Source organism: Triplophysa rosa, linkage group LG9 (genome assembly GCF_024868665.1).
Source record: "Triplophysa rosa linkage group LG9, Trosa_1v2, whole genome shotgun sequence".
NCBI classification, from domain to species: Eukaryota; Metazoa; Chordata; class Actinopteri; order Cypriniformes; family Nemacheilidae; genus Triplophysa; species Triplophysa rosa.
In genome coordinates, this window is record NC_079898.1 from 24,698,487 (window position 1) to 24,769,278 (window position 70,792).

The 70,792-nt window shown below is 37.2% G+C and overlaps 6 protein-coding genes and 1 long non-coding RNA gene across 19 annotated transcripts; 2 read left to right on the forward strand and 5 right to left on the reverse strand.

The window, feature by feature from the left end:
- Window positions 1-2,845: 2,845 nt before the first annotated feature.
- syf2 (SYF2 pre-mRNA-splicing factor) lies at window positions 2,846-7,779 on the forward strand. Its single transcript, XM_057342072.1, has 7 exons — window positions 2,846-2,896; window positions 3,259-3,357; window positions 4,218-4,343; window positions 4,526-4,643; window positions 5,272-5,362; window positions 5,822-5,920; window positions 7,040-7,779. Exons 1-7 carry the CDS (start codon window positions 2,879-2,881, stop codon window positions 7,203-7,205), a joined length of 717 nt encoding a protein of 238 aa, XP_057198055.1. The 5' UTR covers window positions 2,846-2,878; the 3' UTR covers window positions 7,206-7,779.
- A 4,249-nt stretch (window positions 7,780-12,028) lies between these two features.
- On the reverse strand, window positions 12,029-15,372 carry rsrp1 (arginine/serine-rich protein 1). Of its 3 annotated transcripts, XM_057342675.1 has the most exons (6): window positions 15,113-15,372; window positions 14,004-14,545; window positions 13,700-13,854; window positions 12,497-12,586; window positions 12,236-12,400; window positions 12,029-12,143 (listed from the first exon to the last, which is right to left on the reverse strand). In XM_057342675.1, the coding sequence occupies exons 2-5, from the start codon at window positions 14,482-14,484 to the stop codon at window positions 12,266-12,268; spliced, it is 861 nt and encodes a 286-aa protein (XP_057198658.1). In that variant the 5' UTR covers window positions 14,485-14,545; window positions 15,113-15,372; the 3' UTR covers window positions 12,029-12,143; window positions 12,236-12,265. The 3 variants fall into 3 exon arrangements, 2 of the variants coding, with proteins under 2 accessions (XP_057198658.1, XP_057198657.1); XM_057342674.1 differs by having other exon boundaries at window positions 12,029-12,400; window positions 15,113-15,371; XR_008963587.1 differs by lacking the exon at window positions 12,029-12,143 and having other exon boundaries at window positions 12,367-12,400; window positions 12,497-13,463.
- A 417-nt stretch (window positions 15,373-15,789) lies between these two features.
- On the forward strand, window positions 15,790-17,761 carry mgst3b (microsomal glutathione S-transferase 3b). Its single transcript, XM_057342676.1, has 4 exons — window positions 15,790-16,062; window positions 16,165-16,287; window positions 16,785-16,857; window positions 17,386-17,761. Exons 1-4 carry the CDS (start codon window positions 15,937-15,939, stop codon window positions 17,484-17,486), a joined length of 423 nt encoding a protein of 140 aa, XP_057198659.1. The 5' UTR covers window positions 15,790-15,936; the 3' UTR covers window positions 17,487-17,761.
- A 6,053-nt stretch (window positions 17,762-23,814) lies between these two features.
- LOC130559744 (uncharacterized) lies at window positions 23,815-27,603 on the reverse strand. Its single transcript, XR_008963612.1, has 3 exons — window positions 27,474-27,603; window positions 26,252-27,084; window positions 23,815-26,086 (listed from the first exon to the last, which is right to left on the reverse strand). It is a non-coding gene; the product is annotated as an uncharacterized LOC130559744 (long non-coding RNA).
- Window positions 27,604-27,745: 142 nt separating this feature from the next.
- On the reverse strand, window positions 27,746-31,261 carry LOC130559207 (gastrula zinc finger protein XlCGF8.2DB-like). Of its 3 annotated transcripts, none has more exons than XM_057342153.1 (4): window positions 31,147-31,261; window positions 30,767-30,839; window positions 30,007-30,106; window positions 27,746-29,903 (listed from the first exon to the last, which is right to left on the reverse strand). In XM_057342153.1, the coding sequence occupies exons 3-4, from the start codon at window positions 30,059-30,061 to the stop codon at window positions 28,999-29,001; spliced, it is 960 nt and encodes a 319-aa protein (XP_057198136.1). In that variant the 5' UTR covers window positions 30,062-30,106; window positions 30,767-30,839; window positions 31,147-31,261; the 3' UTR covers window positions 27,746-28,998. The 3 variants fall into 3 exon arrangements, with proteins under 3 accessions (XP_057198136.1, XP_057198137.1, XP_057198139.1); XM_057342154.1 differs by having other exon boundaries at window positions 30,767-30,880; window positions 31,147-31,245; XM_057342156.1 differs by lacking the exon at window positions 30,767-30,839 and having other exon boundaries at window positions 31,147-31,252.
- Window positions 31,262-34,230: 2,969 nt separating this feature from the next.
- On the reverse strand, window positions 34,231-43,957 carry LOC130559334 (52 kDa repressor of the inhibitor of the protein kinase-like). Of its 9 annotated transcripts, XR_008963555.1 has the most exons (9): window positions 43,832-43,957; window positions 42,453-42,576; window positions 42,277-42,364; window positions 40,911-42,197; window positions 38,750-38,852; window positions 36,223-38,669; window positions 35,517-35,645; window positions 35,285-35,406; window positions 34,231-35,109 (listed from the first exon to the last, which is right to left on the reverse strand). XR_008963555.1 is itself a non-coding variant. In XM_057342342.1 (6 exons), exons 3-6 carry the CDS (start codon window positions 36,396-36,398, stop codon window positions 34,724-34,726), a joined length of 783 nt encoding a protein of 260 aa, XP_057198325.1. In that variant the 5' UTR covers window positions 36,399-38,669; window positions 38,750-38,852; window positions 43,832-43,957; the 3' UTR covers window positions 34,231-34,723. The 9 variants fall into 9 exon arrangements, 2 of the variants coding, with proteins under 2 accessions (XP_057198325.1, XP_057198324.1); XR_008963552.1 differs by having other exon boundaries at window positions 40,911-42,364; XR_008963554.1 differs by having other exon boundaries at window positions 42,277-42,576.
- A 6,054-nt stretch (window positions 43,958-50,011) lies between these two features.
- olig4 (oligodendrocyte transcription factor 4) lies at window positions 50,012-51,568 on the reverse strand. The gene has a single exon (XM_057342344.1). The coding sequence runs from the start codon at window positions 51,093-51,095 to the stop codon at window positions 50,298-50,300; it is 798 nt and encodes a 265-aa protein (XP_057198327.1). The 5' UTR covers window positions 51,096-51,568; the 3' UTR covers window positions 50,012-50,297.
- Window positions 51,569-70,792: the final 19,224 nt, after the last annotated feature.

The following is a 70,792-nucleotide window of genomic DNA, read 5'->3' on the forward strand; positions in this document are numbered from 1 at the left end:
ATATAATGCATATTTCCTTTGCTGGGTGCTGATTGGTCAATAGCCATGGTTCCTTCAAGGTAATGCACAGCTGTAACTCAAAGTACATCACGGATCATTATTTTTCCCATTTAGCCATGACATTTAGCTACAGTATAGCACAGCCTCTTTTGCCTTAAATGCCCTTTTTGACTTTCACGTAAGCAGTTCACAAACACTTTCATGACTGCTGTATATGTATGGAATTCAATTCATTTACAGAAGTTGCAAATATACTAACTCAGGGCACCCCAATATAGAAAACACACAACAAGTAACTCTAGTTATATTTTACATCATGTGAAGGTGACGATCAGATTTGCATCTATAACAGAAGCATAAAGCTTTCCTTTTACATAAACACTTTTCCAACTGCTTCACAGTGTAACAGATACACAATTCTGAAAAGATAAATAACAATCTGAAAACTAATGAAACAAAGGAGCAAAAAGTAGTAAAAGTACATAAAGTTTATGTTCAGACATACACAATAAATTAGGGCTACTAACGATTATTTTGATCATCGAATAATCGGACGATTGTTTTTTTATTAATCGGATTACAGGCTAAACAATTTTTTATTTGATCGTTTGCTTATAATAACTATATAAAACCCCAAATAAGGCTATTTATTGTATTCTTTGAAAAGTGAGTTTCACTTATGTAGTCTTGAATTTTGACATTTAAAACCTTTAACAAAAAAGCTTGTCCAGTTTTAAACAATAATACGTCTTTAAATATCCCAAATATAAGTAACAATCGAGTTGTAGCCCATTAGAGATGTGCTGGTGAGGACATTTTGATCTTCAAAGTTATACATTTAGATTATTCCCTTTCCTTCAATAAAAAGTATTATTAACATTATTTATTATTATCAGAATAAGACGAATAAGTCGTATCACATGATATACTTACGTTGTATAACACAAATAAACAAAAGGTCTTTGTTTTTCTTAGGCCTACTTTAAAACGAATGCTTAGTTTGGGGTTCATTCATATTTAATAAAAACACAACAATAAAATAGCCTATGTTAAACATACCTTTACGGTGCATTTATAATTAAAATATTATTGAAAAACTAAATAAGATAGATAAAAGACCTTATAACGCAAATAAATAACAAAAAATTCCCCTTGCTTTAAAACATTTTTAGTTTGTGGTTCACGTTTTATGAAAACATATCATTAAAGTAAAACAAACACAAACACACTTACATTGAACGCAGAAATTATTTTTTATTAACAAACGTTCTTTTGCGCTCTCGTCTCTGTCATCAATCATTACGTTGTTTCACTGTTCTCACGCAATCTCTCCGGTGCTCTGTGTTGCGCGCTGTTTGCAGCTCGCGTCGTCATATGGGGAAAACACGTCCGACGTTTAATGAAGAACCCGATAACTAGCTCATATGCGTGATAGTGGGAGACTTAACAGCCGTCTCAGACTCTCCCGAAAGTAATTATAAAGGTACAAAAGGTACAAATATGTAGGCCTAGAGGTGAACTGATATTGTATTATGATATGAACTACCTATCAGGCAACGTTAAATAACTTAAAGATCTACAGTGATGAAATGATAATCGATATTTATCCACTTGGACATTGGTTTTACTTGTCAACTTGTTTTTCATGTTCTGTTCTGCGCTTTGGGAAGTTTCTTTGCTCGATCCATTTGGTCATTTGACTGTCAAGGAGTGATTGGTTGACATAATAACTTGATTAAATAAAATATATATTTATTGAACTCGTTTAAAATGCTAGACAAAAGTGAAACTAAAACGTTTTAGATAATGACTTTTTCGTTATATTTTTTTATTATTTATAACGTTTTATTTTTAAAAAAAAAGTATATATATTGGCACAATGGCGCCCCCCCCTTGTGGGGCGCCCCTATGCACCGCTTATACTGCATACCCCATTTTTGCGCCACTGCTAACTATAGCATAAAAATCTCTGTAGCTCACTGATGTCATGTCTGATAAAGCTGAAGCCAGGTGCTTTGGCTTTTCATTCCATCTGGTTTGCAGAAGCACATCAGTTCATTCGTGTGGCTTCTGATCTGGAGTTTTCTTTAATCTTAAACTGTAAACTCAAGTTCATTACATCCTCCTAAATAGAACTTAATTATACAGACTCAGACTGTATGAGCTGTGGACAGACTTCCTGTTAGTGGCACATCACAGATGAACTGAGATTTATTGTTTTTCAGTGAACTTCATTCACTCTGTTAGCCATCAACTCGAAAAAGTTTTCCTCACGTTCATATTGCTGCATGTTCAGATCGATACGCGGATTTTAAAGTAGTACATTGAAGTAATATTTTCCCAGAATGTTTTCAAGACCTTGTTTTTAAATCTCTGATACATTCGTCTGAAATTAACTTTTGGGGCTAATTTCATTGCACTACTATCAGTCAATATTCTTTGTTTGGTGTTTGGTAAAAATGACCAAAAGATTGAGGAAGTTTAGCACGTGACAGGACTTCTAGACAATTTGCTGTACAGCACATAGCAGCAGCTGGCACCACATATTATACTGGGAAATTAATCATTATTTTTCTAATTTTCATTGTTCTTCGTGTATATTGTTTCTTTTAAATTAAAATTGTATATTGATTTTTGTGTTTTTGTCACTATATGGTATTTATTTTCATAAAATAAACAATAATATCATCCTGGTTTGTCCTTTTGTGTATCTCTTACTTTTATTGTCTTCTTAATTTATTTATTTGTGTTAATAAATGATAACCGTTCAACGTTTGCTATCATGACAAGGAACCAAAGAGATAGGAACTCCTTATTAGGTCATTTAATTTCCTCCGGTCTGAAATCCGTGACGCACTTCCTATTTCAGAAAGAGAACATGGCGTCTGGGACAGAGGTAAACAAACACGCGAGATGAAATATACTTTAACTATGAACTAAACTTGCAATTTCATTTATTGATTCAATCATTATTATTTGTGAAATGACAAATTTAGAGCAACAGTAAGCGTGAATGCTTTATAAACGTTATTCTTATTCTCACGGCTAACGGTGCTAAGTTAATGCTTATGAACAGCTTCTGTAACTATTACGTTACCTCATCACACAATACCTCATCACAAAAAGTGTTGTGTCACTCATTTAAATAATGTATGACCCATTGTTCAGATCAGGGTCAACTGAGCATTTGAGCATCTTATGTTTTGTTATATTTTGTCTGTGACCTTTTAAATGAGATGTTGTGATTTGTTTGTGCAGGTTGTTGCTGCCAGCGGTGAAGAGGAGGTTACTGAGGCTCCAACGGGACAGAAGAGAGAGGAGAGGCTCAGAAAGTTCAGAGAGCTTCATTTTAAAAGGGTAAAACAATCAAATTTGCATTAAGGCTGCGTCCAAATACCTCCACTTGGGGTCTTGACCACTGAGAGCGCGTGCACGCGACAGGAAGTAAGATCGCAAGTATGTCCTATGTCTTAAAAACGCCAAAGTGCAGTGCCCTTATTAGCGCACACTAAACCCACACTATCTTGAATACCGCTTCCGAGCTGGTTTTGCTCAGGTCTCGCGAGATGTTGCGGAAAGCTTTCCAGTGTAAGATATACAACTACATTTTAAGGTTATATCTATTTATTCTATGTTTGGCTAACATGTGTTTTTCTTTTGGTTGTGCTTTTTTGGGTACAGCTGCTTTGATACAATACAAATAAAGCACTATAAAAATAAATCTGACTTGACTATATAATTAGATATTACATATCATTTCGTAGTAAAATGTAGTGTTACACAGTTTATTGGTGAAAATCCAGAGTTATTTATTTTGTAAAACTGCTTTTTATCACATAATTAGAAACACCACATTAATTAACGTTATATGTTTGCACTTGCTAAGTGTGTCCCATCGGGTTAGAAATACTAAGTGCAGTTTAGAGAGTGACATTCATGATTAAAGAGTGGAATTATTAAATCATTTGAATTAGTGATTTTTATCTCGAGTTTGATCACTAACTGTCAGTTTCTCTCAAATGTTCATAAACTTAAAACATACATTGTACTCACTTTCATGCTTGTGTGAAATGGAATAAAAAATTATGTGATGATGACATACGTTTAGAAAGCGAGAATGATAGACTCTTCATGAAACCTTAGGGCAAATAAAAAGTACAGTATATAAAAGTGCAGTCAAATAGCCCAACTATAATCAATATGATATGTGTTTGTAGAATGAGGCTCGTAAGCTGAACCATCAGGAGGTGGTGGAGGAGGACAAGAGACTGAAGCTGCCATCTAACTGGGAGGCCAAGAAAGCTCGTCTGGAGTATGAGCTCACGGTGGACCAGAAGAAGAAGGTACAGCACCTGAGCTATGTTTGATTTGACTCTTAGCTCAGAAAATACTCACTCAATACTTCAATACTTTTTTTTCTATACATTCCGTTTATAGAATTTACACAGCCTTGGTTTTTAAACGTCAGTTTAAGAGAGCAGGCTATTAGAAGTGTGTAAAGGCAGTGTGTGTGTGTGTGTGTCAGGAATGTGCAGAGCGTGGGGAGGACTATGACCGTGTGAAGCTCCTGGAGATTAGTGCTGAAGATGCTGAGAGATGGGCAAGGAAGAAAAAGAAGAGGAACCCTGATCCAGGATTCTCGGGTAGGAACTGCTTGGCTGATTTTGTTTGGCTGAAAGTGACAGTGATGATAATTATGTGCTGTTCATTTGTTTTTAACTTAAGTGTTTAATGTTCGTGTTAAATCATGAATCGGTTTCAATGTCAGATTATTTCTTTTAATATATTTGTACCTTTTCCTTTGTGACAATCCATAATAAAAGGATTAATTAATGATATGATACAATGATAAAATAATCATTCTTTTTTAATTAATAAAATAATTGTTCTTACATTTCTGGATTATCCAAATAAAGATATTAACACATGGTTATTGAAACTTTTTTTATTCTATTTGAAAACTGTACGTACCTTCAGATTTTTGATCTACCGTCCACCTCTATTTTCAAATATGAAAGACTCATTGTTAATGTTAATGAGCAGCCTGATTGATCGTCTGCTTTCTGAGAGTAAGAGGGAATGTGGCGGCCATGTGTGACATTAAAGATGTGAAACTGAAAACATGCAGGGCTTGTGTTTCACGCCTGTTTAGCTTCGGTTCTGGTCATTATTATCATTTTCTTCTGCTTCTCCCTTGAAGAGCTCTTTTCCCTTGCCGGACCCCCACTGCTTGATGTGTGTTTATTCATCTGTGTGTGTGTGTGTGTGTAGGGTACGCTGAGGCCCAGTTGAGACAGTACCAGAGACTGACAAAGCAGATCAAGCCTGATATGGACAACTATGAGAAACAGAGAGAAGAGTGGTAAGATATTCATTATCCTTCACTGACTCTTTGAATTGGAAGGTTTAAATTCATTATGGTTGCAGGATTGTTGCTGCAGTGGAAAAATATCAGGGAATTTTAACATGGTAATTACAATACCTGGAAAAAGCATGGAAATTATTAACATTTTAAAAAGTCAAGTATCTAAACTGAATGCACATTTTTCTACGCTTAATAAAGGTCTCTTTGAAGTAAGAAGTGGTTATGTAATTCCAAACCCGTATGACTTTCCTCCTCCTGCGGAACACAAAATGTGCTTTTCATATAATGAAAGTCAGTGAGGTTGGACTTCAGTAATCAAAGTCGAACCCTTACAGCACTCAGGACAACCCATTGTCATTTTTGCGTGGACTAGCCCTTTAATGTTAATATGTCCGAAGATAGCATGTCTGATCTTAACCGGTTTGATTTATACATCTCTTATCTATCTGCTTTCAGTGGTGAAGATTTCCATCCGACACCAAATAGTCTGATTCACGGCACTCACGTCCCTTCTAAAGTGAGCATCGACCGTATGGTGGAGGACGTCGAGAAACAGTAAGTGTGTGTGTGTTTACATTTAGGGCATCTGTAAGATTTCTGAACTCTCCACCACTTGAGTTAAGCATCAGACCTTTTACACATCAGAAGCACCTGACCAACAGGTTCTGACACTGTGTGTTTATTAACATGTCTATCATTGTCTTTTCTTTCACACCTCTGTCGTTCTCCATCAGAATATGAAATGCTTTCGCACGGTCTGTTTGTTTGAGATCTGGGCCTTGTGCGTGTGTGTTTCTCGGTCCAGATGTGTTTGCGCTGTTGCGTGCCTGCGTGTTGAAGAGGATTTGTTTATGTGTGAGATGGCATTCTTCTGATGCGGAGGAGTTGCTTTTAGCTTCTGAGAGACATTAGACAGGGTCACGGCTGCCAGATCATGACGCACACACACACTTTGAAGATGTTTGAAGAAACGTCTGTGTTTGCGTGGGAGGGAGGGATGTTTAGGAGTTTCAGAATCTCTTTGATGGAGTTTAAAAACTGACATTGTTACAGTATCAAAAATCTGCTGTAGCAAATGAATGGCTTTAAAGGGAGCTAGGCCAATAGATATTTGCTCTGTATTCTCTGATTTTGCTGCAAATTAACATTGGGAATATCATGATTTTCACAGCAATTAAATTACACGGTTGTTTCATTAGTTTTTATGACAGTCTTTCATACTTTCATACAGTTGAACATGCAATGTCACAGATCTGCCTTATATTAGAGACCTAGAAATGCAGAGTTCTGGATCAATCTTCATTTTGCTACTTTTGTGGAAAACAGTGTGACAAACAATTTCTAGATTCATGTGAACTTGATTTTTACAGTTTTTCTGCTTGCAGTATTTTGACATTAATGCTTGATCTTTTTAGGCCATTGCAGCACAAAGACCTAAATATCAAATCATTGGATGTTGTCAAAGGCTTAAAATATATATAAGAGGATTCTTAAGAGTAAAGTCTTGGTGTGCAGAAACATGTTCTTACATGTGTGTGTGTGCGTGTGTGTGTGTGCGTGCGTGCGTGCGTGCGTGCGTGTGTGTGTGTGTGTGTGTGTGTGTGTGTGTGTGTGTGTGTGTGTGTGTGTGCGTGTGTGTGTGTGTGTGTGTGTGTGTGTGTGTGTTGTGTTTAGGATTGAAAAGCGCTCAAAATACAGTCGTCGCCGAGCCTACAACGATGATTCCGACATCGATTATATCAACGAGAGGAATGCCAAGTTCAACAAGAAGGCCGAGCGGTTCTACGGTAAATACACAGCAGAGATCAAACAGAACCTGGAGAGAGGAACAGCCGTGTAACCATGGAAACTGTTGCTATGAATGTCACTTTTCCATCTGCCAAGCAACCATACAGAAGTCATACACAAATGTTTTTATCTTCGTGTGAAATTATAAAGTCTCTCTCTTCTCTGTGGTGGACAAACTCATGGAAGAGGTGTACATTTAAATTCTTTTTTTTTCTTATGCTATCATTGAAAGCTTTATTATTGATATGAATACTTTTACCTGCTAAAGTGGACATTTTCTGTCAGTGTTTTTGCTTTTGTGTGTAAATTCATTGTTTCCACAGTAGTTGACTAGTAGTTCAGTAAAAACAATTTCATACCACAATTCATTGTACTTTGTGATTTAACTTTATATGACGGATGTTTTTTCTTACTATAAACATGGTGGATTTTATATTGCACAGCTATGAAGTTGCTCCTGTAGTTTTAGTGATAATGGTTTGGGCTTGTTTAAGCAAATTAGGTGTGTTCTGCACCAAAAAACAGAAAAAATGCATTGAAATTTCCTTATGTGTGTGGGTAAGAGACCGTAATTAAGCAAGAAAAAAAATGAGCATGATAATTAAACGTGATCATTTATCTTCTGGCAGAATTATTGTGTTGGGAAAATGTGTTATTCCGTATCTTCATCATCGGCCGCCAGGTCTTGTTGCCCTCAAGCGTCGAGACAAGAGACATTGTGACCTGAGCCGACTTCAAAGTAGATCAGAGATCATTCTAGATCTTCTAGATGTAATTTATCTCTGCTTGGGAACAAATCTCTTATGAAACAACTTTCAAGTGTGGTGTAGACGAGTAAATGGTTTATCATTTTACATTCAGGTCATTTAAAGGAAGTTTACTTTTACATTTGGCAGACTCTTTTATCCAAAACGACTTAAATTGCATTATACTACACATTTGTTTCTAAGTATGTGCAATCCCTGGGATCGTACCCATGACCTTGGCGTTGCTAAGGCCATGCTCTAACCACTGAGCTACAGGAAAGTTTACAAAAGTAACTTTATGGTCTATTTTTTACAGCTCACTCTATGCGTTTAATAATCTCTAATGGGAAACTGTACCACAGTGGGTACATTACCTGTGAGCACCTGTGGGTCATTAAGCAAAAGAGACCATGCAAATCAAACTATATATATATATATCTTTGATATTGGAGCCGCTCGAGTCGAGCTCTTGTGTGCCGATTCTTCATACGGACTAAACCCAAAAGCCCTTTTTGCAAATAAAAGAGAAAGAATGCTTCCATTGAGAGCACAAGTTGAGAAGGAATGCCATTCAACAGTTTTTCCTCAAATACACACGCCACAATCCATAACTGCTGTAGTCATGAATAAACTACTGCTCTGGGTGTTTTTACTGGTTAGCGAAGAGTGACAAACATCTGCCACAGACACATCGCATCCGACTAATGCTTGTTTCCAATCCCAGTGGCCTTACAAATAATTGAAACAATATCTCAAACCTGGTTACTTGCAGAAGAACGTTCTGTTGAGGAACAAAAAGAAAACCAAAGATTGTATCAGTAATAATTTGGCTCTCTGGGTTTAGACATCAAGGCCGACAAAAAAAAACTTTGAAATGTATTTTGATGTTCTTGACTTTCTTCTACAGAACACATGAAAAGATATTTTGAAGAACGTTGATAACCAAACAACATTGAACCCCATTGATTTCCATTGTATGATCACAAAACTACAGAGACATTTCTCGAAATATCTTTTGTGTTTCACAGAAGACTCATATACAGATTTCGTACCACGTGGGGTGAATAAATGTTTGTTTTTGGATGGAAAGATTTTATGTTAAGTTAAATAATAAAATATAGGAATAGTATAGCACCAAACAAATTTGATTTAAAGGATCAGTGTAATAATTGTTTATAGTCAAATAGATAGATATAACGATTATGTCTGCATCTTGAGGATTGACATAGCCTGCTGTATTTTAATTGTGCCTAAAGTTTTGTGTTAACAATGAACGTTTAGGAAAAAATCTAGACATAGACGCTGCAAGATTATCGTCATGTGATGAGCTCAAACCACCGCTTGGCATTCGGAGCAATATCAGACATCAAATTAAACATCAAATAGATATTTGCCTGTGAGCGGTTACATGTGCCAATTTTCTCAAGCTGTAATGAAAAGACATCTTGTGTGTGGCAAACAATGTCTTTCTTTATCACATGTTTTTTTTTCACTTTGGATTTCTTTTTTTAGTCTTCAGGATTTCTCTGTGGCTGTGCCAGGCTCTCCAGACGCGGGCATGTGGTGTCTCCCAACAGCTGGAGCATTAAGATGGGTTCTGGAAAATGTGTGTGAATAGAAAAGAGACCTGCACTCATCTGTGTGCGTGCCCTTTTGATATTAGTGTAGACCTCTCCATATACCAGGTGTTATGTGTAAATGCGGTGGCCAACCCTCAGGCCAGGCGAGGATATCTGATCTGAGATCAGGAACAGCTGTTGGATCAATAATCACAGTACTGATGTGAATAAACTTAAATTGCGTCATTTCAGAATATGATGTAGGCCCAGAGATTCTACAGGGTTAGTAATGAAAGTCTTAAAAGGATAGTTCACCCACAAATGAAAATTCATCAAAAGTCACCATTCACACTCCCTCTTGTCATTTTAAACCTGTATGACTGTCTTTCTTCTTCAGAACACAAAAGAAGATATTTTGAAGAACGTTGAACGATGCTATTGTATGGACACAAAACCAACGTAAGTGAATGGGTACCGTCGCTGTTCGGTTTCACAACATTCTTCGAAATATCTTCTTTTGTCCGGTTTGAACCGGAATCAGTTAAGCTTTCAGCAGCATAATGTTGAATACTACAGAAAATCATTTTAAAATCTCCATTTATTTAAATCTATAAATCAAAAATGGGTGTTACAGAAATACACCTACAAACATCAGTGAACGTCTGAGCGATCTTATCACCACAGCAATAACAAAGACAAAGATCCTTCAGAATGATAACATCTCTGCCTGTGCTACAAAAACAAGCTTCATCGGAATCTGTGGTATAGGTTGCACAACACAGACAACATCATTACTGCCAGTGAGATTATGAAATGTTTCCCATTCTTTTTATACATGTGACTGCATTAGGGTGGAGAAAAGACAGTAAATCTTCATTGTCAAGATTGTGTATCATTAGTGGAATTTTCATTTTGAGGTTAACTATCCCTTTTTACACATTTCATGTGAATGGTACCCATACACAACTTGAAATATCGTTTATGCTCATATTTTCAAGAATATACACACACATATACTGTACATATATATATAGGGATAGTTAAATTAAAATTCAACCCCGTAAGACTAACTTGGCAAAATGTTGTGATTTCATGGAAAAATGATAACTGAAACTTTCACTTCCTAACATTCTGCCTTATAGCTGTTCCACAAATAAAATGGTTAGTAAATGATTACAAATCTTAGTTTTTGATTGAACCTTACATCTAATAGTTGATAGTATGCTTAAATCTAACTGATTGTATTATTTCCCACCCTCTTTAATTATCATTATTCCAGAAATATCACCAAGTATTCCAAGAAGTGATACTGGGTCATGTCAAGAGTGAACATGTTAGAAAGCGCAGCAGCAGAACAACAACAGACGTTTTGGCACGAGCTCTGAATAGATGCTAAAAACAGAGAAAAAAAGACTATTGGAGCGTAAACAAAGACCTTTACTTGAGCCCAAGCCAAACCAACCTCTGTAGACAGCATATCATGCTCAATACAACGACTAGATCATGTATAGTGGTCTTATTACACAGCTGTTTATTAGACTCAAATTATTCATTAAAACCACCAAACGCCCGAGAGAAGCACATGGACAAGAATGAGCGAGGTGTCGTTACTGAGATGAGAAGAAATATTCTTTAGTCTTAAAACAGCATGTTGGCACATCACACCAAGCAGCAGAATTAGGTGATTTTTCATTGCAGCGGCTGAGAGATTAACTCATCTAGTGTGTGGTTTTTAAAACAGCCAGCAGGCTAATACATTTCATATTCTATTTTATTTATATTCATTTTTCTAAACGTATAAAATGTCAAGCTTGTAAATCTGGTTTGTAGTAACTTGTAAAAGTTTAATATGTTGTACACAAGCTTGTAATACATTGCTGTTTGCCAGTCTGAAAAACACAGTGCAACAGCGCCACCAAGAGTTCAGACCCTAAAGCCCAGCTCTAAATTGAAAAACCTTTGGAAACCCTCCTACATAATCAAAATTATTTCAGTGGGGTTTGTGGCAACTGGAGTTTTGCATTTAACAATGCATGTAAAAAACATTTAAATGTATTATTTTCACATTACACTCAAATTTAATGGTTTTTATTGCCATAATGATAATATTTTCAAACGTAAAATGTTTTACTTTAAGGTTCACGAGATTCACCCACTTTTTAAAAAATGTATTGAAAACCCTCAAATGTTGTGCTATAACATATTACATTCAAATTGTTACACTGATTTGCTTGTCGTTTTTATTACCATTATAATATTTTTTTAAATGTTAAATGTTTACTTCAAGGTTTCATGAGATTCACATGCTTTAAAAAAAAACGCATCGATTGAAACCCCTCAAACTTGCTGATATTGTTCAAGCTTCTGAATTCTATACCTAATCTTGTGATGGCACAAATGTTGCAATTTAAAAAGTAGTTTTCATCAAGAATTAATGAGAGATCAAATTTAAGTATACTTGTATTGTACCCCTCTGCATTTACTAAAAGCCACTAAACTGGAAATCATGATAACCTCAGGGAAACGTTGGTACACAGCCACAATGAAGAGTAACACACCCAAGATTATTTTTGTGTTCTTTATTTAGAATATCCACAGCGCAAACCCCAAAACAACACAATATTTACACAATTTCCCACCTGTTTGACATCCTGTTGCCTTCTTCCAACAAAACCCACTTTATATCTGAAAGAAAACATTTATCATGAATTCACCGTTTCTTCCCATTCCCTCCCCACACCCCAGTGATGACTACACAAACTATGTACAATATTTACAGTCTTTTAACACCACTGTTCCATTGGCTTTCAGTGTTTGCTTTTAGATGATTTGCAGATGGGGATCCACTGGCCATACGGCTTCCTGTCAGCCACACTGTCAGCTCTTGATGTTACCTTACTGTCATGGAGCGTTGGACTGTTTGAAGGTTTAGTGACAGTATTCTGTGAACACAACGAGGTAATATATACTTTTAGTATATTCATTTTTTAGTATATCTATACATTCATTATGTTTGACTAATGTTCTAAACAACTTACATTGATGCTGAAGATAATTGGCTTTGTTTTGGGTGATGTGTGAGAAGTCCCTTCACCACTATCATCATCATCATCATCATCATGGTTTACCTAGAAGAAAAGGAGGAAAATGGTGATATTAACAACACTGTCAATTTTATGTAAACCTACTTGCTAGCACATTGTCTCAGCTTTAAGTTAAACTGCCCTCAGCCTGTAATCGAGATACATACTGAAGAGAGTCTAGCATGTGTATTACTAATTCTGACCTGCTAATGAGTGTAAAAGGACATCAAAACTCAAATACAGTTCAGGTTTTAAACATTTGCTGAGACTACAAGTACAGTATGTGTCACAAGAGAAAATTCAGAAAAGCTTTGTTCACACTGCACCGGACCCAACTTAGATTTTTCTTTATAGTCTAACCTTAAGGTTTTCACTGTTCGGTAAAACCACACAAAGCAGAAAAGCACAACCCAAATTAGGGAAAATTTATTTTAATCCTATTAGACCTTTTCGACTGAAATGATTTCAAACCACATAAGTTTGATGTGCCAAAATAATCAGATTTCTGCTGCCTGTCTGAACAAAGCAAAAAAGGGGGAAAAAACTTGGCTGAGCGAAATAAAGAAATTGTGTTTCCAAACCCCATCCATCATGAGTGGAGTAAGCTCTCTCTGGTCTTCACAAACACTGAACAGAGGAAAACTCTGGTAAATGATAATACAAACCAGTTCAACCATCAGCAAACATGTTCTGCCATTCTAACAGTTGTTGTGTGGAAGGGGCTGAGAAGTGAGATGAATCAGACACGTGCGTTTATATTACTGTTAAAAGTGTTTTGTCCGTTTTTCAATACAATTCTACCGCTGACATCGCATTTACTTAACCTTTGCAGTTGTGCATTTAAGACTTAAAGTTGGTGTCTTTCAAGTCATGTGACCACCCCCTTTTTCCCTCTTTGTCCAAAGGGTGAAGGAGTTCGGCTCTACAGGAACAGAAACGATACAAACACAAGAAATGAAGCTAAGGCCGCTCCTCGTCACAGTGAGAGAACACACACACGTGTATACATACACACTCACTCTCTCCAACACACAGTAGTACATACTCTTCAGTGTGTACTGTTACCTAATCTGGATAGGAGTTGTTCATCATTCCATTAAATCCGTCAGGCAAAATCATTCACGTCTGAGGAGACAGGTGTGTGTGCGCGAGTCTCACCTGTGCTGGGTCATCTCTGAACCTTTTCTCTTGAACTGAAGATCTCTTCTCCTCCTGCTCCTCCAACTCTTTCAAGCTCGCTGGCAGCTCTAAGTTTTGCACTCCCAGAATCCTTGCAGCATTCGTTTTGGCAATATCCAATAGATACTTTTTCTCTGTGGTATTAAAACACCAATTAGTAAACTACCATAATTGGCCATGGTAACGATTCTTAAGAAATTAAATGAAAAAAATATGAAGGTCAGAAAACAATGACAGAACTTTCACATCTGAGTGCACCGTTTCTGCATCTCTGAAGTCTTACCTGCATGACTGAGACGGATGGCAGTGCGTTCCTGGCTCCGGGACCGGCTCCTGTGAGATCTGTACCTGTCAGGAGAGGGGGAAAACCGGCACCGATACCTCCCCACAAACCTACCACCCCACCAATGGACAGGAGAGCAGGATGACCGTCGGGAGTAGCCGTAGGGACTTGGAGAGCGACTGCGCTGTCGATAGCGTCTGCGACCAGATGATCGTTCTGGGGACGGGCTGTAGGAGCGGGAGTGAGCACGGTAAAGGCGTGGGGGAGAATAGTGGCGGTGGTGGCAGCATGAGTGGCTGGAAACCCGGTGACAGCGTGGGTGAGAGCGAGAACGGGAGCGTGAGGAAGAGGACGTGGAGGAACGTGATCTGCGGCGCCCCCGTGATGACCCCCGTGACCTGCGGGAGGAATGGCTCCCTCTGCTGCTGGAGGCGGAGCCGTCACTGCTACTGCTGCTGGAGCAAGAGGAGCTGCCAGCCATGGAGATTTCTGATCAAAGATGTGTTTCACACTGGGGCTGCCCTCCTCCTTCATGATCAAACCTACATAAAACACAGCAAACAAAAAATATTAAACAACAAACACTGGTACAAAGATAACCAAGATTGTTGTTTTTGTTATTGAAATATAATTATTTTAAACACAAATAACAAAGAGGACAAAAACATAAGAAAACAATTATGAACAGTAGTAGAGCATATTTCTTCCTTTTATTATTATTAAACAAAATGTTGGTACAAATGTAACAAATAGATATGAGCTATTATTGAGAACGTGCTGGAATTAGAAGTAGGTCAGCTGACGTAACGGAGACCCCGCCTCCTCTCGTCAAATTAGTTACACGAGCGTCTCTAGAACATTCCACATAACAACAGTTAACAAAGCAATAACTAACCAAAGCTATCAAATCACCCAAAGGTCAAATAACGTATTCTAAATTCTGATATTAAAATGTTAACTTTTCAATATTTGGTGTTAATTTCACAAGTTTCCAGAGCTTTTCTCACTGTTCGCTAATTTTCGCTTTAGAGAAAAAGACAACTGATTAAATTAATTTCAGACAGTTAATTTACCGTTCAATAAATAAATAACATTAACAAGTAACTTACCGTCACTGACTTGATCCAACTGTATCAAAGTGATGTAATATGAGGGGAAACGCTCGACAGTCCTCGAACGAATTTGAACCAGAAACCAATTTATTTCAAAATACACTCCTTTCCACCGAAAGGGATGTTTATGTGCTTGAAAAGATTCAGTTAGGTATGAGATGGCTTCTCAAATATGAGTTTTGTATGATCAACAGCGATCTGAAGCAAACCTGTGCGTCTCACGAATATTGTAGCCGCCGTATCCTGCGCAGGCGCAGCCTGTTAAATAAAAAAACTGCTGACGTCATTCCTCATATGAACAAAAAGAACAGTCCGACAGCATAAAAAAACGTTTGTTTTAAAACATACATATATATATATATATATATATATATTATAAAATCTATTTTCATGTGAATGACCTTGGTTGTTTCATGTGCACAACTAAACAAAGAAAGTTCTCCCTCCCATCAATGTGATTTAATCATGTTTATTCATTTCATTCAGTAATTTTACCGAATCGCTTTATTCTTACTCGACACCCACGTTTAATGTAACCAATGCATTTAAACATATTTACCACTTTATTTGCTTATTTAAACATTTGTTAGATAATACCAAGTGAACGAATGTGTCGGTAGATAAACAGTAGACTCGAGAGATAACGAGCTTACATAACGTTGTTATCGCGAGATTTCACTCTGGTCACCAGTAAACACCCTTCTACACAAATAAGTGTCCGTGCGTGAGCTGCATGATTTTGCATTTTTCCCTACAGATAAAAGAAGAATATCCTGTGCTGGATTTAGACGGAAGATAGATCCTAATCGGTGCATTTCAAAATGGTGGTTGAGAACGTGCTCCCGGCTAACTTTGGCTATGCAATTTTTGTGTATATGTATAGTTTTGTCATGTTGACGTATCTCGGGTTTAAAGTTGGTGGTGCGAGGAAGAAATTTGGCGTAAAGGTGCTGTAAATCTTTACATGCAGTGCATAATGTTACAATTTTGGATGGTTTTAAGGCGCATGCTTTATTACTGTGTGTTGTTTGCTCGCATGTTGTGTTTAGTATCCCACCATGTACAGCGATAAGGAGCAAATATTCAACTGTATCCAAAGAGCCCATCAGAACACGCTCGAGGTGTATCCACAGTGGCTTGTGTTCCAGACCATCGCTGCATTGGAGTATCCTGTGAGTACTTCTTACCCTCGTTTTACATTAAGACATTTATAATACGTTGATTCTGTAACATCAGAAATTGTATAATAGTATAATGATTCATAATATTTTTGTCCATCCTATGGTGTTATTTATTATTTTACTCAATGTGATTTTTTTAAAGATTTTTTGTAAAACAGTTTACACAGTTTATACTTTTTACACAAAAGTATGCTTTTTTACAATGAGATATTTACATATGACATTTAAACACCTGCATGCAAGTGTGTGGTCATCATAAATTAAAAGTATGCCTATAACATCGCTGATAAAAAGAAAAAAGCGTACAGGCTTTGAATGGTATGTAGGTAGATGACCATAAAGTGACTGAATTGTTTTTCGGTTAACAATTCCTTTAAAGATATGGGCTAGTAATTTTATGTAAAAATTATTCTATACCATACTTATTCATAAATACCCTTTGTCCCACTTCACATCTATATAACTTGAACTTTAATCTCCCACGTCAGGTTGTTGCCTCTGTGTTAGGGGTCATCTGGGTGACAAGCAGGTTTTCTTATGCCTGGGGTTACTATACAGGCGGTAAGTTCTTTTGTACACATTGAATACTTTAGCTTTTTAAAGTTTTGTGCGAGTATACGCAAATCAATATAACTGTATAATGAATGTTATACTGTCACAGTTAAAGCATGTGTCACCACTAAAAATTGTTTGTATCTTTATAACCATGTGGCAACAGTAATTCCCCCTCATTTAGATTATTTCCTCTTTTTTCGAAGTGATACAAACCAGTAGATTACATTATTAATAACAAATGAGTTCAGAGTCAGTGCAAAAACAGCAATACATACAGTAATTGTACAGTAAAGAAGTAAACACTGTAAAACTTTTTTAAACATTAGATGGTTTAGATAAAAATTGTTGTTAATTGAATAAGCCACATTCAAAGCCATTGTAAAATTGCTTAAATGTGCAAAGTGTGAAACTACCGATATATATATATGTTTATATCTTTGTTTTGTGATCTTAATGAGAAAACCAAGGTTCAGATTATTCTTTAAAGCGTTTGAGGCTGTTTCTCATCATCAGTGTTGTCTTTCTCTGTGTCAGACCCCGCTAAGAGAATGCGTGGTGCATATGGATACATCGGGGTGTTTGGAGTCATAATTCTCTCCATCTCTGTGGCTCTCAAGCTGCTTGGAGTCTTGTAAAGGCACTCATCACTTAGAAATACCACATATAACCAAAACTTGACATATATAGTGTAGATTTCAATATCATTAAACATTTCCATCTTTTTCTATCTTTAAACATTTCCATATTTTTCAAATTGCATTGTTTTCTGACTTGTAATTTGACATATTGTTGAATATGTAAACAACTTTTTTTTAACTGTTTGTTGTTTGGAGACTTTCATATACACATGCTGTTGTCTTTTCTTGCTTTGCCATGCCATTTTTGCAATGAATTTAGATATATAATAAAATTTGTGAGATTTTAATAAGCCTTATGTGAGTGCTTGTAAGTGCCTCATAAACATTTACTATATTTGTGTAACAAGCTTTGTTCAGGGTTGCCACTCTTCTTGAAAGTGCTTGAAAGTATTTGAATTTCTGACATATGAATTCAAGGACTGGAACGTATTTGAAAACAGACATAGGTACTTGAAAGTGCTTAAATTAAACAAACTAGATTATGTTAGTTGCAGCACTGTTAAAAATATTGGTTAGTGTTGCTGAAGCCAGAACAAAAAAACGTTGCTGATCTGGGGGAAAGCAGGAAGAACTTAAAAAAGAGGCTTTGAGGGGACGGATCGTGATCATGTGCAGTACTGCATAAATCAGTCAGAGGCGTGGAGTTATTTAACTCGCTCAATGCCAGAGAAGTGCAAATTCAACGATGCTTGAGCTATATTAAAAATATGGTTCATCAAAGTTAAGATGTGGGGTACACCAGCAGGTTATGCATCAAGCAAACGGTTAAGATCATCGTATACAGTCAAACATATGTTGTATTAAACCACACTGCTAAATAAGTTTCTTTTCAGCTATGTTCATTTCAAGAATAATTTCATTAGTTATCATTATTCTTGTCAGTGAATGTGCCTTAAGAGTTTGAATCATTTTTAGGATGTTAAGAAACACTGAAATGCTAGCTAGATAGCATTGGTTTAGTGAAAACAAAACATGCTCCCATCTGTTGCAGTAATGAACTTTTGCTGTGTGTTTGGGCGGAGGTTTGGATATTTGAGCTCGCTGTGTCTGAAGTCGCTCAGTCATTTTTTATCAAGTTCACCATATCAGCAGTGATGGAACGAAATGTTTGAATGCTGGTGTATTCCTGCACGCCTCAGAGATCTGTATCTTTTTAAAACTGGTTTGTACCTAATTTTGAATATAACAGTAATAATAATCATCATACAGTAATATCATATATTTTTATTTACAATTTATTTTATATAATGTCTTGAAACTTTCCAGAGCACTATTTAAAAAGTGAAAGTGACCTATTAGTCAGATATAGTGACCCATACCCGAAATGTGACCTCTGCATTTAACCCATCCAGAGAGTAGTGGACACACGTACACCCGGAGCAGTGTACAAACTTTCCAGAGCACTATTTACGCAGATTGACAGATGACATTGAGCGCACATAGCGCCCTCAGGTCACCGTTGATTACTTGTCACATTGAATGCTAAATAAATAAATAGAAAATAAAAATATTCAAATGAAAGGCGAATTCCAAACAGAAGTGAACTCACCTATGTTGTACTACCTTTGAAGGGCAGAACCCTTTGAATTAAGCTTCTTGAGGGCATTCTCATCTGTTTATTATCAAAACTAATAATGCACAATCATCCAGGTACTAGTGTTGTCACGGTACCAAAATTTCAGTAGCCTGTACCAATACCAGTAAAATTCCACGGTTCTCGGTACCAATTTTACCAAAGCGGTACCAAAGCAAAACACCAGTACATGCTAATTGAAACACAATTTTATCAATAAAGCTCATTGTTAATATAAATGTATGGAAAGCAATGCCATTTTGTATACATGAAGTACCAGTTAATTGTTGCTGAAACTGTTGTGTGCTCTCTGCTGATGCTGATGCACATCCTCCTCAGTCTGCTGCTGTATAAGACAAATAGAATAAACTTCAGTAAGTCAACCGACTGAACAAACATGCATATGCAATATTAAAACAAACCTCCGTTTTTATACTGCATTTACACAAGATTACTTGCATTAAGGTAACTGTATATTAAAATAATAAATGCAACAGATATATTTTTCTTTAGTTTAAATGTGGCTTTTTAAACCTAATAGAGTTACAGTATCTATCCAAGACATACACATTGCTAGTCATGCAGTTAGTATGCTAGTTTTCTAGCACATAGATTTCAGATAGGCCAATATAAAATAGGTACTGTAAACCCCATCCTGTCCTCTCATTTATTTTACCCCATTACAGTTATAAAAGCATTAAATGGTTAATCAGGACACTTGACTGGATTAGCATTGGCGCTAACAAATTAACACGCAAACAGGGACGTTTATTTTAACGTAACCTTTAACTTAACATATGATACAACATTCATAATGCAAACGCGAACAGAATTTGAAACTTACCACTTGAACTTGTTTAAACTTAAATCCGGATGCTTCCTCTGAAACTGTTTGTTTTCTTCGTGATATGACTTTAATCTGAAGTATTTCTGCGCGCATCTCTTGTGGACGGAGCCGCGCTTATCCGCTCATCACGTCTTGTTGCGTCTATAAAAAGTTTCCGACTGACAACCTGTCAGACAGAGCATCACTACCCGGTTGACCCGGTACGTCGGTGCTACCGCGTCTTATGAATATTAGGTACCGACAACTTTTTTATTTTTAGGTACCGACTTGGACCCGAAGTACCGGTACTTTTGGTAACACTACCAGGTACTTGTCATTCTGACAAGTACAATAATAATAACATATATGAGATTATATTTACAAATGATTAAACCAAATTGAATGTTTGTCTTTTTTTTTACTTTTTTCTTGCCTAAAAACCAAAAGTAAAAATGTTTTCCCTGTAGTAGGTTTGCATTTGTTAGAAATGGTTTAATAAAATATTTAAAATCAATACATAATACATTATATAATTTGCTCTTCAGGCAAGTAGCCATGTTAAAATCAGGATAATGTTCAGCCAGTCGGCTGTCTTCGCAAAAGAAACCCCTTCTGTGTGATACTTGTCTCCGCTTCAGTCCTTTATTCTATCATAAGCGGGTGCCTGTACTGTACAGTATCCCATACTTGCATTGGAATGTCTCCACAGTTACTATGAAAAATAAGCCAAATCACTAATTGACCAGTGTGAATTTTCTAAATTCCTCAAAACAACGAACAATTTTCTAAGTCTGACTATCTATTATAAGTAACTCGAGACAAGACATTTTTATACTCCACGTAGACTGTAAATCTTAAAAAAACCGATGTGAAATGTAAACGTTATTGTGCTTTTTATTCAAAGAAGCTCCCTTTTGTTTATGTCTTGTCCTCTCCAATATGGCAGCATTGTTGAACCCATAACAGCAACAGGCCAAAGCCTTCAATGCGGTGTCTATTTATGTCTGTGACTGCATGTACCCTTTGCTAACAGACTTCTGAAATGGCCCTTTGTGAAGAGAGAAATCATAAAAAATGGTATCCTTTTCCCAAAGTGCCCGGCGACGGCACAAAAACACAGTTTTAAATTTGGCCAAAACGTGCTTGAAAAAGTCCTTGAAAGTCCTTGAATTTGGTGTTGATGAACGTGTGGGAACCCTGGAAATAAAACTAATCCACAGCGTCTTCAGAGACTCGATGTCATGAGTAAATTAAGACTTATGTTCGGTCTTGCATCCAAAACAAAACACCTTGTTTGTTTACAAAGCATTCTTGTAGCTCACTGTAAGTAGTCCAGTGTGTTGGTGTAAAACAATGGTGGACAGTGTACAACTCGATGAGGACTCAATCAATGTGACGTTTGTTCAGTATTAAGTGATTTTACTTTGTTCCTCACCAATAATTAATGAAGAATCAAGAATGAACACCAGTGTTGCCAACTTGGCGACTTTCAAACCCCTTTAGTGACAAATCTAGCTACTTTCTGAATAAGCCTTGGCGATTAGCGAAACATTCTGATTCACTTCTGCCCCTCGAGAGCGAGTTATTGCCTTCCCAGTGCAGCACCGCCTCTCTCTGTCTACTCTGTTCAGTGAGCACATTCAGTTTAGACCGCACTGAGATACGCATGTACAAACTGTGTTCCCAGAACTAATCACTTATTGACCTTGTTTGAGCATTTATGATTTAAACGCGATGACTGTTTGGACGCATAAACATGAACACAGACAGATTTAGCTGTTCAACAAAAGTGACTCCTGGTGTGTAGTTTTAAGTGGTTGAGTTCACTGACTATTACATGGTTTTTGTTGTCTGCCAACAGAAACATGTCATTAAGAACCCATTTATTGTGCATTTGGGTGTATTGTTTTAATATAATACTGTTTTACATGAAAATAAAAGGCTTTGAATGTGCTGTACTTGAAGAAAATTCAAGTTAAATTTTGAATTTACAAGTGCAACATTTTAACTACATTTAATCAACGTTTCACATTGAAGAATCCACTCCAAAAACATCAAACTTCACCATCATTTCTCAACAAATCTACAACAAAAACAATTAACTTTTTAAACCGATCCTTTTTTAAATTGCGCATTACAAAATAATTTCTTAGATGTGGATGTAGGAGTACATCAACGTCTAGACAGTGAAGTTTGTGAACCTCTTACAGTCAACAGGCTCTGATGAAAAATCTCAAGACCCACCAAAATAGTTTCAAACGGAATAATGGTAGAAAAAAAGAGTTTAGTTTTTATTTTCCCTCTTGTATAAATGAAGTTCAATTCAAGTAAATTGTATTAAAACTAAACCCAAGAAAAAAACAACACACAAAAAATAAGATGAACCTTATAAAGTATATGAAATAAAGAAAGGTAAGGGGGAAAGTTAATGCATACACACACACACACCTATGTACACACATACAGTATATAGGCATCATATACATTGTACAACTGCTCTCATGGTATTATTGCAAGTCTTACAGATGAGCTGGAGATACATTCTCAACAGGTCAAAAGAGAATTTGCAATCTTGTCATGGGTTGCAGTTAGCATTCCTGGGGAAAATAGTTATGCGGTTTTAGTCTGACTCGTACAATAAAAACAAAATTCAAGTATAAAGCTCTAAATCTGATGTCAGCAGAGCTCCCAGTGAGCAAGCACACAGTGGCAAAAAAAAGGATTGAAGTATATAAACGAAAGAAACCTTAGGAGAAACCAGACTCAGCCAGGAGAGCCAGTTCTCCGCTGGCTTGTTAACAAAACACTGCTGCATCTTGACAGGCTAAACTTGTCTAAGCTAACTAAGCTATGGAAAAAAAACATTACAAGCTTGAAGTACATGTTTTATTGCAATAAAAACCGTGATTAACTCATCTTTACGGTCTTCATATGAAAATAACATATGTGAGCGTATAATATGAAAACACTTCATGCATTTAAGAAAACACTCATTTCCAGACTCACACCTGTAAAATTAATCCTAAACACTGACGTATGAACACCCTTTAACACTTAACACATGGTCATGAGCGCACTTTAGAGTGAATTCTCATGTGCGACTCCAGATTACCTTTTTGTGTGAAACACTTTTTACACTCAGGACATGAGTATGGACGCTCTCCAGTGTGAATTCTCATGTGAATAGTAAGACTTTGTTTTCTCGTAAAACTCTTTTCACAGCCAACACATGCGTACGGGCGCACCCCAGTGTGACTTCTCATGTGGGTATTAAAAGTACTTTTTTGTGTGAAACTTACTTCACACTGAGGACACGTGTATGGACGCTCTCCAGTGTGAATTCTCATGTGAATTTTGAGATTAATTTTTTGTGTGAAAGTTTTTCCACACTGAGGACACGTGCATGGCTTTTCTCTAGTGTGATCCGTAAAATTCCTTTTGTTTGTGAAACTCTTTCCACTCTGACGACAAGTGTATGGACGCTCTGTAGTGTGAATTCTCATGTGGTCATCAAGATGATGTATCTGCGTGAAATTCTTTCCACACTGTGAACATGCATATGGCTTTTCTCCGGTGTGAATTCTGATGTGGTTATCAAGATGATGTTTTTGCGTGAAACTCTTTCCACACTCAGGACAAGCGTACGGGCGCACTCCAGTGTGAATTCTCACGTGGACAGAAAGTGTTCTTTTGTTTGCAAAACCTTTTTCACACTGAGGGCAGGTGAAAGGCTTTTCTCCGGTGTGGATTCGTATGTGCTTCACAAGCTGCTCTTCACTTCCAAATCCATTTCCACAGTGAGGACAAGTAAAAGATTTGGTGGCCTCCATTCTTCTCTTTCTTTTAGGAAAGAAGGTATTTTGAATTTTCAAGCAACTAGAAGATATTTCTGATCCCAGCGTTTCATTATGTCTAAAAGCAAACAGGAGAAGAATGTTTACTGTGCTATTTTACTTTCTATATTACGTAGTTTTCAATTTTGTTTCAAGACCATAAAATCTTAACAAAGACTTGTAGTGATTCATAAAGTACTAAGGGGTTTTACTTTATGTTCCTCACCAATAATTAATGAAGAATCAAGAATGAACACCAACCTCTTTGTTTTGTATTATCTTCATTTTGCAAGGGTCTGTATTACTCACGTCTAGAGAGATTTTATGCAGCATTGACATAACATTTTTCTACAGCAGCATAACGAGATATTTTTCTGCTTAACTACACAAATATGAAAGATAACACCTTAAATAAATGTTGCCACTATTGTCTTATAAGCCCAGATCCTAAACTAACTCAATAGTGAGCGCAGAATAGAAATACAAGTTACAACTAGCAAATCGCTTTCTATATGGAAGCTTGATTCCGCCAGTGAGAAAAAATAAATACGGTTATTGCGACTTTATATCTCAGAATTGTGACTTTATTTCTCAAAAATGTGACTTTATGTCTCAGAATTGCAACTTTATATCTTAGAATTCTGACTTTATATATCAGAATTGCAAGTTTATTTCTCCAAAATGTGACTTTATTTCTCAGAATTGCAACTTTATATCTCAGAATTCTGACTTTATATCTCAGAATTGCGACTTTATTTCTCAGAATTGCCACTTTGTTTCTCAGAATTGCGACTTTATATCTCACAATTGTGACTTTATTTCTCTTACTTTTGAGTTTAGTTCTCGCATTTCATGTTTTTCTGTCACATCCAATTGATGGCGCCTGTCCGCGGTCAGCACTTGGATGCCATGTGATGCATCGGTTAATGCACACTAGGCACCTTACACTTTATCGTCAACAGAGCTGTGGATTACATCTTGCGGCGACGAGGTATATTACAATGATTTGAATTCTATTAAAAACCGTCTTGTAACAAATAAAATGTGAATAAATCCAACCACGTAGCTTGAGTGTGTTACCTTGTATCAGTATGATAAAGGGCCAATCTTACGCCGTTGATCACGTTGCTCTTATCAAGAGATTAGTTGATGCTCTCTACAAAGGTCGATTCAAATTCAGGTACGCTAGTAGACAATGCTTTTTAAATATGGTCATTTTGTAAAAGAAAATTAGCTAAATATGACGTTGTTTGAACACTTACGAAAATTAAGCATGGTTTTACTATAGTTAAAAACGCATACTTACTAGTTAAACCGTGGTTAAAACATGGTTAATTCTCATAAGGGATATGATGATGAGTGAGTTACAATGTGAAAGGATAACACTTCAGTATAGGGGGCCATTCTCACTATTCTTTTTTATTTGTTAAGCATTATGTATGTGAAAACATACTCTTTGGTCAAAGTGTGTTCAGAATCTGTCTCTCGGTCCTGGAACTAAGAATGGATATGTTTGCAGCTTTCTGTAAGACTTAAATATTTACACAGACATTACCCTCTTCTCTTATTTAAATATTCGTTTTTAAAATTAAACTAGAGTAAAACGTCAGTTCAACATCATCTAGGCCTATAATGTTCAGTCATCTCATTACAAATGACAAAATAATAAATATAAATTCAAGCAAATAATCATATCAAATTAAAGTATGTTTTTGCCAATACAGTATATTCTTTGTTAAGGAGGACTTCATACGCCGCTTTATGAATAAACATTTAAACATTTTTCTAGCGTAATATTACAGAGCATACAAAATACCCAACCCAACACCATACAATAAAATTACCAGAAGAATGAAAAAAATGCTCAGTTAAGCAGGTATAGTATGGTAATGGTAACTGAAATTAGATTTCCTCCACTGGTCCGAGGTTACTTGAAGAGAAAGAAGCCTGGCTGTAATTCAACACCATGAGGTAAAAATGAAATGGCAATATTAGGCAAATTTCAAATGGACTATACAGTGAATACTGTACATTATTTTGGTTATGATCTATTCATCCATTTCCAGTCCATGAAGAATCAGTTGACGAAGTCTCAGGTAAGAGTCCGTAATTTCATAAACATCATTCGTCATGACAAGGTTATGTTCAGCCATCAGTTCCACACAAAGTTGAAAGACATCCTCATCCATACATCCACAAGGGTAGTCTTTAAATATACAGTCTTCTCTGCAAATTCTCAGTTTTGTTTGATCAACTGGATATAAGAAATTCTGCACTCCATATAAACTGGGAACACCACTGGGAGCACGTGGGTTGGCCTTATCCTGTGGCAATTCCAAGCACTGACTGTTTCATCAAGATCCTCCTTCATAAAGGAAATAAATATATAAACGATTTATATTATTATTTTAAATGATTTTTTAAATAATATTTTGTATTATTTATTTTAAAATATCATGTTACTAGAATACTTTTAAATTAAAATCTAAGATCACTACTAAAAGCAAGTGAATTTAATGTGATACTGTACCTGAATAAAATGTTAAAAAGCAAAACTGAATTAGAGATTTGTCAATAAAGCTGCCAACAAAGTGTCCGTCTTCTTTAAGTTGTTCAAAATGATCCATCCAAAATTGAATGCATTGGCTTCTCAGCGTTGACCACCATCGTTCAATTCTTTGATTTCCAGTGCTTGGACCAATTGTGACACATTCTGCATTTGCAGCTTCTCTGAAAAATATCTGCATTTCTGCTATATGTTCCACGGTCAATTCGGATTCTTTGCGGGTAGCCGTTATTTTCAGCAACAGCATTTACTTAATAACCGGCAATTACTCGTGGGTCATTGTTAGTTTTGTTGGCCTCAAACCAGATGATTTTTCTGGAAAAACCATCGATGCATCCGTTTATACATATTCCGTAAGGTTTTAGTTTGTCATAACCGTCAATATGCCAAACATAATTTGGACCACGACTGTTATACACGCTTCGACGCAGACGACCACGCGAACGAAGATCCACCCCTTGTCCATCTAACAGGTGCATCAACTGGCGGACAGTTTCTCTGTCCGTGATAATCCCATACATCCAGCATTTTTGATGCATCCATCGATAGCCATGTTGACGTCCAGATATTTGCAGCTGTTGGTGAATAAAATATGAGACTTCGGCAACATCTGTTTTATTGCGTCTCCGCCACAACCGATTCCTCTGTAACGTTCTTTCAAGAGTCCGGAGGCTTAGTTTTATATTGTGTGACTCCTCCAATAAAATCAAGATTTCTCTATTTGTGAAACCACAACGAAAATAATCCTCTATAATATTATCCATTCCATTCAGCAAGGCTGACCGCGGACAGGCGCGCTATCAAGTGAATGTGACAGAAAAACATGAAATGCGAGACGTAAACTCAAAAGTAAGAGAAATAAAGTCGCAATTGTGAGATATAAAGTCAGAATTCTGAGATATAAAGTCGCAATTCTGAGAAACAAAGTGGCAATTCTGAGAAACAAAGTGGCAATTCTGAGAAACAAAGTGGCAATTCTGAGATATAAAGTCGCAATTCTGAGTTATAAAGTCGCAATTCTGAGAAATAAAGTCACATTTTTGAGAAATAAAGTCACAATTCTGAGATATAAACTCACAATTATTAGATATAAAGTTGCAATAACCGTATTTATTTTTTTCTTAGACTGGCGGAATCAAGCTTCCATACTTTCTATGAGATGAAAGAAAACCCTCTTAAAACTTACCATTTAGCGCTTTGCTTTCATACTCGGGTCTCGTCCGGTTGCCTTCGCGCACTGTAGTTGATTAATATGGTATATTGCATTTAAAGACACTCTTTAACCACACAAATGAAATACGCCGTCTGTGTCTGGTGCATCGCTTAAATTGCTCCGTGTATGTACCTCTTAAGAATCTGCCTAGTTCCGCCCCCACCCCGCTTACTTCACCATTGAGCGTCGCATTTTACCACATTTAGAAGTCAGAGAGAGCGGGCGTTTCCAGAAAAATATTTATTTTTATAAATATAAATGTATTTTTACTATAAAGATATTATTGTTTCTCCATGGTGCAACTTATTTTTTCATAGTCTCTAGGCCTACACAGTGTAGGCTATTGTATATTAAAAAATATTCAAGAATAAAAATATTTACAAAAATACAGTAAACAAAACATTCAATGAATGATACAACCAAACAATTATTGAAGTTGACCGAAAGTTTTTTTTCACAAATATTATTATTAACAACAAAAGATCATTGTGAAATCACCACAGCTGTCATTGCTGATGTCATTGATCATTCTCTATAGTTGAGCATCAGTGTAAACGACTGCATCATTCACACAGTGATTTACACAAAAATAAACACATACACACTCTTACCACTTCAGTGAATAGTATTCTAAAGTTTGTTAGTAAACAATGATGCCGGACGATTATCTTATACGAAACAACAGAAAAATGCAGAAAATCTACGTCTCAGATGTTTCACGGGGTATTGGACATGTGGACACTTGTTTATCAAAAAAGATGTTTCAATGTATCAGGCATTAAAACAGGACTCACACCTGAAAGTGCGAATGCAGCCACAGTGAAACACCTTTTACACTCATAACACATGGCACACATCTTTCAATAAAAGGTCTAGAAAATGCAAATCAGAAGAAAAAGTCATGAGGTCAAAAGAACTGCCAGTAGAGCTCCGAGACAGGATTTTATCAAGACACAGGCCTGAGGAAGACTACAAAAAACATACAGTACATCTGCTGTATTGAAGGTTTACAGGAGCATGTCTCATTAACCTAAGAAGCTTGGAACCAGATCTCTTCCTTGAGCTGACCTTCTGTCCACACTGAGCAGTGGATGGAGAAGGGTCTTGGTTAGTGAGGTGACCACGGCGCTGATAGTCACTCCATGATCGTATGCAGATGGGAGAAACTCACAAAATGACAAACATCACGGCAACACTACACCAACCTGCAGGCTTTATGACAGAGTATCCAGACTCAAGACACAAAAACACTCAGACAAATGAGTCCATCTCTGGTTACAGGAGTCACGTGGAAACAGAATACAGACTTCAGCCGGTTGTTTGTTCATACAGGCAGCGTTTTAGAACATTTAAAGACTCACACCGACCTGTAAAGACAATCCTAAACACTGAAGAGAGTCACTTTGAAACACTTTCTACACTCATAAGACATGAGCGCTCCTCAGTGCGTGTTCTAATTTGTAAGTTAACATAAGCTTTTGTGTGATGCATATGGGCGCTACCCGGTGTGAAGTATCCTGTGATTTTGAAGACCACTTTGTTGCTTGAAACTCTTTCCACACTGTAGACACGTGTATGGCTTTTCTCCAGTGTGAATTCTCAAGTGGACATTAAGAGTCTCTTTTCTTTTGAAACTCTTTCCACACTGCAGACATGCGTATGGTCTTTCTCCGGTGTGAATTCTCATGTGATCTTTAAGTCTTCCTGCTAATCTCTTTCCACACTGAGGACATGTGAATGGACGCTCTCCGGTGTGAGTTCTTATGTGGTCCTCAAGATGATGCTTTTGTTTGAAACTCTTTTCACACTGAGGACAGGTGTACGGGCATTCTACAATGTGAATTTTAATGTGGACAGAAAGTCTTGCTTTGCTTGGAAAACTCTTTTCACACTGAGGACATGTGTATGGCTTTTCTCCAGTGTGAACTAGCATGTGGTCATCAAGATGACTTTTTTGCATGAAACCATTTCCACACTGAACACATACGTACGGGCGCTCTCCAGTGTGGGTTCTCATGTGGACATCAAGATGATGTTTTAGTATGAAACTCTTTTCACACTGCGGACAGGTGTGTGGACGCTCACTAGTGTGAATTTTCATGTGGTTTTCGAGATTGTCTTTTCTTATGAAACTCTTTTCGCACTGCCGACACGCGTATGGGCGCTCTCCAGTGTGAATTTTCATGTGGAGATTAAGGTTTCTTTGGCTTTTGAATTGTTTCTCACACTTAGTGCAGGTGAAAGGCATTTCTCCGGTGTGGATTCTTATGTGCTTCACATGCTGCTCTTTACTTACAAATCCATTTCCACACTGAGGACAAGTAAAAGATCTGCTGGCTTTTGTTCTTTGCTTTCTTTTTGGAGATATTTCTGATATGGATGTTTCCTGCGCTTCCACTACATCTAAAATTAAACAAAAGAAGTATGTTTTATGTCATATTTGACATTTGATTTTACTTTAATGTCCCTCACGATCATCATTAAAGAATCAAGAATAGACACCAACCTCTTTGTTCCGCAGCATCTTCATTTGTTTTTCTGCATGGATCTGTATTACTCATGCCTGCACTCTTCTCTTGTGTAAGAGTCTGTGCAGAGAAACAGACCTGTCAAAAAATGTGAAAAAGTTTGTCAGTGAATCTGTCTTTTTGAATAAACGAATGTTTCTCACACACTTGTTTCATTTCAAATAGATTCATCTAAAATCATTCCATGACCTATAATATAAATTCAGTTTTTTAAGTAGGGCCTTACAACATTGCCATGGCTGTTTATTAACCTGTCAATATGTCAACAAGTGTAAAAAAGGATAACATTTATTTATGCAATGTAATTTATGTAAACATTATTGTACTTTTTTGCATTACATTTTTACAAGTTATTTACATTCGCGCAATGTAAGGTAACACTTTATCAAATTATAGCTTACTAATATAAATGAAAAGTTTGGTTTCCAAATTGAGATAATAATAAAAAATCATGTTTTTTCATATAATAACGATTTGATTAATATAAATCAAACTGCTGTTGGTTTGTTTGGGAAAAAGCCACAATAACTCAAAAATACAGCTAACTAACACAATAAAAACATAATAAAAATATGATTTTTGAAAAATGTTAAAAACGGAGTTATCTCATTTTGGAACCAAACTCTTCATATTGTTGTCATGTTTGGGATGGTAGTTCACATGTAACATGAATATTTTTTGTGGAATGACTGCATTAAAACAGAGAAAATATAAGTTAATTACAATCAAACTACTTACAAAATAGACGTTAAGTTCTTCCAAACAAAAGTATTCATAACCGTTGTGCAATTGTTAGATCACTGATCTTCCTCTATGGACGATACAGAAAACATTCGCAACATTCACAGCAATCTGCCACGAACAATATGCTTTTGATTTTATCGTTTACACATTCATAAGTGATAATCCATATATTTTTGCTAACAGCAGTAAATAAAGGGTCGTGCACAGTATTTGATTACATTCAAAATCCAATGTAAAAAACAGAAAATATATATATCTTTTTAGGATCCGTATGAATTAGGTTTTAAACTCGAATGAAGCAAAATAATCCAGCTACTGCGCATGCGCAAACAATCTCAAGTACTTAATACGGGTCCTCATAAAATCACACTGACCTGTCAGTTTTGATGTCCAGCAGTTCTCTTCACCTCCCTCAGCGTTTTTGACACGCAGATTTATATGTTTCCCGACAGTTGAGGTTCTTGCCGTGTTCATTTCTTCTTCTTTTGCTGGCGGCTCGCATTCATAACTCGAGCTTTACCGCCATCTGTAGGTTGTGGATCAGAGATAAAGGACAAAAAATTCAGGATAAGAGCTTCAGAAGGCGCTGCGTGTTCAGCTCCTCCATCTTCAGCCCAATTGCCAATGCTTATAATAACATATTTCTACTCTTTGTTAAATAATGACTCTAACATTAACGTAATTATATGTTTTTAATCAGATCAGATATTTTATTATTACGCTAGTTCCTCCAACGAGATTCAAGACATCTTTGAGGAAAATTACTGCCTCCATATCTGAAATTCCCTATTAATATATTTTTTTCCTCTGTATATCTTTTGCATGTTCTCTAGCTAAGGTGGGAGTGTCCTAGATTCGAAAGTCCACTTTACATTTTAAAGGAAAAAAAATGTAGAAGAGTTATACAGTAACTGAACTGTTAAGATTATGTAGGCCTATATGTAAATCGATACCGGACCATATCTTATTAACAGAAAACAACTTGGTTAATACGTTCATTCAAAATGTACTTTTTACTGACAGCTAGTATTCCTAACAAACATTATTTTAACCCACAATTGTATTTTACGCTTTTACATTTGGTATTAGAAAGTTTCAATCCTCCACCTGATAGCGCACATACATCTGGCATACGTCTATTTGACGTCTGCATTTACATCTGCAAAAAATCTGCAATCGTTTGCTCATCTGCAATACATCTCGGAGACATCTGCTGTCAGATGTCATATAGACATCCAGAAGAAGACGTCTGTAAGATGTTTTATGGTTTAGAATGGATGTAAAACTGCTCTTTCTAAGATGTTTAGCAGATGTTTTCCAGATCTTCAGCAGACGTCTTGCAGACGTAAGTGTGCTAGCTGGACATAATTTGGGTATTTCAAAAACTGTAAAACTCTAGCTGCAAATCCAAGTGCAACATACCACACTGAACCACCATTGCACTAGTTTTTGGTGGAGTGTCCACTCCAAAAATATGAATAAACCGTGTAAGGATACAATTCACAGTCATTTCTTAGCTAAAATAGTACCATCATCAAACCAATCCTTTTAAAATAGGTGAAAGGCTTTTATCCATTGTGGATTCTTATGGGCTTTACAAGGTTCCCTTTACTTATAATCCTCTTTCCACAATTAGGGGAAATAAAAGGTTTGCGGACTACTTATTTTCTTTGTTTTGCGACAGAAAGTACTTTTCAAGAAACCGGAAGATGTGACTGCCATCATGGAATTATATGAAGTTTCTTCTAATTCAATTCGGTTTTAAATGAAACAAAAGTCCATATTTTATGTGATGTATGACTGATATGTAACGACCATAAAATAAGTATTTACAGGATTGTGTCATACAAGTGTTATTGCTACAGAATGTTTACATTCAGTTCATCTGTAAAATGAATAGTTGTTACTGAATGTTTGCAACAAAATAGAGCACATAGTTACAATGTAGTTGTCATTTTTGTTTTACTTATTTCAATTACTGAGGATGTAGTAGCATCAAAGCAAAGTATTTATACAAATTTAAAGAGGGACGTTCCAAAAATGTAAAGTTGTGGGTTTGATTGCCAAGGAACACACTAATAAAATGTATTGCTCTTATACACTCACCTAAAGGATTATTAGGAACACCATACTAATACGGTGTTTGACCCCCTTTCGCCTTCAGAACTGCCTTAATTCTACGTGGCATTGATTCAACAAGGTGCTGAAAGCATTCTTTAGAAATGTTGGCCCATATTGATAGGATAGCATCTTGCAGTTGATGGAGATTTGTGGGATGCACATCCAGGGCACGAAGCTCCCGTTCCACCACATCCCAAAGATGTTCTATCGGGTTGAGATCTGGTGACTGTGGGGGCCATTCTAGTACAGTGAACTCATTGTCATGTTCAAGAAACCAATTTGAAATGATTCGAGCTTTGTGACATGGTGCATTATCCTGCTGGAAGTAGCCATTAGAGGATGGGTACATGGTGGTCATAAAGGGATGGACATGGTCAGAAACAATGCTCAGGTAGGCCGTGGCATTTAAACGATGCCCAATTGGCACTAAGGGGCCTAAAGTGTGCCAAGAAAACATCCCCCACACCATTACACCACCACCACCAGCCTGCACAGTGGTAACAAGGCATGATGGATCCATGTTCTCATTCTGTTTACGCCAAATTCTGACTCTACCATTTGAATGTCTCAACAGAAATCGAGACTCATCAGACCAGGCAACATTTTTCCAGTCTTCAACTGTCCAATTTTGGTGAGCTCGTGCAAATTGTAGCCTCTTTTTCCTATTTGTAGTGGAGATGAGTGGTACCCGGTGGGGTCTTCTGCTGTTGTAGCCCATCTGCCTCAAGGTTGTGCGTGTTGTGGCTTCACAAATGCTTTGCTGCATACCTCGGTTGTAACGAGTGGTTATTTCAGTCAAAGTTGCTCTTCTATCAGCTTGAATCAGTCGGCCCATTCTCCTCTGACCTCTAGCATCAACAAGGCATTTTCGCCCACAGGACTGCCGCATACTGGATGTTTTTCCCTTTTCACACCATTCTTTGTAAACCCTAGAAATGGTTGTGCGTGAAAATCCCAGTAACTGAGCAGATTGTGAAATACTCAGACCGGCCCGTCTGGCACCAACAACCATGCCACGCTCAAAATTGCTTAAATCACCTTTCTTTCCCATTCTGACATTCAGTTTGGAGTTCAGGAGATTGTCTTGACCAGGACCACACCCCTAAATGCATTGAAGCAACTGCCATGTGATTGGTTGATTAGATAATTGCATTAATGAGAAATTGAACAGGTGTTCCTAATAATCCTTTAGGTGAGTGTATATAAGCAAGTCACTTTGGATAAAAGGGCCTGCTAAATGCATGAATATAAATCCCAGGTGTCTTGAAAGCAGCATTGATCTGGTTTCATTTTCCCCGCATGCGCGGTGGTATTGTACAGAGCCTCTCCTCCAGAAATCGCTTGAAAAACAGTTTATTTTACTGACTTTGCGTTTAAGTGCTCTCTAGAAACAGTTTGGTTGAAATTCTACAAGTATTATAAACACTGAAATAATACCAACATGTGAAATTTAATTAAGGACATGCATAAGAAAAATTGGGAATGTTGCACAAAAAAAACTCTCCAAAATTATTTAATTATTCATTTTTGACAGACACAGCAATGCATCTATAAGATCATCCTGTCTGTAGTGTTTTCCAGGCGATTAAAATGTACAATATATATATTTCAGAGTACAATACTAACTAATATTAGTAATAGTAATTGTGTTAAGTTGCATAAAATGGAAAGATTCAATAAAGTAAACTAAAACTTATATAAATACAATGCTTAAGATTTATTAAGCTTCTGCAGTGTGCAGACAGATGGCATAGAAATCACATTCAACAGTAGTCTGTAACACTCTGGACTGGCATGTACCAGAGACCAGAATGCTTTGTCCTGATTGGTCTACCGAAAACCATGAGTCTTCCGCTGTGACATATGTATCTGTGTACTCACAAAAGCATATGTTTTGGCTGGTAAGAGTTTTTTCAACTGCTCCATCACTGACGATTTATTAACACAGGCCTTCCTGGTATTCTTCAGCCGGTTCACTTCCCTCAATTTCGCTTTCAGCTTGCATACCTGTACCTTCAGACACCTAATCTTCATCTTCAGGGCATGTTCCTTGGCAGTCGCAGCATCAAGGTATGTTGGTGGTGTCCGTGGCATCGATGGTCCTGCTACAGAAGCATCAGGTGGTTTACTGTCTGTCTCTGAAGTTGAACCAGTGGGTTGTTGAACACTGACTGCAGTGGATGAGCCTGCATTTGACAGGTAAACAATTTTTGTACCTGTAAAGAATTTACAATTACAGCAAAACAACAAAGTGTTACTTTCACGTCAGACCATAAGACTGCCACTCTAAAATAGGTCATGTGATATACAGTCTGAAAAGGAATCTAGAACAACTCAGCTTTCACTCTAAAAGTGGACTGGCGCCTCAAGGTATCCCTGTATTTATCTTACGTTTCTTTGGTGGTAACTCCTGACACGAGTTTGGTGGTTTTCTCTTTAACTCCAAGTCCACAGGGGGTGGTTTAGAGACATTAACCAATGTGGGCACTGCATTCCATTTCAATCCCGCATGGCTACAAGGTAAACAGAAAGACAGATACAGTACCAGGCAAAAGTTTATTGTCTTTGTGATTTTCTCAAGGCAATTTTTTCTAAAGGATTATTCCTTTTAGTATATACATACACATCAGAAGGTCTCTTAAACTGGCTAGCGTGAAAATGTGCACTGCACACTCTATAGTTTTGATTGAGCCGCTGTGGGCTTATCTCCAACAAAGATGCATTCCTGAGATTCTGCACCCACTTGGAACACCTGTAAAAGACAGTATTGTATGCAAGTATTTTAATATAACTTGAATGGTTAACATGATCATTCCAATACTAAAAGATGAACAAGAACTGCTAAGAGGAAGCAGAAAAAAACAAGATAGGCCTACGCTCATTCTAAAACAAGAAAATGTAAGCCTAAAGCCAGTCTATTTAAGCTTTTTTGAGACTGATTTTGTTTACTTATCTTTTATCGTTCAAATAGGCATTGCGTTTAAGTATAAAGACGATCATTACATATATTTGGTCCGGAGCGGACGTCATTTTTTAGGCTGAAATAATTAGGTGACTGATTAACACTCAACACATTATAGCAGTTAAAAGAAGTTGCTAACTATCCAGGTTTTTTCTCCACAGAACTTGAAACAGGGAAGTTCAAGGATTTCATTCATGTTGAATTTCTCTTCAAGTATGACAGCTACGTAAGAATGAAGCGATATGAGTTTGTCTAACGTTATCAATGAAATAAACTCAGTAAACGACTTTAGTTAGTTAAAAACAGTTTAAAAGAAGCAGGTGCATAAGATTACAATATTTTTACAGTTGTGAATAATTAACGTTACCTATCAGGGTCTTTGGGAAAACGGTGAAAAGCAACATCTGTACTGTCACACTGATAATTTTTGCAGTTAATTGCTGAACATTGCGTTCTTTTACTCCACTTTGGCTTCTCCTTCGTTGCCATTCTGTCCGTTTCTATCTGTGCTTCTTTTGTTTTTATTAGCGGTTGCCAAACCATCTTAAAGGCGCATTACCGCCATCTACTGGACTGGAGTGTGAGCAGCAGAATACGTACTTCAATCCAAAGCTATTTTAATCTATTAAATTCTTTAAATTAGCTCAGTAGTAAAGTATTTAAAAAGTGGATTGAAATTTATTTTTCACTGATACAGACATCATTACATTACTGATGTCCGATCGTTGATCTTTCTCTCTATAGTCGATCATCAGTGTAAATGACAGCAGCATTCACACAGTGATGGTCGATACAGAAAACATTCACACAAACAATGGTATTGCAATACCAACAAAAAAGAATAGCAGTCAAAAGAGAAAATGTCACTGTGGAGTCACATGGGAACAGAATACAGACTTCAGCGTTTAGGTGTTTGTTCATACAGACGTATTTCAGCTGTGAGCTACTGTTTAATAGAACATTTCAGTAAATGCAGCTGTCAATCATAAACAGGTTGATTAGCTGTGAAAAAGATGCTTGACGTTGGGCGTTTTTTTTTTCAGAAAAATTGAACTTTTTTCAACCTTAACAGACGCTCCGAGCTGCAGAAAAAGACACCGGTGTACTTAGGATGATGCCTTGTGATTGGTCCCTACCGCTAAAACCCGCCCCCACACCTAATCCTTACCCTAACCTTCGTTGGTGAAACAGGGGAGTCATAATCTCACGGGGAGTCAGATTTTGATACGACACCTGCGCTGGCATTTCAAAAGGCACTCGAGACTTTTTTGAATACACGGTTTACTCCATAGGATTATAATGTAAAACAGAAGCAACAGCTACAAAAAAGAACTCAAATTCAAGTGTGAACCGTGTTTTTTTGGTTTTGACTGTGGTCAGAGGATGAGTGAAGTGGCTTTTTTTTAACAATTTCGTTGATATTAAAGAACAATTATGGTCATGTTCTCAAACACTTGTTCTGTTCTTTGAGATAATTTTATTCTATCCATGCTTTTTTTTCTTTACTTTTGTACATATAGTAATGTAGGTTACATTTATATTCATTCATTTTACACATTTATTGTTTTTTTCAAATTATCATTTTTTAAGTTCATGTTTTTGATCTATATCTGTTAATTGACATTTGATGCAATTTTCAGTTGAAAAAAAGATTGTCCATACAATATGTACTGTAGCCACATCGATAATCAAGGGGCCTGATTCAGATTCAGATCAAAACCCATCAAAATAATTTTGAAAGAAAATATGGTGAGAAAAAGAGTTTTATAATCGTTGTCAGTGTATGCATTAAACAAGTAAAAATAATACCAGTCATATGAAAGTCCAACACTGTGGTTACATGAGTCGCATGGGAACACAATACAGACTTCAGCCTTCGGGCAGTATTTCAGCTGTGAGAACAGAACATTTAAAAGACTTGCATATGTAAATACAATCCTAAACACTGACAGTGTGAACAGAGCCACTGTGAAACACTTTCTACACTCGGTAGACACTGTTATGAGCTCTTCTATGCGTGACGTCTCATGTGGACATCAAGAGTTTTTCTTGCGAAACTCTTTCCACACTGAACACGTATATGGTTTTTCTCTGGTGTGAATTTTCATGTGATTTTTAAGTCTTCCTTCTAATCTCTTTCCACACTGAGGTCAGGTGTGTGGACGTTCTCCAGTTCTCATGTGTTCCTCTACATGATTTTTTTTGTCTGAAACTCTTTTCATGGACAGGTGTACAGGCGTTCTCAAATGTGCATTTTAATGTGGTAAGCAAGTCTTTCTTTCTTTGAAAAACTCTTCCCACACTGAGGACAAATATATGCACGATCTCCAGAGTGAAGTGACCTGTGCTTATTAAGACTACTTTTTTGTGTAAAACTCTGTCCACACTGCAGACATGTGTACGGGCGCACACCAGTGTGAACTCTCATGTGATCTGAATGTGCACGTTTGCTCATAAAACTCCTTTTACACAGAGGACATGTGTAAGGGCGTTCTCCAGTGTGAATTCTTATGTGATTTTCAAGAGTATACTTTTGCAAAAAACTCTTTTCACACTGTGGACATGTGTACGGGCGCTCTCCAGTGTGAATTTTCATGTGAACATTAAGTGTTTTTTTGCTTTTGAAGCTTTTTTCACACTTAGTGCAGGTGAAAGGCTTTTCTCCAGTGTGGATTCTTATGTGCATCACAAGCTGCTCTTTACTTCCAAATCCATTTCCACACTGAGAGCAAGTAAAAGAAAATAAAGTATTTGTTGTCTGCAAGCGATGAAAAGATTTTTCTGATATTGATGTTTTTTCTTCTTCCATTACATCTAAAATATGAAACAAAAGAAGTATATGTTAAGACTACAAAACAACATCAATATTTTGATTTTACACTAATGACACCAACCTCTTTCGTCTGCAGTATCTTCATTTTTTATTCTGTATGGCTCTGTATTACTCATGTCTGCACTCTCCTCTTGAGAAAATCTTTGTGGTTCAGAGAAACAGACCTGTCAAAATCAAAAAGTTTGTCAGTGAATCTGTCTTTTTGAATGAATGATCCTCACACACTATAAAAACAACTCCTTTTAAATTCATTATTTAGAATAAATAGCAATCAGTAGATATTTCTGATATTGATGTGTCTTCCATTACATCTTAATAAAATCAACGAATGTCACATACTTCAAAATACAGCGTATTTCATATTTTATGTGGAGTGTAAAAACGATGCCACTTCGCTAGCAGCTTTTTTACATTCACACGGGGCGTCAGCGTTAACGCTTCTCATTTACTTTGAATGGGTGACGTCAAGCGTTGCCGAACTGAATTGTGGGTCCGTCGGCATCGCGTCACTGGTGTTGCTCGCGGCAGAAGTTGAAAATTTCTCAGCCAGTCAGATCGCCTTATGCAAATAACCTAGTGCAGGCGCTAGCCAATTGCGTTTATGCAAGACCGGAGAACAATGTGATTGGCTGTTGTAACTATGACGATCGCGTCGGCCACGCTTCAGACACACCCTCCGTCAAGCGTTAACGCCCCGTGTGATTATTTGCATAAGGTGATCTGATTGGCTGACGCCTAGGGTTGGGAATCGAAAACCTGAATCGTTTGGGAATCGGTATCAAAAGGTTAGGATTTAGATCGGAATCGAAAGGAATAGGAATCGGATACTTGAAATAAAAATTTTAATTCCTCTTATCAATTCCTGTGTGCATATTTTCAGAAATATGCTCGTGTTAACTTGTGATAAAGCACAGAAACCTATGAAAGCTATGGTAATACAAATTGTAATAAATCAGAAAAAACATGGTTGCTATGTGTATATGTATATATATATATATATATATATATATACACACAAAATGGTGCTCATAAAGATATATATTTTTTGCAAACCAGCCAATAAGCAGGCTATATAAGACCATACAGGTTTATATCTAAATGTTTTACTTCAACTGTGGAATCGAAACTGTGAATCGATAAGAATCGGAATTGATAAGCAGAATCGAAATTGAAATCGGAATCGCTAAAATTCAAACGATACCCAATCGTTCAAAAAAAGAACTACAACACCACATTAGAGATAGCGTTACATGGCCGTAGGAAAATTAAGACATGTTTAAAATGATTTAAGAGCTAGAACACAATACTTCAGCGAATTTAAGACTTTTTAAGGTCTAAAAGTTTGATTTTGGAATTTAGACTTTTTAAGACCCCGCGGAAACCCTGATATAATCATTTACACTATTATTATTGTATAATGTACAAAATGATCATCATCATCCCATTCCTCTATAAAGTAGTGGACAGAATGCTGATGTAGTTTATAATAGGCCTGCAACGATTTGTCGACAAAAAAATTATTGTCGACAAATATTTTTGTTGTCGAGTAGTCGTTGCATCTCGTGATTTAATGTAAGAGCCTGCATTATTGTGATTTGACCGCTACGGCGTTGTGGCGCTAGTGTGTAATGCAGCCTTCCCGAATGCGATTGCAGCAGAAGAAAAAACAGCGCGAATTATGATGGAGTGCAAACGATACCGAACCAGCAAGGTCTGGGAAAGCTGCACAAAACTTACAACAAAGAAGGCTGTTGTGTGCAATACATGCAAGACGGAACTTGCATTTCACGGGAGCACAACGTGCATGTTGGACCACTTAAAGAGGAAACATCCCGGCACAAATAGAGCCGGTGAGAGGTGAGTGTTCTCCAGCTAACTATCTGTAAATCCTTTTTATTAGACAATGCAGTACTACTAATAACAACAAACAGTGTTGATAGATGTTTAACAACAATAAGAACTTAGGAGTTAAGACTGTTTTGATAGGACTGTTAATACCTAACACTATTAGGTATTATAGAGGTAACTGATAGGAGTCTTATCGCTTGTCTTCGTTTTGTTCCATATTCATGATGATTTACAGAAGGAGATGTTAGGAAGAATTAAATCATATCAGTTACTTTTACTCTAATTAAATAGTGAATGTCTCTCTGCTTGTCATTTCATTTTTACTATACAAATATTATAATTGTATAATAATTGTTTGCAAATTCATATTTTACCATTCTATGTCCTGAAGGAAATGCCCCATGTTCTGTTTCAGTTCTAAGAAAAGCAGTGGGCCTGTTATGGATGACTTTCTTTTGAGGAGGAATTCTTGTACTACTCAGCAAGCCGCTGCTCTTACAGAGTCATGATCATTAAAGACATGAGACCTCTTTCCATGGTGGATGGGGAAGGCGTTCGTGAAATGGGTTCTGCATTCAACCCTGGATATATCCCTTCCATCAAGAACCTACTTAACAGGTTCATTGGAACAAAAATATGAAAAAACCTGCCAAAAGGTAAACATACATCTAATGCAGAATTGCAAATGCATGTTTTAGGAACAATCTATGATAACACTGCAATATTAGTTCCAATATGTAGTTAACTACATTAACTAATAAATAACTATTAATATGTAAACTGAACCAATATGAACAAACAATGACATTATTTATAGTACTCGATGGAATAGCACCTACTTTATGGTGGAGAGACTGCTGGCCCATTACTGCCACACTTTCTGATCCTGACGTGACACCAAGGGGTAAACATTACTTTGATTTGAAGCCTGATCAGTGGTCACTGCTTGAAGAGCTGACCCGGGGCCTGCAACCTTTCCAGTGTGCCACTGAGTTTCTTAGTGGTCAAGAGTAGGGATGTAACGATTCACCGTGAGCCGGTTGAAAATCGGTTATAATGAGTGACTATTCAAATCGGTTGAGGTGTGAACTGAATCGCAATACATTTTTTGAACAGCAGGGGCCGCTATTTTCACTGCAGATCTAAACGTGGACATGCTGATATTTCTTATATGCAAAAAAATCCAAGAAAAGCTCAGACAGTATTAGTTTGTTTATATTAAAGAGACTTTTTCTATTATTAATTTGTTATAAAATTGCAGTTTAGTTTTGTTATTTGAAATAAAACATTATTTTATTATACAAAGAAATGTGAAACATTTAAGAAATAATGCAAGGGAAGTTGTTAATTTCTAATTTGTTTCAACTCATTTTGTAAAAATAAATCGTGAATAAATCGCATCGTGAGCTGAGTGAATCGTTACATCCCTAGTCAAGAGTATGCAACATTATCATGCCTTCCTCAGCTTACAAAAGGGCTACAGAGGTCTGTTCAACATTCCCTTAGCTTTGAAACAACACCTGGAAAAGCTTTTTTAACCACAGCTTCTAAGGAGTTAACAGAGAGGTGGGGGAATATCAGCACTGTCATCAAGGAGTAAGACAACACAGCTCTTCTATCTGCAGCCCTAGATCCAAGATTTCGAAAGCTCAAGTTTATACCTGCTGAACAGAGGATAGAGGTTCAAAGCACCATCGAAGTCCTTACTATTAAAGCTGTAAAACTGTCTTGGAAACCTACAGAAGAAGGGCAGCTTCAGGGTGTCATTGTTCCTAGGAGAGAGCAACAGTCAGTGCTAGAAAACCTCCTCCAGTCTGACACAGAGAGCCTTAGTGAAGAGGAAGAGTTGCATGAGGACCAAAAGATTCAGATGGTGAGAAAGGAAGTACAGATGTATTTCTCAGAATCACAAATACCCAAACAAGAAGATCCTCTAAGTTGGTGGAAGGAAAATGAGGGACGTTTCCCAAACCTATCAAAGCTTGCAAGATATTTTCTTTGTATTCCTGCCATCCACACCAGCAGAACGGATCTTCTCTGCTGCAAGAAACATTTGCTCACAAAAAAGAGCAAGCCTGTCACCTGAACATGTTGATATGCTGAACTTTCTTCACTTTAATTCAGCACTTATTTGACAATCCAAAAAAAGCCATTGCAGAAAGGACACTGTTACTTAATGTTTTTCAACTGAACCCTTGTTTCAGAAATTAATGTCTTATAATGCTGTCCAGAGATTTGTTTACATTCAAACGTTTTTTTTTAGTCTGTAATGCAGCAGATTTAATTTATTTTTGTATATTGTTCTGAAAGAGAACAAAAAGTATAGTTAAGTTATAATTGTATAGTTGGTTCAAAGTTGATTAAAACAACTATTTCAAAAGCTGATGTAATTGACTGTCTTTAATTATTAGTTAAAATATGTATAACTCAATGTTTTAACTATTTGCTTAAAACCTGAATAGTCATTTAAAACCCACTGATTAGTCGTTGAAATAATTGATGCCCTAATAATCGATAGATTAGTCGATTATCAAAATAATAGTTTGTTGCAGCCCTAGTTTATAAATGCTGTCAGTGTGTAAGTTCACATTCTGTTATAAACCAATGACTTGAAATACGGCAGAAACGCGTTTGTTTACATCGAACCGGAAGTTTCTCCCATATTTCGCGCAAAGCGTCATGGGGCGTAGGAAACTTGTGGATAGATACCAAGAGACCATCGACGTTTACTTTTAAACACCTAAAGGACTTGCGAACAGAAAAGCTTCCAGAACTATGGACTTCTAAAGTGCTCTTAATGCCTCTTTTTAAGTTGATTGTATTGTTTCATTTAACGTTACCCTCTCTACTTTTATTATGTTTTTTCTTCTTCCTTCCTTTCCGTTTCTTGTTTTATTATGGTTTAAGATATGGATATTACAAATGTGATATCATGTTATAAGCATTGTATGTTTAATATATTTTGAAACAAGGAAAAAAGAAATAAAAGATGCCAAGAGGCGAAACTCTGGTGCTTTTTCGCGGCCGCCATTTTGGGGTGAAAATGATAACTGACATGGTTTGGTTTCCAGCGAGCCAAGGCTTTTGTCATCGTGTATTATCATCATAAAGGTTGAATTTCAGCTTTAATGTTTTTGCTTTTTTTTACAAAGTAGCTGATATTGACATCGCGACAGCAAAAAACCGAGTCGCTTTCACCCCAAAACGGCGGAAGCACAGGGCTCAGATGCAATGGAACGTTATATTGAGTTTCGCCTCTTGGTATCTATACTCATTGGCTAAATGTTGCACTAACCTGTCTTAAAGAAAGTCTTGACGTCCAGCAATTCTCTTCACCTCCCTCTGCTTTTCTAGCTCGAATATTTACAGATTTGTCCCGACAGTTTCAGTTCTGTTCTTGCTGCGTTTACTTCTTCGTTTTCTGGCGACTCGCCTCGCATTCATATAACTCGAGCATTACCGCCATCTACTGTGGGTTGTGGATCAGAGACAACGGTTGCACCAACAAGGATTAGGTTTATATCTAGATTAAATCAAGGTTTATTTTATAATTCTGTTGCACCAAACTGTAAACCTTTATTTTTAAACTATCGTTTGATCCAGGTTTTAATTTGACAGTAAACCCAGATTAACTTTTTATTCTGTAGTTCCATTATTTTAAACTCTAATGTATCTCTCAGTTAGGGATTGACTTTAAACTTGCTACTGAGGTTTAAATAAATAAAAAAATGTGCGGGAAAATGATCTGAAACACATAATCCTTGTTGGTGCAACCCGCCGTAGGATAACAACCGCACAGTATGCATCACTGAATCCACGTTGTTTTAGGCCTGGTATGTATGGTGGTTTTTCTAAAGCATGAAAAGTTCTATACAAAGAGAAATTAGAATATGTAACTAAAACAATAAAGCACAAAGCACCTTTTCCCATCCATGCATTCTCATGACTGATAACTCTATACTTATAAACATGTGTAAAACCTAAAACACATTATTTATTGGTTTGTAAAAAACACACATTCACCAACAGGGGTCGCCAGCACGCGGCATTTCGAGTGCTTCGAAACACTTGTGAGCCATTTGCAATAGGTTCAATTGATTCAAAGCTCCGTAAAGCTTCGTTTCTCCCATCACTTAAAAGAGCTGCGTAATGTGCAGGGGTGGGTGCACATCTGCAATGCTTGATTTAAAGAATGACAAAGCCTACCGAATCCAGAAACTTCTTCGGTGAACTGTTCTTCGGAGCCTTTCATTTGCGTCAGCTATAGCAAGTAATGCGGTTATAAATGCAAAAGGCATGTTTTTAATATGAACCTAATTTGCCACATTCAAAGTTAGTATATGTTCATTTATAGGACAGCAAATCCTAAATGCTGTTTAGTCTCAGGGGAGAGAGTTTGTCTCGTCATAATCAAGAAATGAATTTGCTCATAATGGAACTGACATGAGGAGTTTATCACCTCATTACAATTCAGAACAGGCCATATGGATTGAGTCCTAATGGGAGCGCTTAACCACGCACCTGAGACCCCAGACCCCTAACACAAGGGCGTCTCGGAGCCCTATCCCAGCTGTATGTTGCTTGTCAGTAAGCAGTTAGAGGATGATGGGAAGTGAGGTTTAACGGGGTGTCACCGGGTCATCTCCTGCTCTCTTTCTTAATTGAAGCCTCCTTCTATCCAGACACTGAACAATGTGTGCGTATGTTGCACAATATGTCCCCCAAAACCTCCCCAATCCCATTAATTGGGACCTTTGGTTCTCTAATTAACTCTGTCAGTCTAAATCTGGGGCCACAGAAGGCGTATTCATGTATTGATCAGATGATCCAGCTATGTCACATTTAGAACAGATTGCAAAAGCAAAGAAGAGAATAGTCAAGACATCTTCTAAACAAACATTATGTGACTCTTTGAGTAACGAATGAGCTTATGTACACCACTATTTAATGTTTAGGGTCACTTGACGGAAATGTTTTAGTATGAAGTCTGAATGTTTGAAAAATGTTTTTAACAGATAAAATAAATAATTTAGTATCTAGAAGCTGGATCTAGAAGAGAAGAATTTGACAAATTCACGGAATTCTGGGTGACTACACTGATGATTGATTTTGGATTTTTTTAGTTACAGCATAAATCCCAAAGTTACCTTTGTTCGAGTTTACTGCTATTCTAAAATATGGAAAAATATAAATAAAGAATAAGTGTCCCAAAACTTTACAGTTACTAAGAGTTTTCCAAACCTCCAACAACCAGTGAAGTCTGATGTGAATTGTTTTGTGATCAAAAAATCATGTTTTTTATTACGTTATCATGTCTTATTGTGTTAGTCTGTATTTGTTTGAGTTATTATTAGTTAATCAAAACAGCCCAACTGCAGTTTGATTGAAATGAATTGGAATGCACAGTAAAAAAAACATGATTTTTTAAACATCTTATAAAACGCAGTTATCTGTTTTTGCAAGTGAACTTTTCATATATTTACACATACATATTGTAGGCATCTGAGTAAAATATTTTCCGTTTTGTATATCGCTGGTGTCCTTCGCAAAAATCGAACCCATAGCATCAAAGCGTGCTTGTCAATGTTGATGTAATCATTTAAAAAGTACGGTGTTTTTCATTTCCCTGAAAAACAGCGAATGTGGACATCCGAGGTTTCTCAAGGACAGCGGCAATATGTTTCTGTTCATGTACCTTCGCCGAACGATGTGTACACATAGAGATACCCAGCCTGCTGTTATATCTCTCTGGACCGTCACCATCTGCCCCCAATCAGGAAACACCAGCTTTGCACAAGTCAATGTGTCTAATTATCCCCGTGCAGCAGGCTGGCCCACAGATCCCAGTAATCCCCACAATGTGTTCAGCTTCCCATACCCACCTGTGCCTGGGACCCGGAGGGGGGAGAGCCCTGACTCAGGGGGGCCGCGGGGACACGGAGACCCGCTGAGGGCGCTTCTTCTCTGGGCAGGATGGCAGCTGCCTCCCCCCGCTGGGACGTTCACCAGCTGACTGTGAGCGGGCCCCTGACAGGAGCTCTTTAGCGCTGTCAATGGGCCCATAAATAAGGAGCTAAGCGTCTTTGTGTTGGCGTTGGAGTGTCAGGGCCCTCTGTAGGCCGACCGGGCCGCTAACCGCACTGAAAAAAGGGCATAAAGAGAGGGCTGTGTTACGGGGCTGCCCCCTGCTCCCTCTCTTTGTGCTCGGAGCGAGTGCTATTGTCTTCTCCCATTTAGGGTGAGAGAGAGAGGGAGGAGAAGAGAGGAGTCGAAGCGAACCTCTCTTCATCTCTCCTCTGATCTTTCGCTTGTCGGCCCCGGGATTCCTGTGAAGAGAAATGTGTATTTTTCACGCCTGACAGTCTCAAACTGAGTGCGTTTGTGTGTTAAAGAATTCGGCACAAATGAAGAATTCGAGTTTAAACAAATATTGGATTTCCACGCCATGCCCACTGGCATTGATCGGTTTTCTCCACTATAATGCAACGCTGTGTCATGCATGATTCCCTGTAATTGTTGTAAAATTACTGTTTACACAAATTGCTTTAATTGGTTTTAAAAAATCTCTCTTTCTATGAAAACACAAGTGAATTATTATTATCAGAATTATTCTTCAGTCAAGTGATAAAATTGTTTGTAAATACATCAAAAATGAACACACTTATACATCTTATTGATCATGGAAAATCAAACTCTGGGCCATTCATCTAAACCAGTGAACTACTACAGTAACTATCACGTAACTTTGATAACTTTCACATGCAAGTATTCCATGATGAATACAGCGGTACTGTACTGGTTTCCTTCAACTATAAAACATGATGATAGGATGACTTAAACAACTACCAGCATAAATAGCAAACATTTGTAAATGGAAAAAAACATTGTAAGTCCTAAAAATACAAGCTTGACGTGTGCTTTTCATCGCCCCATTGACTCCCATTATAGCTGCATTATTGTACACATTTCTGACTGCTTTCAACATACAAGACGAGTCAAAATGATGTCATTACAGTATGTCACACATATTTTGTTTCTTTATAAAATTGCTTTGAACGTTATTATAACATAAGGCATTATGCATTTGCTCTACACTGTATCATTTTTGCTAATGGGAAATATTTCCTCCCTGGAACTACTTTTCGAAGCATTTTTGAAGCGCAGACGCATCAAAGCATATCATTCATGTGCATCAAATCATTTGTGAAACTGAAACACAACAGAGGAATGTATTATAAAGTGCATTTTTGCCCTGACACTTTTTTTTTTTGAATTTTTAGAGCCTGACTCATTTCTGACACGGGTGTTTCTTACTTTAGCACATTTAACTCGACACCTTCACTAGTCACATAAAAGATATCCTATAGTATACTGTACATATACAGTAAATGTAATAATGGGTGAAAATAATGTAGTATCAGTGTTGGGCAAGTTACTATGAAGAAGTAATTAGTTACTAGTTACTAATTACATATTCATTAGTTTACTGTATGTTCTCTCCAAAAAGTATTTAATTACTCATTACTAATTACTTTCTATATCCTACATCAACCTTGATTAGTTAAGTGATTCAAGGATAGACATGAAAGGGCTCTTTTAATTCATTCAAATAACTAATATAAAACTACATGAAGTACTCTTATTAACTGACCAAAGTATTACAAATGTGAGAATTATACATTAAAGCACGGATTTTAAAGTTAGACTTTGAATTTTGATGTCAATTCCACTATTGCACACACATAATACACACAGTATTTAGTTTATTACTATCAGAAGTAACTGTAATTAAATTACAGACAAAATAAGAGTAATCCCTTACTTTACTTTTTCAAGTAAAGTAAGGGAAAAGTAGTTAAATTCAATTAAATTAAAGTAAATAAAAAGAAAATAAATTTCAGGGAAAGTAATTAAATTACAGTAACTAATTGCTTGCTAGTTACACCCAACACTGTGTAGGATACAATCATTTTTACCATAGTAAGGTTCAAAAACACTGTAGTATCTAGGAAATTTACTACACTTGACTATACTATATTATACTATATACTATACTATAGTATACTATAGTATGTGTGTACTGGCAATATCAGAAAGACCAAACAGTCCAAATTCCAGCCGATCTCTCCAGCTAATATAAATGATGGTGCGCACAGCTGTCAGGGGCCCTGCTGAAATCGACTCCCGGTGAGGCCGGACTGAATATGATCACAGCTTTATCGGACAGTGACAAATCTTCCTGTGCTAACATGAAAAGGGTCGCTGGCTGTCCCCTGCGTGCGCCACACAATGCCGACGCGCCAACCTGGCGACAGCTTGCGTCTCCCTCTCTCTGATTGATGGCTGAGCGTAGGCCTCGGGCTCCGAGCGGTCTGGCTGTCTCTCCTCTCATACATTAACTAGTCCCAGTACAGATGGTTTAGGCCCAAGCAGCGTTTATGGCGGGCTGAAATGATGCCCGTGTTTGTTAGCATATGATAAAGGCATAAACAGGTTGCGGGCAATATTGTTATACGAGTGGCAGTCAGGATGAACACATATGGACTCATTTGATATTCATATACATCATAAAGGACACTCAGACATGAAGTGTGTGAGCAGATGTCACCTTGAGAGGTTTTTTAGTAGCTCATTATTTCATTTGGTTGTATCTTTTAATTGCTGTTTAGGTTATTTGCTCTATATTTATATGTACATTAGATGTATTCATTCAAGGGACCCTTCTATCCAAAGGGACTTATATTGCTATGTACTCTATAGACCACTTCGCAGTGCGAATCAAGAAGAACTTCCTGTTGGTAGACAACCAACAGAACATTTATGACCAATTAAAAATGTTGAGCATCTTTCAAATGTAATTATGTATGTGAGCAATGAAACCAGAAGTGCCAATGTTTACATCTGGCGAAATGGTCTATATTGTGTGTTTGTTTATGCACATTTATGTGATGTAAATATTTTATCCTTAAAGGGATATATTCATCCAAAAATGAAAAATCTGTGTCATCATTTACTCACCCTCAGGTTGTTTCAAACCTGTATACATTTCTTTGTTCCAATGAACACAGAGAAAGATATTTGGAAGAATGTTAGCAATTTTCAGTTCTGGACATCAGCCACTACCATAGTATGCAATATTGAATTTTTTTGTTCTGTTGAACACATAATGAGATATTTTGAAGAATTTAGGAATACAAAGAGTTCTCGGGCACCTTTGACTACCATTTAATTCTTCCTACTATGGTAGTCAATGATGTCCCGGAACTGAAAACTACTAACATTCTTCCAAATATCTTTCTCTGTGTTCATCGGAACAAAGTAATTTATACAGGTATGAAATTGCATAAGGGTGAGTAAACAATGACAGATTTTTGGGCGAACTATCCCTTTAAATAGTACCTGGTACGCTTCTCTGACAATGACAAACTGGATTGCGCAGACGTCGAAAAACTACAAGAGAATTTTTGCGTGATAATAATAGATTTTTAATTTAACAAACCACGAGAGGTAACAAAACTATACATTCTCAGTTGTCTGTATTGCTACAAAGGACACACAAGTTCAGTGACTATCCAAAACCACTTTTGGACAACTCCAACATTACGAAACATTCTTCAGTACAAAAATAGCAGCAGCTTGTCAAGAGGATATTCTGTACAGGACATTTACATGTATACAAAACACGCCCAGGTGTTTTTAATTTATCAGTCCGTATTTCGACATCAGGCCTACTCCAGCGTGAAGCCTTGGCCTCGCCAGAATCACTTCCCCATGGAGAGGCTGTGGAGACAGCCTGTGGACGCGGGAAGGGGCTGGCAGAGGGAACACGGGCAGGGCATGCCGGGGAAATGCCTGTATCCGCTGGAGAGGTGCAGAGGGTCCTTCATCATTGTGTGGAGAGGTGGGGCCGGGAACCCCAAATAACCAGCCGTGGGGGAAGAGCGTGGAGCATGAGCCACAGTCGGTTGTGTTGAGGTGTGCCGGAGAGGGGCGACCGTCACAGCTGAGGTGCTGCCCACCAGAGAGTGCAGGGACGGGGTAAGAGACAGCAGAGGCAACTGAGGGACAGGTGCGGCCGAGGCCGGGGGTAGAACTCGTCTAGCCGAGTGGCTCTGAGCGCTCGCTCCGTACACGTCACTGACGAGCTTCTTCATCTCCTCCAAGGAGCTGGACAGCATGAGGATGTAGTTTCGGGCGAGTAACAGGGTGGAGATTTTGGAAAGCTTGCGTACCGACGGTCCCTGTGCGTAGGGCATCACTTCTCTGAGTCCGTCCATAGCCTGATTCAGGTCGTGCATTCTCTTGCGCTCACGGCTGTTGACTTTAAGTCGCAAATCTTGCAGGTCGTCTTTGGAGAGGTCCGCTTCTGCACAGCTTTTTAAGCCAGATGCGGAGCTGTGTGGCCGATCGCAATTCTTTTCAGCCCTGAGATGCCCCAATTCTCTGTCACCGGAGTACGCCTGGAACATCTTGTTGGCGAAAAAAACGCTGGCAGCGGAGTCCACAGCCAGGTCGGGGGACGAAGATCGGCTGCATGTGGACGCAGCGTCAGAATCCATCTTGTCTGAAGCTGAAAATCGACAGAGCTTGAAAGGAACTAAACGTTTTCTGGTTTGGTTGAGAACTCGTGATCTTCAGGAAAACGCCACTTGCCTAAAGTTTAAAATGCCTTGAAGTTAAGACAATGCAGGAACTTGTCCTGTATCGGGTTGCTCTGACGGTTGAGCCTGAGGGTCTGCAGGAAGAGTGAGGAATGAGTGTGTGTGAACATCAAGGAGGCTGTATTTATACCCCACAAGACCACAAAGACACAATGAGACGCATAATGTGACATTAGGCGCTGAGCCAATGACAGAGGGGACACACTTTCACCCCCACACACCCCTTCCCTGTCCCAACAACAGCGTTTAAACCCCACCTTCACAGACAGACACGCACACACACACACACACATATGTGCAAAAACATTAATGAATCACTTAGTTGAATTACGTTTATATTAAAATGAATGGAAACGTATCATCAAATAAACAGTAAAGACTGCGTTTTATGATCCATTAAAAAAGCAAAAACAATTAGGTTACACAACTTTTCAAAAACATGTGGAAGTCACATTTAACCCTAACTACATAAAAAATAGAAGAAAATTATATTTTGCCCATTTGTGAAGCATAGTTTTTTATCATCGTGACATTGATTTAAAGGCATTTAATCATTTTAAAGAAAAAAACTTCATTTTCTCATCTTAAATACTTTTTTCTGGGATATGATTTGATCAACATAATCTCTTTTTTTCTCAGTGTGAGTTGTGTAAATTTGAAGAGGAGTATTAAAGACCGTTTAGAGACACTAAAAAGCATTGGCTGTCTAAATTCCATAAAACACTACGCTGCGTCCCAATCCGCATACTATCCATCTTACATAGTATTCGAACGTAAAATGGGTATGTCCCAAATCGTGGTATGTTGAAAAGAGTATTTCAAAGATTACCGGATGGTCTACTACTTCCGGTAGAAATTGGAAGTGCAGAACGATGCACACTCTTAACGGCTAATATTACCCACAACCCACCGCGAGTAGGCAGAGTTTCGTGACGTTGCACTGCATTAATAAATTATATAACTGATGTGTCAGTAAAATAAGAAATGTAAGTATACAGTAATCATTACATACAAAATAATGAATGTATAAATACCTTAATGGAAAGAAGAGCTGCATTTTGATGTGTGTGACAGTTAATGGCCACAATGTTGTCTAGACAACAACGGCCACTTCCGCTTCCTGTTAGTATGTCACAGTTCGTGCATACTGTTTTGCTACACACTAAAATGTACATACTTTTCCATTACAAAAACAGTGCATACTTTTAGTGCATAGTATAGGCGAATTGTGACGCAGCAGTAGAGTTTAAAGAGGCTGTGAAATGAAGAGCAGGGGAGGGACGAAAATAAAGAGAGAGTTATTTTCCAACGGCATCGCTCCGATTTTAGTGCAGTCATTAACACCTCCATTACACACTTTAACACATAAACACAAACAGTGGCTACACAAAACCGGATCAATTCCATTATAATCAGCATACCGCTACTTGAAACCATTTAAAACAAATGATACAATTTTATAGCTGTGTATTACAGCTGAGAATAAAGAATGATGTTATTTTAGATTTACAGCTGATTGTTCGGAACATCTTGAGATGATGTGCAGTTTTGACACGTCCACTAATGCTCGCTTATTAAAAACAAAAGGCTATCTTAGAATAAAGCATGATACAAATAATACAAATATACTGCACAAAAATCACAAATTAAATTATTTTCAACAAATTTAGTGACCGTCAAAAGTTTGGGATTACTTATTATATAGCATTACGAACATCTTGTGAAAAACATCCTAAAAAATTATTTAAAAAGAAAACTGAATCTTGACATGTGCTTCAAAGTGCACCGTGTCCATCTGTGTGTGTGTGTGTGTGTGTGTGCATATGAATACATGAGAGTGTTTAAGAGATTCATTCAAATTCATGTGTTTACTTTCTCCACAGGCCACACAGTAAGAAAACCAGAGAGAGGAGAATCTGAATGCATCCTCATGAATGGATGAAAGAGTATCTCTTCACTTCTCTATCTCTTTTATGTTTAATCTGCGTGTCTTTAACTTGGAATTAAAGTGTTTGACTTTCCTAAGATGTTGTTAAAGACCCGTGTGTGTGTGAGAGAGAGAGAATCTGTGTGAATTATCAATGTTCAGGTAAGCAGAAAATGAGAGTATTATCACAGTCGTGTGTGTGTAGTCTCATGAGATCAGCGTGGATTAAAGCTGAGCTGAAACGCACACATACATTCACAGATCTAACGCTTTTGAATCCTCTCAATGGTCCTGCAGGAGATTCATATACAGCATTAAGCTCAGGATTTGGCTAAAGCTACACTTAAATAAACTAAACAACTCTATCTCCAACAGTTACTGTCACAAACCCCACGAGAAGACCTGAGATTCTTCCAGAACATTTACAAACCGACAGCTTTTTCAAATCAATACAAAACATGAAGTAAGGAAGGATGTTAGAAATCACTTCAGTTTATTAGTTTATATTGGTTTATCAGTCAGATAAACCAATATATACAATGGAAATGCTCCCAGAAGTTCTCTCAAAGTTATCAAAAAAATGATCTTGCAGTAATGTTAAAAGAGGATTTTGTCAACAAAATGTTAATAATTTTTTGATAAAAACATAAAATAACATTACTAAATGTTATAAAAACATTGGTGTAAATAATTTTTTGCACTGTTAGTGGAACATTGAAAGCATTTAGAAACAATGTTTTCACAATTTAATGAGAACGTTAAACATTTTGTTAGCTTGAGTGCTTGTGGAAACATTACAAATAAAATAGTATTTCTATGAAAAATGTATATATTTAAAAAAAATTACAAATTTAAAATATAAACTTTATACATTCATATAGGCATAAGGACAAACACCATTATAAATATCATTATTTCATTCCATTTGATTTCTATAGCCCTTTCACAATGTGCTTTACTAAAGACGAAAATATTATAGCACAAGGGAAACAGGATGAAAAAACAAACATAAAAAGAAAACAGGAAAAGCCTACATTTGTAATAGTCACTCCAAAAAGTTAAAAAGGTTTTTAGAAAATTTACTTGAACAAAGACGGATGCTGATGAACTACAAAAAAACATGATGTGCAAATTGCGCATCGATGCAATACTTCAAATTGTACTTCTTTTAAATATTGCATGTCAACATGTCACATCAGTATGTTTTTGATTTTTTTAATTCAAACGGGAAAATGACATTAATCATTAACAAACATTTTGCCATATTTTAATGTAAAATGCTACAGAAAAGAAACACTAAAGGTAATAGCTATGAATAAAAACAAAACTTTCCAGACATATATGTGTGTGTGTGTGTGTGTGTGGTTGGTTGTGTAGCTCAATGTGGAGTTAGTGATTTATTAACTTCACCCACTTGAAACAATGACGTTAACTAAACTACATCATGACAAGCACAGTGTGAACTGCCACAAGCTTTTTATAACCGTTACTAACAAGCCCAATAACTTTCCCTAACAGAGAGAGGGGTGTGGGGGGGTTGAGGTAAAGTGTGCCAGCAGGCGTCTGTTATAAAAGCTTCATTCGGACTGTTGCAACATCATAAATTACAGCCCAACTAGAAGAGAAGAGAAAGAATGATTCTCCAGAGGCTGAGAAAAGAGGAGGGGGATCGGCTCTTTGATCATCCTGATATTATGAGACTTTTAAGAAATGCAAAGAATTCCCTTACAACACCGTAAAAATGTGCAGGAAACAAAAATGGCGATATTTCAATTGTTTCTTCTAGATAGCAATGATAAGAAATAAAAAAGAAAATAAATGATGTTTCGTTACCGCAGTAAAGTCACACGTGTCCCCAGTTTTAAAAAGATCTCAATGTGAACTTAAATGTTTCCTTCCAAGACCAACAGATTTGACCCACATTACGTTTAAAACCCTATTCTTACTTATACAGACAGATTTTCTACTTCTCTGAACTTTTTTGCTTAAAGTCTACAGTGTGATAGTCAGTGTTGGGTAAGTTACTCTGAAAAAGTAATTACTAGTTACTAGTATTACTAATTACTAGTAACTAATTACATATTCATTAGTGTAATTAGATTACTGTACAAGTTACTCTCTCCAAAAAGTATTTTATAACTTATTACTAAATACTTTCTATATCCTATCAACCTTGGTTAGTTAAGTGATTCAAGGATAGACATGAAACGGCTCTTTTAATTTATTCAATTAACTAATATAAAACTACATGAAGTACTCTTATTAACTGACCGAAGTGTTACAATTGTGAGAATTATACATTAAAGCACAGATTTTAAAGTTAGAATTTTAATGTCAGTTCCACTATTGCACACACATATATTACACAAAGTATTTAGTTTAATTACATCAGAAGTAACTGTAATTAAACTACAGAAAAAAATAGAGTAATCCCTTACTTTACTTTTTCAAGGGGAAAGTAATTAAATTACAGTAACTAATTACTTAGTAACTAGTTACACCCAACACTGGTGGTAGTCATTTAAAAACCTCAAAAGATCAAACGTTTTTAGTTGGTTGAAAAGACATTTCTGAACACCATAAAATGACACGCAAAAGACAAACAACAGAACTGATTCAGAAACATCCAGCAAGTAAACATACAAGAACTGTTCCTTTAACACAGAAAAACGAAGAGACCATTCCAAATGGTCACTTAATCATCATTTCTAGATGCATTGTGGTCATTTCAGTCTCTGTTGAATTTCAACAAAATCAAACATCAGGAGTGACAAAGTCATCCGACAGCAAATGTGAAAGACTGACAGCTCGACACGTGAAAACTGTGATCAAAATCTAGGTTATCACAATAAAAATACATTTTGAACTTTTCCTAAATACATGTACAAACATGACTGTTGTATTGCTTAAAAGTGAATCTGAACTTGTGTTCTTTGCCTTATTTGAGGTCTGAAAAAATACAGAGCATCTTTTCTGTTATATTCAACTGTTTCTCCAGTTTTCATTTTCTGCAAATAAATGCAAAAAGAAACAATTTTTTTAATTGAAATTTGGGAGCAATATTGTTAGTAGTAGTTCACAAAATTAAACAAAAGTGAATATTTTACCTAAACACATGTACCTATAAATAGTCAATTCAGAAAAGCGGTCTGTGAGAAAATTTTTCGGTGGCTGTTTGTTTATTTCATAACAACAGTCTGATTTAAAATCACATGCGCGCACACACAGGCAGTGGTGACTCTGTAACAAACTCTCGTCTTTAACACTCACACACACTAAACATCAGGAAGTGGCTTTGAATCCAAATGAAGAGATCAGCCCTACACACACGGACACGGTTACAACACACAGATGGTCATGCGTTACGATGAGGGCAGACTGTGTTAACCTCCCGCACAAACACACTCAACAGAAGGAGGGAGGGGGGAGAGAGAGAGAGAGAGAGCACAGTTAATAAAGAGACTGAATAAACAATCACCATCTCACATATCAGCTGTCTAGATTACAAAAATACCTCTCTAGATTCAATCCTTCAATAAGAGCATCTATCATGAACTGATGACATTGTGACTGATTCATAAAATCAATCAGGAATAATATTTATTATACCTCTTCCTGACCTCACATTGATCGGAGTTCATGTCTCTGAGCAGATCACACTTTTTTTTATCGTGTGTCTCTTAAAATCTTGAATGTTTAGGGTCTAGTGTGAGTTCTTTGACTAAAGTGTCAGCAGAACCGCTGATGTACAATGCGCCTGTAGTCCAGAGAGTGAGCAAATGATCAAATGCTTGCACGAGCTCTCTTGACTAAAAGTGTGTCTAGCAAGCAAATCAACTTATTTGTGCGTTATCGATCTATCTCGGTGTGTAAAACAGAATACTGTTCATGTTAGAATTTAGGCCTACAGTATGTCACCGTTGACTTCATTAAAGTCATATATGCCAATACGCTCGACTAAGTGTCACTAATTCATCCCATCTCCTTGAAAAACAAGCTCACACCTCCACGCATTAATCATCCTCAAATGAGACTGAGTACAGTGGCCACCAACTCGAGTGTTTTTGTGAGGCGTGACCTCCGGGTCAACGACGAATGACTGAAAGCAGGTCTGTCACTGTCCACAGACAAAGCAGACAGTCCACACACACTGCACACATGGGCTGCTGTAGCCCACGGCAACCACAGAATGGACACATGGCACAAGACCCCTCACAGATGGGACCTGGATTGTGTGTGTGGTGGGGGGTTGTCATGGAGAAGGAGCACAAGCATAGGTAACTAGCTAAAAGGTTGGTGACAAGCACACAAGAACATAAATAGTGTGAAAAGACACTACAAGAGCGAAACCTGTCAAGAGCACGTCTGAGCGGTTTTTCATATCACAGCAACGTTTCAAAATAAATGTATTTTGTACTTTATTTCAGTGATGGTTAAACACTTTCCACCCCCAAAATCTTCTATGGTTTACTGATAGATCTTTATCTTAAAGAAAGTTTAAATTGTTCATTAAAAGTTTATATGTTCTCTCAGGACCCCTATAGATTGTTTACCATACAGTTGCAAGTATTCCAAATAATTTGTTTACATGAATTACAATTAATGTGATGAGTTTAATTGCACTTGGTATTTTAGTTGTTTCTCTAGTCAGTTATCACTGAGTGATTTCATTATATTCTTTTATTCATTGATTTATTTTGCTAACTACTCCACAACACTTTGATACTTAATATATGTATAAACTTTTTTCAGAAATTAAACATTTAACTTTGAAGCACCAAAAACATTAGTGTGGCCGTGATATATGTACCTCAAAATAATTGATATATACGTGTTTTATTAATAAAAATTGTATATATATATTTTTTGGTTAATTGTACTTTCATTTTGAGCACTTTTGTTGTCATTTTATTATTAATTTATTTAAATACTGCTATACGTTTCATTTATTTCATTTCATTCCAGTTATAATTATACATTTTTAAGGCATTGGCTTCATTGATAAGAGATTTATTTTTGTTTAGTTTAAGTTTTTTAAAGAATATTTAGAGTCAGTTTTAGTAGACTACATAAAACCCCTAATGTGGCCTAAAGAAAAGTTTACAACACCGATATTACCAAAAAATAATGACTGATCGAAATACTGTTGTAACGGCCCAAAATGTTTTTTTTACCAACATCTTTTTAAAACATGCGTCACGCCCACATTTTTACACACCCGGCCAAGTTTGTTAAACATTAGAAGCATCATTGTCTAGTTAACACCTCATTCTAGAATCACCGTGGAGACGAACACTTGACTTCAGCCCACATGCACACTCACAGCTGTCAGCTACACACAGAAAGTGGAGATGTATGACTGCAGCACACGCCAACACACAGAAGAAAAAACGAAAACACAACAGATTGGACAGAAACAGACCTGACACACACACACCGGTGACAGTGATTAACGTGTTGTGTATGTGAAAGGGACACAAACAGACAGCAGCTCATTTCCACAGTGTGTGTGTGTGTGTGTGAAGACACAGGAGGTGCCGTCCAATTAGAAGCTGGACACCACACGGTCCGCCGGGGGGCTGAAGGGGGGACGCAGGTTTTGTTGTTTTGAAAAAGTGCCATAAAACAGCTCTCCTTAATTGGTGGCCTATAAAATTAGCATCTGCAAGAGCATTAGATTTCCTCTGTCTTTGTCTGGGCTGTTGACCTTATTCAGAGCTGTTCCCTCTCTGTTATGTCTTTGCTTTTATTGAGAAACAGACTGAAACGGAGAGGAAACTGGTATATCAGGAGCATCTCTTTACTTTCGCTCGGCTGTGACGTTAGTCACGGGTGATTCTGATGTCTTTCACTGCGTCTGATGGTTAAGCTGTGAACCGCGTGACCTGCACAGACATTCATGAACACATCATTAGCACTTTAACCAGCAACAATCCTGTTAGGTGTCTTAAAACCATAAAACTATGAAGTCACGCATGAAGCTATTAACAAACTTTAGCATGCAGATCATTCGTCAAAATAGATCAATAAACATATAGTGTATCTGTTTCCTCTCCGTAATACATGTAATACCGTTACATGACTCTTAATAGACATCAATGGAGAGCAAATAAAACTTTTTCCTAATATCTCAGATGTTTCTCCTTAGAAAAAGAGTCATAAATCTGACAAATGTCTCTTTTAGAAGAGATGTCAACACGAGCTCAGATTTGTCAAGTCTGCCATCAAGTCAATATTACTGACGATCTCCATATGAGCTCAAACATTTCTCATCAAATTGACACAAATCCAGATTATTTTGCCCCATTTTACACCTCCTTTCATATGTTTCAACAATTACACTTTCATTTAATTCTCTTTTTATTTCTCCTGAGCAATTTAAGGAAAAATATCTGAGACTAAGTTGATACTTCAATGAAACCCAACTGAGAGCTCCTTCAAATCTCCTGAAAGACAAACCTCTCAGCAATAACTATTGTTTTCTTGAGCGTTAGTCAATGTTTATATGTGTTGTAATAGTTGTGTATGAGTCTCTCAACAGAGTTACTGTTGGACAGAGGTCAAATATGCAGAAGAAGCTGGAAAAACCAAAGAATGTGCAAGAGAATTAACTTTTTTGAAGACCAGTGGACATTTGAATGCATTGCATCAAACAACAGACTCATGGACATCTATTACAAAACATAAACAACAGTTGTTGATCAGCCAGGTGACCTCTCAGAATAGGGATAATTCAGCTGAAATTAAAAGTTCCTTCATCTTTTATTCACTCTCATGTCATTTCCAACCTGTATGACTTTATTTCTTCTGCAGAACACAAAAGAAGGTATTTTAAAGAATGCTGATAACCAAACAACGCTGAACTCCATTGACTTCCATTGTATGAACACAAAACCACAGAGACATTTCTCAAAATATCTTATTTTGTGAAGAAAATGTCACATGCAGGTTTTGAATGACATGAGGGTTAATAAAAGATGACAGAATTTTTATTTTTGAGTAAAATATTTCTATAAGAATCAACACTGAAAACTTGTGAACCGAGTTATTTTGTAAATTCTTATTGGTCTTTACTATATTTTTATTTTATTATTATTTTGTCTTGTAGACTGTATGTAAACATCTGTTTAGATGTAAAACATTTACAACTCTTCTGGAAACTAACCCGACTGAAGTGCCTTAAACGAGGATTGTTTTAAGAATGACTTATATTACCCAATTTATAAATTGTTTCGCAAAAAAGGATACAATAAAAATAAATAACAAAAAGTTAAAATCTTCATCAACTCATTATATTACTTCTTTATTTGGTTATTTATATTTGTACATTTTTTACACTGTATTTATTATGTTAACTTTAATTTGACCGTTTTTTTTGTATACATTATGCATTAGTGCTACTTCTGAACACACACATTATGTTATGCTCCCCAGATGCAAGTGCTTTGGCAAAGAAGTACCATTTACTTATTGTAGCAATGCACACTTAGACTGAAATTAAGAGAGAGAGAAAGATAGAGAGAGAGAAAGAGAGAGTCATATGAGTAACTCACTCACTCACTCATCTTCAGGTGAAAAGCGTGCTGATGTGATGGAGAGGTCACATGGAGAGGTGAGAGGTCATTCACATTCGCATACTTGAGGAAAGCGAGGAACAGGACTGGAGGAGTGTAGGTGGATCAGCATTGTGATGCGTTGTGTTTCAGCTCCGCCCCCCTGCAGATCTCTTTGATGTTGAAGAGTTGAGGATGTCGCTGGATCTCTCCAGAGGTCACCTGCGCTGTGAACCCCGAAAAGTGCTCGCCTGGGGGCCCGGCAGGACCGGGGCCAAACTTTTGTCCCTAAAGAAAATAAACGTGCTGTTGAGACGAGAACAGGGAAGGTCTTGGCAAAATTTAAACAAATAGAAGAGGAAAAGGGGGTCGTATGCCAATGACAGAAAAATACACACTGCATGATTGAAGTGTGTGTTTGTAATTTATTTCATTTGAACAAAATTAAATTAACATTACAGCTACAGTAAAGTCACAAAGTGTTTGGACACTTTGTATTACCAATTATATTGTATTGCTTTCGCATTTACTATAGTAAACTGTGGTAAATTGTTGAATACTGTATATAAGTAATATGTCTATTGCTGTAATAAGAAATAGACACAGCGTTCAGTTCTGTCCTCTAGTGGTTGTTTGGTGAACTGCTTCATTTTTTGTTATGATGCCACAAATAAAGCACAATCCAAACGAAGCCTTAAATTCTGAATTTTGTTAAATCTTGCTATTAACTTTAATGATAACAAACTGATTTAGATTAGATTCACATTTCTCTGCTTTATTTAAAGAAATAAAAGTGAGGCACAAACCAAATGAGAAATAGAGATGAGATGAGATGAGCATTATGTGAAGTATAATAGTCCGTGTGAGTATAACCTTAATATGAATAGGTTTTTATCAACGTCCAAGGTTTTGTATCAAAGAGAAAAAGAATGAATGTTTGTATTTGGCATATATCTTTATCCCTTTATCTCTTATCCCAAATAGGCAGTGTGGAAAACACGAAAGAATAAAGGTTTAAATCTTAGAATCAGAGGTAATGTTTAGGTGGATAGTGATTGGTAGGCTAAAGGTTGAATTTGCGTATTATATGTTGACAAACAACTTGTTGGCTTTTGGTGACATACGGTGTGTAAATGAGGTTTTATGTACTGTGTATGAAGATCAGCTTATTTTTAATTTTTTAATATTATTGTTGTTGGTTTTGATTTTATAACTTTGAGAAACTGTTATTATACAATAATACAATAATAACAGCACTATACAATTGTTTATAAAAATCTCCAGCCATCCTCCTTATCTCTGTAGGATTGGATGTAATGGATCCATCTGTACGACGAAGATGGCACATTGTCTTATTCTGAACACTCCTTCTCTCTAAATTGAAAAAGAAAGTACTAGGAGCGTCCATATCTTTAATAGAGCAGTATCTTGACCTTATCAGTGCTCCTTTAACTTGCTCTTGTAAAAGCAAATTCAGTTCTTGTCTTTTCTTTTTCAAACCATCACACTGTGTTGCTTCATTGTTGTAAACGATTTGCTTTTCCAAGTGTTCAATTTCTTTTGCAAGACATCCACTGTTCTCTTTAATCTAGTTGATGAGTACCTTGTATAGTTTTGACAAAGCATTTTTATATTAGCTAAAGCTTATATTATCTAACCTTGCTTTTTATCCATGTACACTGCCTTACTCCTTCACTGCACTTTATCTGCAGCCCGCATGCTCCCAGAATCACTCACATCTCTTTCAACATTCTGTTCAATTTGATCATCGATGTTGACAGTTGCCTTAACATTTCGTCCTATGTTTTCAATCACATTTACAACACGCGAAACGCTCGGTCCAGCAGCTTCGGCCCCCACGCTCCCGGATTCACTCACCTCTCTTTCAACATTCTGTTCAACAATGTCATCCACAGGGCCGGATTATCCAATGGGCATTATGGGCACAGGCCCAGGGACCCATGCGCGCTTGGGGCCCAGGCAAGGGGAAGAAAATTTCACATAACAGCGTTTACGCCAAATTCATTTGTGTGCGCACGTGGAGGTGCACACACAAAACATTGTTTCTGAATTACAAAATTTGTCTTTTGATTAAGTCACTTTTACGAGCCATCTAGAGGCTTTTGTTCAGAAGAAGCACATAGCGACAAATCTATCCACTTCTTGGATAAACCTTAGCTTTCATTCAGTGGGAAAATGTCGCCAGTGCTGCCCCGCGAGCGAGAGGTCTCTCTTTCCCGGCGCAGGGATCCCTTCTCTCGGCGTCACTCTGTACAGTGAGTGGCAGGAAGAAGCACCACCGTACGACAGGTGACTCGTGAATAAAATGAGTACAAAACAGCGTTTCCAACAACCTGTCACTGTTATCGACTGTTTGGATATATAAACATGAACAAATTTCATCCGTAAATATGCACATGGTTACCATGAGGCTGTGTGAAAGAACATATAACGTTAGCCGAAATCACCGCTTTTTATTGTGAGTTGTTAGATGATGTCGCGTCATGAACTGACAACAGAAACTGAAAACACAGTACGTCAATGAGAACGGATTTATTGTTGTAAACATGAGTTGATATACCCTCGCGGCTGTCTTAAATCTTAAAAGGTAAGCGTTTTTTACATTTATTTGGTGGTGCTTCCATGCCAATTATGAATTATTTTATATTGATATAATGTTGATCAGTAACTGCCCTACTTTACCAATATTAAGCCTTCATTATTAGATAATCCACAGTGCTTTTACATACATTGCAAAATGTTGACATACGCACACATATGATGATGTCGTAATATATAGGTTAAAGAATTATACTTATAATACTCGTTAATGCCGTTTACTGTAACACATTACAGCTTAAATAAGAACGTGAGTCGCAAGGTGCTTGTTATACAAATAAAGTTTAACAAATAGACAAATTACTCTTGAAGTACAATCATTGACAAAGACTGCCCATTTATTCTTAGAAAAATAAAGATGAAAATATTTGAAAATTGCACTTAAGAATATTCTTAAAAACCTTCTGTAATTTATCTTAAGAAAGTTCTTATATTTTCTCTTAAGAACAGTTTTGCATGTCCTGCATGTTTGTGTGTGAATTATGGAAGAATCTGATAGAACTGATTTGGTAGAGGTGTGGTAGTGTGTGCTGCTTGCATATGCCAGTGAGTTACAGTATGCTGGGAAATGTCTTAATATTGTTGTTGCTGGTCCAGAAAAGCATTGTTGCAATCATGAGGTGTAAAGTATGATGGAGGATGTGTACAGGTGTTGATATAGTCCTTCAGGTTGTGATCATAGTTTGTAACTTGTCAATGTAATCCTGTAAAAGATAGAGGTGTTTATACGCATGGTAGGCTAATTAAAAACTTATTGTGTGCATGTGTATGTGGGGGGGTCCATAAAACACTTGTGCCCAGGGGCCTCTGAATTCTTAATCCGGGCCTGGTCATCCATATTCCCTACTCCCGCAACATTTGTCCCGTGTTTTCAACCACATTTACAGCTTCATTAGCAAGCCTAGCCTTGTGTGGACATGCTAATCGTTTGTGACCGATATCGCCACATTCGAAACATTTCATCTTCCCGTGTTCGCATAAATCTATAATGTCTTCCTTCAAACCAAACTTTAAAAGACACATCTAACTCCGGTTCATTTAAGAACATAAAGACGTGTCTTCTAAACGACATTACATGCTTCAATGCTTCTTCTTACAACCAAGAGATACCGTTTTGATAGCACTAGTAACTTTCCATAACGTGAAAGCGCTCTTTCTATCTCATTATTTTGAATGAACGGAGGAACATTAGAAACAGTTACTTTAATTGTAGGAGCAACCAGCGGCAAGACTGTAATAAAATCTCCACTTACCACAATTCCTTGCTTATTAAATGACTCACTTGATTCTCTTCCTTTACAAAGATAACAACCGCTTTGTTCATTCGTGAAGCTGATGTGATATTCTCACAGCCGATCTCCTCTCCTACAGCTACCATATTTCCTCAACACACCTGACACCATGATGGAGGAACACAGGTGACGCTACCCTTGTGTAAGGGACGCCATCCCGGTCTCACTCCTAATTCCTCTTTCACTCTCACTACAATTATATCTTTAAACACAAATACAAACCAAAAAAAATAAAAATTAGTTTAGAAAGTAGCCTAGTGATAACCCACTCAATGCTACCCAGCTATACACAGAGAGAGAAGAGAAGAGAGACACAGAGAGAGAGAGAGAGAGAGAGAGAGAGAGAGAGAGAGAGAGAGAGAGAGAGAGAGAGAAATCTCCCTGTCAAGGTCAAGGTGAGGTATATGAAATGGCCTAAGTATGCCTTGCATCTTGAGTTGCATCTTGAGCAGTGTTGGGTGTAACTAGTTACTAAGTAATTAGTTACTGTAATTTAATTACTTTTCCCTTGAAAAGTAAAGTAAGGGATTACTCTTATTTTTTCTGTTATTTAATTACAGTTACTTCTGATGTAATTAAACTAAATACTTTGTGTAATATATGTGTGTGCAATAGTGGAACTGACATTAAAATTCTAACTTTAAAATCTGTGCTTTAATGTATAATTCTCACATTTGTAATACTTTAGTCAGTTAATAAGAGTACTTCATGTAGTTTAACATTATTTATTTGAATGAATTAAAAGAGCCCTTTCATGTCTATCCTTGAATCACTTAACTAATCAAGGTTGATGTAGGATATAGAAAGTAATAAGTAATAAGTAACTAAATACTTTTTGGAGAGAGTAATTTGTACAGTAATCTAATTACACTATTGAATATGTAATTAGTAACTAGTAATTAATTACTTTTTGAGAGTAACTTACCCAACACTGATCTTGAGTCAGTAAAATTCTATTCAAGGTTATTATTTTATAGTGCATATAGTATGTTATAGTATTATATACAGAATACTGTAGTATTTTTTGCACCTAAAACCAGCCCTCTGACTTAAAAGTAATGATGAAAGAGTGATACTTGCCTTAAGAAGGAAAAAAGAGAATAATCTGACAGTCCCGATCATCTTCAAAGCTCCATGAGTTGTCCCAGAAACACAAGACATCCATTCCAACCTTCAGAACGTCCGTTTCAATCTGTCTGAGAGGTGAAAGCTGTCTTGATAACAAACATCTTGTCTTGTTTGTTCAAACTCATCAAGAACTCCTGAAAGTGAGACAGATAAAATGTGTTTGCTTACGGTTCACACAGATTCAATTCCATTCAATTTTATTTATATATCGCTTTTCACAGTGTTTCATTGTTGCAAAGCAGCTTTATAGGAAGAAAGACAAAAACAACCAAACGTTAGTATTAAAATAACAAGGGTCCATCTTTGCTCTTGATTGTCGACGGAGATGCTGGAGCTGGGATGATACATTTACAGGATCTCGCAGGAGGATGGCACAGATGACACGGAAGGAGAAAAAATTCTGCAAGAAAAAAGGATTTACAAAAAAAAAAAAAACATAATAAAAACTCTAAATAAGCTTGGAAATGTGAAATCAGGGCGACTGGGGTAAGTTGTCACACGTGCAAGAGCGGTTACAAAATCATGATGCCAATGGAATTTGGTTTAATTTTGACAGACTTGTAAAAAAATGTTCATTTGCATGTGTAGTCCTTGTGACAACTAGCCCCGGTCTTCCCTAACAAGTCAACTCTGCATTGCTGCGGTGAAGTGTTTGATGTTGAATTTAAGCCTTTAAGAAAATTACATATGGGGCATGGCCGAGATTCAACTATCAATATTACTCCCAGAGAATGAAAGGAATAACTCGACAGCTTTGTACTGAAGTGTTGTATGATTTATAATAGTGAGTGCAGATGGCCTGCAGGGTCTCCGTGGAGACGGATGCTGGTAACAGCACGAGACTGTGGGTGGTCCGGGGATGAACCCAAACACAAAGAACAACAACACTGTAACTCATAATAGCATATCACACCTGGACACAGAACACCTGTGATGGAGATATGAATCATTATGCATTCATTAATTACACTGGCTAGTAGTGGCTAATATACATATAGTTCATTTAACAGATAACAATAAAACATACAAACCTTATTTGTAACGTATGCAAAGCCTTTCTCTCTCCTCTTTATTTTGCTCTCTGTTATGCGTCCGTCTTCATACGCAAACTCTTTCTCTATCTCCCTTCGTGGGATGCAAAAATGCAAATAAATGTGTCAGATAAACAATAAACAATGAAATATCGTCCTCCCGTGGCCTCTGTTCTTCCCGCTTTGATCTGTGTGTATGTATTGTTGCTCTCCTGAAAGCCTCTTTAATCACGCAACGACCGGCCTTTCACATCTGACTTCATGTATCGAAAGCTTTGTGACGACTACACGAACACAGTGTGCAGAGATCACATACGAAACATCCACAACCCACTGAACATACAGAACATGCTTGGCAAAAAGATAAATAAAAGAAATGCATCTACTGAACAGTAAATTGTTTATGTAAATGGTCAAATTAAACTCATAGAGATACATTGTCCAGATCTATAATCAGTCAGTCACACAAACAAACAAACGTCTAAACAGCTTTGAACGCAAAAAAACATCAGCAGGTTTTGACTTTGAGAGCTGATGAGATTGTGCCATTCGTTTTCCAAACCTGCTTCTCGCACAAAACACACGACAAGTGTAAAGAATCTCCTTCAGTCTCCTGTCATTAATCACGTCCGCTCTGACAGCTTTCGCCTCGACCCATTCATTTCCCTAACCACCAACGCAAGCTTTTAGATCCCGGCTAAATAAATTCAGCCTTTTTACTGTAAATGAAACAGCATCCGTTTCCCTTTCACAACACAAAATATTTATCTGACAGTGTGGTTAAATGTACATTTCACTTGTTTTGTATTACAATATAAGCACATAGAAAGACTGAAGTGTCATTTTGTGTTGTCGCAGACAAAAGGAGTGTTATTCGTGAGAGAGAGAGCGTAACTACAGTACCTGAGGCAGTGGCATTAAATGATTCATATCTTCAATGATTCATATCATAGCTTCAAGATGTGGACTCACCATAAACGTATTCAGTTTAACAGCTTATGTAATGGATTGCGTGAGATGTGAGAGCTTCCCACCCTGAGCTTCACAAATCTTGATGTGTCTTTCATCTTTATTCGGTAACACCAGAGAGAGTTTGAGTTAGCAGGAACTGGAGACCTGGAGCGTTTGTGGTGTGGGACGTTTAGAATGAGCTGATGATGAACAGAATCAGACCTGCAGGTCAACCACTCATGCACAACACACTACTAAACAAAAAACTGTTTATATATATACCTTATCTCCTTCGGCAAAGAAGCTAAAACGTGACGACATCTTAGTCCTTTTCAGCCACCGTAGTGCTTCGAAAGGGGTGGAGTGAGCCGTTGGTTGCAATTCTCAACCTCACCCCTAGATGCCACTAAATCACCACATTGCTTCTTTAAAGATGGGGTACCAAATGCAGTTTCTGCCGATCTCATATTAATCTTGAGTGCCTATACAGTTGTATTGTATACTTCGTATCTTCGAAGAGTTTTTAGTTTGATCACATTTATAAAAGAGAGATACAGCTGTACGATTATTTCCGGAAACAGACGAGCTGCTGGAGGCGGGCAGGGGGACGGAACTACAGCACGAGCGCGCAACACATCATCGCATTAATCCCTTCGTGTTGTTTACATTACGCACGTACGCGCCGATTGCCAACAAAACACAGACATAGGACTTGACGTGTTGTTCATGTCCGGCATCTTTTAGCACTGGGACCGCACCATCTATCAGTTTCAAACAATCTCCAAATCCAGCGTTATATCCACCGTTTATATAACATTCATCACTGAAATGCAACAACATTTGCTCCAAGTTCACCAAAAAAAAACAAATTCTATCACTGACTCAGCCTCACATTATTCTAAACACGTATGAACGCACAGAACCCATGTTTGAAGAACATCCTGACATGTCCTCCATAAGTGTCATATCTAATCCAAGATCTACCACCAAAGGAAAAAAGCTCCAACACTCGCCTTCTGTGTGCTTAGGTTGTCATGACAGTCAGATATGGCAGGTCATAAATATTTGAGATGTGAGATGAGGGACATGTGATGTTTGATCTTTGCAATCCTGCCCCCAACACAAATGTGCTCAACTCTGTGGAAACACGTGCACACACGTCATCACATTCAATACACACATGGCTGAGCGTCACGTCGTCACGTTCAAGCGCTGCTTTTTGGCTGAAATGTGCATAATTGTGTGGAATGGATTTAAATAAAGCCTAAGCATTATTAATTTGCCAAAAATGGAAAAAGCAGGCGGGGGTTCTGCGTGGGTCACTCAACTGCCTAAAAAACACCTTGTGTAAAGGACGGCTGGAGCTAAAGGAGGTGGTGAAGAACAACGCTTGTTATATAACAACCCCAAACCGTGTCGTAACGAAGAGTGATAGATTCTGTGTCTGAATCTCTGAAACCTACAGAAGCCAGAAATAAATTGTATTTATCATAGTATAATTAATATTGAATAAATATGTCACATTTTGGGCTGTTTAAAGCTCAAGTTGAAATTGAAAGATTGAATGAATTATTGATCATTGATTTGAATCATTTCTTAAATAAAGGTATGAAATAATTGTATTTGACCGCTTCTGACCCAGAACCTGCGCCGTTTCAAATGAAGAGCAGTGTGGTAAATCCAAACTGATTTAATTTCTCGCTGCTCTTGTGTGCATGTAAGAAGCTTTGAGAGGATCTGGCACAGACTGACAGTCCCACAGAGAAAATGCCCAAAGCATCAGTATGAGTGTTTTTACTCTGTCACGCACTCATTAAGTCATTAAGATGAAACTGTCAATCATGATCATCATAAAGAGAGAAGTTGACAGTAAAGAGAGTGACGAGAGGACAGAGGACCAGATGAGAGGGTCAACCATTTGACCCAATTGTGACACGTGTGATAAATGACATTGTGTGAATCAAGTGCAACACATGCAGTTACATCTCAAGCACTCATGTCTGATGTTTCTTCCTCTCTGATGATGCTCAGATCAAATCCAGCCAATAACATACAGTGTGGGATGTCTTTCTGCGAAAGAAGAAAATTGTCAGTATAACGACCACATTTAATCTCTCGGAATATTTTCGTAAATTAGTTCATGTTTGGCACAGAATAGGCTATTTATAGTACAACATCATTTTTTGAGTGCGGCACGATTCAGCAGCTGATAAGGTGCAAAGAAATGCAACTTAAATAGGACGCAGTCTAGTCTAGCCCGCTTGGGTAATGGTGGCTTGTATAGAGATCTCCATTCAGGTTTACACTCATAACTTAGTTTAAGAACAGAACGCATCAATAGTACCAGCCGCTGTAAAAAGTATTTCAGTAGGTGATCTTCATCAGTTGTAAAACAAAGTTTTAGCCGTGAGTAGACCTGAGCCCCAGATGTTTACAGGCTACCGCCACATTCTCAAAGTGGGGTTCAGTTACAGTCAACAGATGACCCAAGGTGAACAGTCTGGATTTCTGTCATAAAAAACTGAACCCAGGTAGATTTTCGGTGACATCCAAGCGAGCCCCAGAAGTCAAAGGTTCCTGTAGCAGCCAGTGAAGAAAATAAAGGTTCTCAGTCTGTTTTATCTTATCTCAGTCTGTTCTCGGACTGTTTTATCTTAACTTTACACTGTTAAAAATTGCTGTAAAAGTATGGACATAAAACAGTAATTTACTGTTCTTCATAAATACAGATGAATACTGTAAATAACGATAAATTTGCTGAGCAAAATAGTAACAGCAAGCTACTGTTCAGTTTTACGGAATAATACAGTATTTAGTATGTTGCTTGAGCCTGCTCATTACTTCTCTGTGGAAAGTCACGACGAAGCAACATCAACAGTCAATTGTTTTAACATGACAGATATTTTATTTTATTACGTGAGAAGGACTAATTAGACGCTGTTAAGTATATGGATTTGCTCCGACTGTGACCCTGCCGACTCAAAGTGGACAATGCATTCACGTGCATACAGGATTTCCTCCTCGTCTGATTATCAAGGTATGTGCAAACTGATCAAAGTCATTGTTATTAGTATAATTTATAGAATTACGTTAC

What these genes read in the sequence shown, in the direction of transcription:
- syf2 (XM_057342072.1), top strand. An exon ending in GAGAGCTTCATTTTAAAAGG is followed by an intron (nt 3,358 to 4,217) that starts GTAAAACAATCA and finishes ATGTGTTTGTAG; the next exon opens with AATGAGGCTCGTAAGCTGAA. An exon ending in CGGTGGACCAGAAGAAGAAG is followed by an intron (nt 4,344 to 4,525) that starts GTACAGCACCTG and finishes TGTGTGTGTCAG; the next exon opens with GAATGTGCAGAGCGTGGGGA.
- rsrp1 (XM_057342675.1), bottom strand. Translation starts at nt 14,484, where the DNA reads ATGGCTGGCAGCTCCTCTTGCTCCAGCAGCAGTAGCAGTGACGGCTCC. An exon ending in CATCCGTCTCAGTCATGCAG is followed by an intron (nt 13,855 to 14,003) that starts GTAAGACTTCAG and finishes TTAATACCACAG; the next exon opens with AGAAAAAGTATCTATTGGAT. An exon ending in CAATTATCTTCAGCATCAAT is followed by an intron (nt 12,401 to 12,496) that starts GTAAGTTGTTTA and finishes TTGTGTTCACAG; the next exon opens with AATACTGTCACTAAACCTTC.
- mgst3b (XM_057342676.1), top strand. Translation starts at nt 15,937, where the DNA reads ATGGTGGTTGAGAACGTGCTCCCGGCTAACTTTGGCTATGCAATTTTT. An exon ending in GGAAGAAATTTGGCGTAAAG is followed by an intron (nt 16,063 to 16,164) that starts GTGCTGTAAATC and finishes TGTTGTGTTTAG; the next exon opens with TATCCCACCATGTACAGCGA. An exon ending in TCGCTGCATTGGAGTATCCT is followed by an intron (nt 16,288 to 16,784) that starts GTGAGTACTTCT and finishes CTCCCACGTCAG; the next exon opens with GTTGTTGCCTCTGTGTTAGG.
- LOC130559207 (XM_057342153.1), bottom strand. Translation starts at nt 30,061, where the DNA reads ATGAGTAATACAGATCCATGCAGAAAAACAAATGAAGATGCTGCGGAA. An exon ending in AGATGCTGCGGAACAAAGAG is followed by an intron (nt 29,904 to 30,006) that starts GTTGGTGTCTAT and finishes GTTTAATTTTAG; the next exon opens with ATGTAGTGGAAGCGCAGGAA.
- LOC130559334 (XM_057342341.1), bottom strand. Translation starts at nt 36,398, where the DNA reads ATGGTTTGGCAACCGCTAATAAAAACAAAAGAAGCACAGATAGAAACG. An exon ending in TTTCCCAAAGACCCTGATAG is followed by an intron (nt 35,646 to 36,222) that starts GTAACGTTAATT and finishes TGTCTTTTACAG; the next exon opens with GTGTTCCAAGTGGGTGCAGA. An exon ending in TTTAAGAGACCTTCTGATGT is followed by an intron (nt 35,407 to 35,516) that starts GTATGTATATAC and finishes TTTACCTTGTAG; the next exon opens with CCATGCGGGATTGAAATGGA.
- olig4 (XM_057342344.1), bottom strand. Translation starts at nt 51,095, where the DNA reads ATGGATTCTGACGCTGCGTCCACATGCAGCCGATCTTCGTCCCCCGAC.